The following is a 72089-nucleotide window of genomic DNA, read 5'->3' as shown; positions in this document are numbered from 1 at the left end:
ATTCATTCATTCATTCATTCATTCATTCATTTTTATTCTTATATAGCACAATTTAGTGCAACACGAATTGCCCAAAGTGCTTCACAATCACAATACAACATCAATACATAGAGATAAAAATACATAGAACTACATAAAATAGACACAGCTGCAGTCGAAAACCGCTTCATGAGTTCTCACATAGCATTTAACAGGTGTGATTTTAACCCAAATTTGAAAGTAGCTAGTGATTTGGCTGATCTAATAGAGAAGGGGAGATCCAAAACAAAGTTTTGGATCCACTCGTGAGAAAGCTCTGTCTCCCATGTTTATATTTTGTCCTACGAACACATAAAAGATATCAAAAAATATACTTCCCCCAAAAGTATAGGCATTAGAGTACATTTGTCTAGTGTTACCAGCACAACACTTTTTGACATCATTTTCGCTCAGTGTATTGAATCCAGTGGCTTATTTTATTCTCCGATCTCAAGGATCTGAGGGGAGTATATATTGACAACATGCTGGACAGACCTGGGTGCCTGATTGTGAAGAGCCTTAAAAACAAGTATGAGAATTGTATACCGAATTCTGTACCATTCAGGCAGCCATTTCAATGAAATTAATAATGGCATAAGTCATATTTTTTGGCAGACTTGATCACCCTAGCCACTGCGTTTTGGACTTTCTGTAAGCGGGCAAGTGATATAGCATCAATTCCATAAAAAATAAAGTTACAATAGCCCATTCATGTGAAGACCAAAGCTGTAATTGCTTTCTCAAGTCTTAGCAAAAAGACGTAACAAAAAAAACAAAAAACCTGCTTCTCATAACAGTTTATTTGACTCCATTTTTAAGTTACTGTCCAAAACAAAACCCTGATTTTTCACACTGGATTTCCTAAAACCAGAGAGGGGGTTGATTTCAAACATTGACTCACAACATCACTGTCAGAGCCGAACACAATTATCTCGGTTTTGTCTTCGTTAAGCTTTAAAAAAAAATTGCAGCCATCCAGGCCTTTGATGTCTTGTAGACATCATTTAATTTGTATTTGACTGTCTTACTGGCACATAAATCTAAGTATCATCCGCTGGCAATGAAATGCAACATTGTATTTTCGGAAGATAGCCCCAAAAAGTAACAGAGTAAGGACTGACCCTTTGGGTCTCCATTGTCCAATGATAGAAAAATGTAATTTAACACCTTGACCAACACTGTCTCAGTGCTATGGCATGACTTAAATCCTGATAGAAGAGGCTCAACTATTGAATTCAATGTAATATAAGTTTGGAATTGTTTAAAAAACACTTTTTCTAAAACCTTGGCTAAAAAAGGTCAATTTGAAACCGGTCTGCAATTAAAGACAAATTCTCAATTCAAAGACAAATCTGTTGTGTTTAGTTTATTAAACTTATTGTGAAGTAATTATATTTAAAGAAATATGTAGACGTTATTGAAGGCACATAGAAGGTTTTGAATGAACTGCCTTCAAGTGATTAGTTTGGAGTTGTGAACTGTGAAAACGTAGCACTTGTCAAAACAGTACCAAAGTGTTTTAAAAAACTGTATTATGTTCATTTGTATTCTGATATATATAGTGTATTACAATCAAATAAATACATACTTACAAAAATATTATAAACAAACATTTTATCAGTGATTTTTGAAGACTATGCAAACTCGTACATCAGTCATATAAAATCAGGTATTAACATGTTTTACCATAAGTAACATTCAACCATATAGGAGTATACATGACTACAAATTCACAAGAAGTATCATGCACTGAATACAACACTGTTATTTCTGACATATCTGCAACAAAAGCTGCGGGGTAAAAGTCAGCTGGCATCACATCTTATGACAACATATAGTGCAAAATACAATAGTCAATTGGTGATATGAAGAGGCACTTGAAAACACAGAATGACAGAACAAAGTGAACGTGAGTTTTTTCAAAAAGTTGTTCAAAAACATAACTGGAACAATGAAAGTACACACAACGTCCTGTAAACCTGAAGTGAAGTACAAGAAAATTCATTGACATTTTGCTGTACTTCTGAGGGGAAAAAAAACAAACGCTACATCTTACATATTTGTTTTCTTATACATGTGTAAGTGTGTATAAAATGAAGGTCATTGTCATTTCATGAGGTAGAGTACTAATATTTTCTATTACTGCATTTTAAAAATATTTTATTATGTTTAATTATGTTTTAAGAGGAAGTCACTGTATCAGAAATGTTTAACATGTGTGTTTGCAATGAATGCAAATAATAATAATAATAATAATAATAATAGATTGCCTGAACAACTAGTTGACAAATCTGTCTTTAAAAAGTTGAAACTGGAATTCTACTTAACAAATTCTGTTTAAATTGCAGTTTAATATTTCAGCATGTGGGTTTGGTTTAGTGGCTTAATTCGATCTTCAAGTTCGAGTTCAATGGGTTTTAAGGCTTTCTATTTATTGTAGAGCAATTATTTTGGTTAACTGCATTAGCTGCCTCTTTAATACTACATAATTTCAAACAAATAGCTAACTGAACAAATTTAACACACATTTTTGAGTATATCACACATGCACAGGACAAAAATACAGTATTGTAAAAAGTATGGTACAAATGATTGATGGAAAACGTCCTTGCAATTTTTGCTAATACTCTACAGGTAAGATTCAAACTTAAGACAAATGTAGCTTTTCAACATATTACATTTTTCCCAAATTTTGCAAGACGAAGCCTCATGCACAATCATAGGAAACGTGGTCACTCCTCAAACAATATTTCAAGGGCAATATCCATTTAAAAACATTTACAAAATCTCTTTTTACATAACTTCAATGATATCAAAGCATACCTTGTGTTTGCTTGTAACTCTGTAATAATAGTCACTTTTATTTTATACCCAAATTGATTTGCTTCAATAAAAAACATGAATGGCTCAGGTTAAACATACCTTTTTTGTAATATGTAAAAACAGGAATATAAATAACAAAATTGGGACAGAATAATGGTAAGACATTGTTAGCCAGCATTGATGCCACTTAAAAGGATCAATGCATTTTGAATCTGAGGAATGCAAAAGTTTATGATGTTACCAAACAGTCCTTTTGTAGTGCATTTTTGTAAACGTTCACAGTACTTGCTTATGTATAAATAAATGTATGTATGTATATTCAGTGCAAAAAAAAAAAAAAAAAAAAATCCATAACATTTTCAAATTTGACTGTGTAACAGCATGGAACAAAATATAAAAAGTCATTTAGTTTTTAGTTTAGTAATGCATTCAAAATGCATTTGATTGATTTAGCAAGAGAGTGAATGCTTATTCAATGACTGGAATTCAATTGCTTCTAATTATTCAAATGTATGATAAAATCTGAATTTGGATCTAATTTATAATAGTCCAGATTCCATGTTGTAACAATAAAATCTGAAAAAGTACAAGACGTTAAGATTTTTAATAGGTGCAGCATATATATATATAAGTATATATATATATATATATATATATATATAGCCTATTAAGCCTTATTTGCTGGTCAGTTAGAAGAGCTACATGAGCAAATATTGTATGTACATTTATAAAAAAATAAACCAAGTAATGTTTACTGTCCTGGTGAAGCTTTGTGATGAAGAAATCTTCTTTTTGACACTCTGAAAAAGTCTGAAAGAGAGAAAAGAATTTTAGCATTTTTAATATTAATATTAGTGGCTAAACAACTAACAATAACATTATTCGTTTTTTTAACAATGTCCTTGCTCACATCAGTCTGGCTTTAACCCAATGAAACTGAGAATGTAAAGTGTGCGACTGTATACCTGTGATGTTTGCTTGTTTGCGTTTGACCCCCAGCAATGCAGCCTTTCTCTTCTCTGGCTTGGTTCCCCTCAAAGTTCCTCTGGTCCAAAGCTCCAGATATTTCTCTGTGGCCTTTGCTGGAGATGAACAAGCGCAGGATCCTCCTCCGACAGCTGCTTCCACCATTTGCTTTGCCATACCGGGCCTGACCACACAGCTATGGTAGAACGCTGGCACGTCCTGGCACCGCAGCTCCTCCCACTCAATGCAGCCAGGGACAGGCTGGTCCCTCTGAAAGTCAAAGTTCCAGCGTTGTTTGGCGTTCTCCACGCTCATACAGAAGAGCCTCTGGAAGTCCTGCTGCAACTGCTGGTGGTCCACAGGGCCAAAGAGGTTCCGCCGAATTACTGCTGCCTGAGGTTGTATGTCCTCCTCCTGCCTGGCCAGCAGCCCAAAATCACATGCAGCTGGTGTCACGGACATGTTCCTGTCAAACATGGACAAAGGAGAGAAATGCCCCAAAAGTATAGGTATTAGAGTAAATTTGTCTAGTGCTACCGGCACAACACTTTTCTACATAATTTTCACTCAATGTATTTGAATCCAATGGCATTTTGGTGATTGCATGAAATCAGTTATCCTCGTCCACACATTTGTGTGTGCAATACAAAGGCATTCAGACATTTTAAGTGTGATTTAAGTGTCAAGTTACTTTTTGCACTCACTGTGTATATGGGTAAATGATAAATATAACTGTCCAACATAAAGATGCTGTTTACAATACCAAGTTCTTACACTGTAAAAAACTATTTTCATGATTTATCATCACAACTTTTTATCTTTTGTCAAATCGACTTAGATGATTAATGTGGTTCAGATAACATCATATTTTGAGTTTCTATTAATTAAACCAATTTCCTTCATTGTATTAACTCATTTTTTTCATTTCAATTAACTCAAATTTTAAGGCAACCAGGTAACTTAATTTTTTTAATTAAACCAACAATAGTTTTTTACACAACAAGAATATATTGGTTTAATATGGTATTCAAAAACCTTTATGGCAACTAATATTTTGATTAAATGATTTTAAAAATGGTAATACAAAAACAAAGAGCATAAACACAAAATTTGGAATGACTTGTTTTGGTTGAGAGTTAAAAAACATATTAATATCAATTAAAAACGTATTTTTGTCCAAGAAATAATATGATTATATGAAACTACTTAAAGAATCCTTTTAGGCTTTCCCTGTTCAGGATCATGATTTCCTCAGGATGTTATACCCCCCCAAAATATAAATTCAGAAACTGAACTAAAAGCTGTATTGTGTTTTTAAATGAATGTAAAAAGCGATATATAAATAATTAGCTAATATCAAATTATAAATATAATAATCGAATGACGCACTTTGTCTTGTGTTATTTCTTTTTTACTGACGCTCCACTTTTACAGTGTGCTTCAAAGAGTCGTACATGATTCAAATCAGTCATTTTAATTAAATTTACTCTGTACGATCGCACTAATATAAACCACTGAAGGAGAAAATTGTGAGTGAGACTTGTTTACATCGAAAAAGTAGGCGCGGCACGCCCATTAAATTACTACACTACACACTTCACGAGCACGCGCGCACGAGAGGATAGAAAACAACAGGAATGACTGACACCTCCTGTGCCGTCACTCATTACCAAATACCTTTAAAAATCGTTACCAATAAAACAGAGGACAAGCATTTCAAATCCCCCTCTATATAGATATATATCAATGTAAAAAATAAATACATAAATAAATAATAATAATAATAATAATAATTATATATATATATATAAACTCACCATTCGAGTAAAAGCAGAGCTCTGGATGAGGGAAGATTAAATCCACAGCTACCGTTACTAATGCACTTTCTGATCAATGACAGAAACTAACGACCTGAACTACAAACACGATAGGAGAAGCGAAGCTCTCAAACTCATCTGACTGCTAGTAAGTTGTTTGTTATGATGGCAGGACTGCCCACAGTCACGTGACACGCACAACACTACTGCATTCAATAAGAACATTTATGTAACGCAAAGTCAAAAACAAAAAATTATATACTTAATTCATTGCTAACAACACCAAATAGTCTAAATATATTTGTAAAATTGACGTACCTTTTCCACGTCTTAACCTAACGTATCGTCATACACATGTGGAAAGTAGGTCAAATCCCCCACCACAACCCCCCCGCGCGCGCTTGACACACATTCAGTGTCACGTTCAGCAAAGGCGCGCGACCAGGAACTCCTGTCACGTTGATCTTCAACGTGACGAGGAGGAGCTACACACTGCATTTGATTTATTTCTGCTACGACGCTATGGCTACGACGAAGGGAAGGGATAGAGAGCAGATACGAATAAATATATATGAAGCTATGCTGGGAGAAACGAACCTTTCCTAAGCATTGAATCAATTGAACCAAATGCTTCGCAAAATGATTCACTGTTTCGAAGCGCTCGGAACACACGCTGTGACAAAACTGTGTAAATGCAAGAAAGACATGCATAAAAACATGCACAAACCAAAACATGCATAAAAACTTATTTTACAAACCCATTGCAAATGTATTACTAAAAGTAGCCTATAATATATTAAATGCAATTATCAAATCATCAAATAACAATATGAAGTGTCTGTGCAATATGTGTTCTTTTATCAAGTTGCAGGGCTAATTTGCAAGGTTTTGCTTGATTTATGGATTGCTTGTCTAAACAGGTCTATCAGACACTATTAACTATTATTTAATTACACAAATGTCTCATTACAAATGTCTACAAATTTATAAAAATGTATAAAATTTTTACAGAGATGGTACACCCTATTGAATTTATGCTTGATTTAGCTTGTCTAAACAGGTCTATCAGACACTATTAACTATTATTTAATTACACAAATGCCTCATTAAATATGTCTACAAATTTATAAAACTTTACAGAGATGGCACCCCTATTGAACATTTCCAAACATTTGTGTTGTTGTCACTAATGTACTTTTCAGGAATAAGAATAGTGAACTATTCCCCTTTATGATGCTGTTATCTAGATCAGCAGATCATTTTTGTTTATTGCTTTCTTTGCAACAAATTATGTGTTTTGTTATACACTGTTACAAAGACCACAAACTCACATAAAAGGCCAAGAGTCAAACTGCCCAACTCAAGGAAAAGCTCATCGCCAAAATGGTGACCAAACATTTTCAATAAAAAAAATCTACACCTGAACCTTATTCTTAATAAGAACTTCTGTTTCCAATAGACAAAAAATGTTGAATTGGCTCAACTACAAAAGATTTGTTACAGAATAGTTGCACCTCTCCAGAAAACAAATAATGTCAAGTTGACTCAACTAAAAGTTTTTTTGTGTGTCACAGACAACTTATTTTCAGTTTGTATAACTGTTATTTTTCAAAAGTTGAGTCAAGAAGAAAAAGCTTTTTTTGTTGTACGAGATTTTTACAGTGTGGATTTTTGCTGAACCAACACATCAAAATCAGTCATTTCAGCTTTTTTCAAGTTGTGTTTTTTACAGTGTGTGGATTTTTGCTGAACCAACACAACAAAATCAGTCATTTCAACTTTTTTCAAATTGTGTTTTACAGTGTAATTACTTAAGAAAGCACTACATGGTTTACTCCCCTGTACTTAAACAAGCTTTTAACGCATTATAGACCTTCACATCTACTGCGATCTCAAAATTCTGGCCAGTTGATAATACCTAGAATATCAAAATCAACTGCAGGCGGTAGATCCTTTTCCTATTTAGCACCTAGACTCTGGAATAGTCTGCCTTGACTAAAAAAAACATCTCTTTAACCTGGCATTCACATTATCACATTTCTAAAATTCAAATCTGTTAAAGGATTGTTAGGCTGCATAAATTAGGTCATCCGGAACCGGGAAAACTTCCTATAACATCTGATATACTTGTTACACCATAAGAAGAATCTAATGCTAATATTAGTTTGTCGCATCCTTATCCTGAGGTTACCATAGTCAGCCTGATCCGGTCCGTATCCAGATCAGATGGTGGACCTGCACCTAGACACGACCATAACAGCCCTGAGTGTCAGCGGAGACCACAACAACTACACAAGCCCTAAAGACAGACCTTGTGTGAAGACCTCATCGACACCACAGTGTCTTCAGCAAAGACAACGAGAACCAGACAAGTCCTCTGTGCAGACCTATGGCAGGCTTCGACGACTCCTCCCACCATATGCAGGCTTAGATCCCAATCTTCAGGCAGAAGGAACTGGATGAAATATTAAGAATGATATCTGATACTGAATGATATCAGTCCACAATCTGACTTGTGATGCAGCCTGGAATCATAACCACATCATTGTTTGTCCATCTGGCCAGAGGAAAACTGGCCCCCTGACTGAGGACTGAGCCTGGTTTCTTCCAAGGTTTTTTCTCCATTTCGGTCAAAGACATAGATACTGTAGGTGAACTGAACACCTTAAACTGTCTATAGGTGTGACTTCAAGAGCTAATGATTTTTCTGTATTATCCCAGTGATGGACTGGTTTATCTTTGCCTGAGATGCTGGTATAGGCTAATGTTATTAAATGTATAGCTTACATGTCAACTAGTTTGCAATGTTATTTTCAGTATTGTACTGGCAGGTAAACTAGACAGTTGACAATCTTTGCTGACACTTCAGGGATGTGTTGTGGTTGTGTCTAGGCGCAGGTCTTCCATCTGATCTGGATACAGCCCTGATCCGGCTGATTACAGTAAACCTCGGAATAAACAGAAAGACTAATATTAGCGTAGATGCCATTCTTCTTATGATGTAACAAGTACATTGGGTGTTTATAGGAAGTGTTCCCAGTTTTGGCTGACTTAGTTTATGCAGCTTAATAATAATTTTACTGATTTGAATAATAGGAATGTATAATGTTCTATGTGTATGCCAGGTTAAAGAGATGGAAAAACTGGAAGACAGGGCAACTGTCATGATCCACACACACAGGAAAGGTAAGATCCAATAGCAGTTCTTTATTAATTAAAGGGTAATCCAGTCTCATAAACAGTCCAGGCAGGGGTCAAAACCAAAGTAGCAATCCAACAAGAACAATACAAACAGACAAGAACAGAACTCTGAAGTGACGTGATACATACAACAAGGACTCCGTGACATACTAAAACAGACAGGGTTATATACACAGGGAAATGACAATGCTAATGGGGAATTGGCTGAGTGCAATAATTAGTGACAAGGGACAGCTGAGTGCAATGAAGAGACAAGGATCGTGGGGAATGTAGTTCAAAATGTGACAGACACCATGGGGAAGGAGGACATCTAGTGGACACCTGGAGAACACAACCTGACACCGTGACAGCAACTCTCTGAGAGAACAAAGGAAATTAACTGTGCAGCTCCTTTAAGAAAGTGTGCTGCTCCTTTAAGAAAGCAGGTAGAAGAATTACTACACCGTGCTGTTTGTCTCTTTAGACTTGCCGTAGTTTTAAATGCATGCAACAACCCTGAAGCACAGCTGAGCACTTTTCATCATCTTTTACACGTTTTTGTCTTCATAACTCTGAAGAACTTATGTCTGTAAGTGATGGTTAAAGTTGCATTTTCATGACAACCTTAAAGGTCCTCTAAGCGATCTCACGCGTTTTTTAGGCCAAAACATTTTTTTTCACATACCGCAAACATCTCCTCACTATCGCTCGCTGCCTGTCCCCTGAACACACTGTAAAAAAACACGGTCTCTGCAGACAGCCCACGATCCACAAACTGCAGCAAAAACAAACTGAGCAACAAACAGAGCGACCCGCCGCCGCACGAAACATAACAAACTGTTCCAGCCAATAACCGACAAGAATGATGTGGGGGTGGGGTTCGGGGGGTAGTGCGCGGATGAGGAGGAGGGAGGGTCTAGCTAGCCTCCGTTTTGTTTGATAATAATTCAAACATCAACAAGAGGTTATGCTAACCGAGATCGCTTAGAGGACCTTTAAGTAAAGACCGTTTGAATTACATATTTGTGTGAAAAGTGTTAAAAATGGTAAAGATGCTAATCGCGTTAGCCTGTCTATGGCGTTTTCCATGTTAAGTTAGCATTCATGCTAATTGCTATATAACCATGTGTGGTTAATGGGTAAATTTAGTGTGTTACTGTATTTTGTGCTTTTCAAAGTAGTATTTAATCCTGTGTTAATAAGAATTTAACCTATTCAAGTTTATTAATATGTACATTTGTATTTCTGTATTGCAGTTTCACAGTGTTTCTGATAAAACATCCTAAACGTCCTACTGCTTCCTGGGTGTTTATTGAAGAACCTGTTAGCTGTCTGCCAAGCTAGAAGTCCTACCCAAATTTTAGTAAGGGCAGAACATTAACATTTCAACTCACTCTTGTGCACCATTTGAAACGCAAGTCTCACCTCAGAATCATCCTAATCTACATCTTTTTCCCTCTTCCCCCATTCCTTCTCTCTCATGCTGAGATCATCTAAATTCACCCAAGAATTTGGTTTAATGTGAATAATTATCATACAGTATTACACATGTTTGGTATCATTTGAAATGTCTCAGTGCGACTGGTACACAGGTCTCATTCCCAAAGAAGTAAACCAAAAGGTAAGAAGGTATTTAAGAGTTTAGAGATTACTTACACACAGAGGAGGGTGTGTCTTCCAGGCAAATGGCATCCTGCTCTCAAAGGTGTACACTCAATGCAAATTCCCATTGTTAGCAAATGTTTCCATGTAAATCAACCTCTGTTCCAAGTTAGTCTGGGATGGTGATTAATGCAAACTCCCACTGCGAAGTTTTACATTTGAAAAGAGGTTTCTGCCTTGGTCTGAGTATTTAGGGAGATGCTGACGAAGGCTCATGGCGATTTGTAGCTCAAATTAGCCCGTGATGCTGAGAGTGGTCAAGACTCTCAGCATCATGTATTTTCTAATGTCAGGTTCACATGTTTTCTCTTTATTTCAGAGCATTTGATGTTTTGTATTACTTATCTTTGAACTGATAATGAAATTGGCATGATACATTTACCTGACACAATAATGTGACACTCAGTAAAACGGCGGATTCAGTTGCAAGTAAAATTATGTTTATTGAGAACAGGATGGTAATATTGCAGTGAACAGTCTGGTGAAGCAAGTGCCCGGAAACAGTCTCTCTTGGCAGCGCAGGGACGCTGATGAGCAACCCGTTCCTCCGTGGTGGGCGAAGGAACGAAGGCAGTCCAAACTCGAACTCAGAACAGACTCAGGAACTCGAAGATAAATATCCTCCGTAGAAGAAGGCAGAGCGACTGGTAACTCAGGGAACTCGGAAGCAGGCAGGAGACAACAACAACACCGGCAAAACATCCACAACGATCTGACAAACACAAGATGAAAACTGTGAGTATAAATAGGCGCCGCTGATCAACTGCAGGAAAAGAGTCAGTGCATTGTGAGTCAGAAGAAAAGAGTCAGTGAATTCATGAACCGTGACAGTACCCCTCCCCCTAGGAGAACTCACCCGTTGATTATAATCATCAATAAGGGAGTGGTCCAGAATGTCCCTAGCAGGTACCCAACTTCTCTCCTCTGGACCGTAACCTTCCCAGTCCACCAGGTACTGAAATCCCCCTCCGTCTCAAGTCCAGAATACGATTGACAGAATACGTAGGTTCCCCGTCTACGAGTCGCGGCGGTGGGGGAACCGGAGCCGGCGGATTAATGTGAGAATGAAACATGGGTTTTAATTTAGAGACATGAGAAACGGGATGAATTCTCCTGTATGCAGGAGGAATTTTGAGTCGGACTGCCACCGGACTAAGGACTTTGGTGACAGTGAACGGCCGATGAATTTGGGAGCTAACTTGTTAGAAATGGAGCCGAGAGGAATGTTCTTGGTTGAAAGTCACACCTTTTGACCAACGACGTATAAGGGAGAAAAAACTGGTATAATTACTCCTGGATGACAAGCTATATTGGAACAATGACCCCATCGAATAACGTCGGACCGTAGTCCCTCCGGCACAAACAATCGACTCCGTGGACAATTAGGCGGAGGCATTACCCCTTCTAAGGCCGTGTTGACCCTCGACTCGACCTCCCATGTGAGTCTCTCAGGTAAAATGCACTTGGGAGTGGACGGGCATTCGGAGCGATCAAAAATGCGAGACAAAGCATTGGGTTTGATGTTTTTGGAACCCAGACGGTACAAAAGAACAAAATCAAAATGGCCGGAAAAAAGTGCCCACCGAGCTTGCCTGGAGTAAGTCTTTTGGAGAATCTGATATATTCCAAGTTCTTGTGGTCGGTCCAAACGACAAAGGGTACCCCCAACCCTTCTAACTAATGACGCCACTACTCCAACGCTAACTTGACCGCCAACAACTCTCTGTTACCAATGTCATAGTTACGTTTGGCGGATGATAGACGATGGCACAAAAACACGCAAGGATGCATCTTGTCGTCCGTGGAAGAGCGCTGGGAAAGAACCGCACCTACCCCCACCTCTGACACGTCGACCTCCACCACGATCTGACGTGACGGATCAGGGGCTATCAAAATGGGAGCCGAAACAAAGCGGCTTTTAAGTTTGGAAAATGCAGCTTCGGCTGCACCAGACCAATGTCATTCTGGAGGAGGTCAAGGCGGTCAGAGGAGCGGCTATTTGGCTGAAATTGCGAATGAAACGCAGATAGAAATTGGCAAACCCCAGAAACCTCTGTAGGGCCTTACGGGAATCTGGGACTGGCCTATCAACCACAGCCTTAACCTTGGCGGGATCCATGCGCACTCCCTCAGATGAGATGTTGTACCCTAGGAAAGGAACAGACTGTGCATGAAAAGCTCATTTCTCCGCCTTGACAAAAGCCCATTCTCTAGCAACCTCTGAAGCACTCGTCTGACGTGCTGAACGTGTTCCTGGAGAGAAGATGAAAATATCAATATGTCATCCAGGTAAACATATATGAACTGGTCAACCATATCTCTCAGCACGTCATTGACGAGTGCCTGAAAAACCGCAGGGGAGTTGGACAGTCCAAAAGGCATGACCAAGTATTCAAAATGGCCCCTGGGGGTATTGAAAGCGGTTTTCCACTCATCCCCCTCCCGTATACGGACCAAATGATAAGCATTACGTAAATCCAATGAAGACGGATGCTCCCTGCAACCGCTCGAAGGCTGAAGACATCAACGGCAAAGGATAAGTATTCTTTACCGTGATGTTGTTAAGCCCTCGGTAATCAATACACGGTCGCAGAGAGCCATCCTTCTTCCCCACAAAAAAGAACCACGCCCCCGCTGGAGAAGAGGAAGAATGGATGAGCCCGGCTGCTAGAGAATCAGAAATATATTTCTCCATGGCCTCCCTCTCTGATGCAGAAATAGAGTATAATTTGCCCTTAGGCGGAAGACATACCTGGCAGTAGATCTATAGCCCAGTCATAGGGACGATGCGGAGGAAGAGAAGCAGCCCGGGACTTACTGAACACTTCCTTCAGGTCGAGGTACTCTGCGGGCACGTTTGACAAATTCACCGACTCCTCCTGCAACACAGAACCAGACAGACAAACAAACAAGCAGACACAAGACATCACGCATAACATTGAGTGCTCCAAGCCGACACAGAATTGTGACCCCAGTCAACCCTAGGACTGTGCTGCACGAGCCAGGGATGACCGAGGACTATGGGAACCAGAGGGGAGTCCAGAAAAAGAAATGAAAGTTCTTCAGTATGATTGCCTAATGTGATGAGTGTCAAACGGCCGGTAGTGAGAGATATGGTGGGAAGTTCTTGACCATTAAGTGCATTAACAGAAATCCTGTTCGTGAGTGATGTGAAGGGAATCTGGAGTTTACGGGCAAAGGTCAAGTCCATGAAATTTCCTTCGGCTCCAGAGTCCAGTAAGGCTTGGCAATGGTGGGACCGGGTTGCCCATAGCAGTCTTACCAGGAGGAGAGTTGAAGATGAGGTCTTTTCCATGGAGATCCCGCCTGACAGTAGCCTCATACTTACTGCCGGGCCCGGTCTTTTACGGGACAGTTGTTCAGGAAGTGACCAGCTCCGCCACAGTGGAGGCACAGTCCCCTGGATCTCCGTCTTTCTCTCTCCTCCCGGGAAAGCCGAGCTCTACCCACCTGCATGGGTTCATGATCGAAGATGGGGCTGACCGTATCGCTGCCGCTGGTTTGAGGACTTTCGAAACTCCCGTGGACCAAGGTCATACGTGTTCGCTGCTCCAGGCGACGTAGAACTGAACTGACGTTTGAACTTCCCGCGGACGACACAGAGAACCGAAAGAACGCTTCCAACTAACGGACACACCAAGGACGGACACTCACACACACGCATTCTCGCTCAGCAACAAAGTCCCATGCAAGTATTTTTTCTATCGAGATTTAAATGTGTTTAAAGTTGTCTTTAAGGTGATTTGATTCTTTGCTGGCTCTCAAAGGTTAACTGTTTGTGATATTTTGCCATTCTGTGATCTGCTCTTTCTTTCTTTCTTTACTTTCGTTACTGTTTATATTCTTTGTTAAATGTAGTTGTATGTTTATAGTTTCATTTATTAAAAACCCATTATACGCTTGATTGTCTCTGTCTGCTGCTCATCGAACAAAGCCTCTTAAATGTGTGATCTTAAGCTACAAGCTTTATATTGTTGATTACCCTACAGGTTAGTAATCTTACAGAATAAGAAGGTTATGCTTCATGGCCAGAAGAATAGCCTTTCTTGAGAGTTTATAAGAAGAATAATACTCCCTGAGAGTTGATAAGAAGATCGTATGGTCGGTTCGGTGGACGAACGGATTATTCGATGTGAAATTAATTTTGTAGGTTATTCTGAAATTTGATCTATAGCCTATCTGTATATTTATAATTAATTATAATTCATTGTGGTTAATTATCTATATACAGAGATACAAATATACAGGCTATGTATTCCTTTTTTGGGCGATTTAAAATGTGTAGGTAATAATGGCTCATAACATGATTAATTGTTAATTATTAATTATTAATTATTAATTATACATTCCCCTCATTTGAGTTGATTCGCTACATCAAAATAACATTCAGTTAGTGTATTGACTACGTGTTCGCAGTGTAGCGAAAGGATAAACATATTATTCCATCTTGTATTAATAAAAAAAAAAAAGGGAACCGACTCTCATCGTTCATTTAAAACAGCCGGCACATAGCCGATGTCCAAAACACGTCTTTTCAATGTCTTTGTCACAAAAGTTGTAGGTTGAAAAGACGTCTACTGAGGAGCCAGAATGAAAGTTTTTATGACATCTTTTTTAGACATGTTGTGCATGTCCGATATAGACGTTCATGGAACCTTCATACAAGATTAAAAACTTGTTTAAATGTGGTCATTGTGGACATATTTTCAACATCATTTAAGGTCTCATTTACCAGGGCGCGAAAGATACAACTGTAAATCACACATCTTTGGACCATGATCCAAAGATGTGTGATTTACAGATGTGTCATTTATGTTCATGAATTTTGGACAACCACAAACTAACTGTGAGTTGCTTTGCAATTACAAAAGGAAATTACATTGAAATAAACATGTGCCCCTCGGGTCCCAGCAAGTTCTCACCAAGATGGTAGGGCCCAGTGAGCCATTTTGCCACTACATACCTTGTTTATTCGTGTAGCCTGTGTTGATAAACAAAGAATAAACATGCACACGCTTTGCAATTCATCTTTTGGGTTATCAAGAAATCAAACTAATTAAGAGTTCTAGACATTGATAGGTTGTTTTTGTTTATTTTCATTTTACTGTTCTCATAATTGCTGTATGAGACACTTATAAACAACTGTGCCAAGGGTCTTGAAGTTCAATCACACCACATGTAGCCACTTACACGTATGCCCACTTGGCACATATAAATCTTCAGCTATTTACAGCATCACTGGCCACTATAAGATAAAAGAGTACAAATTAATCTTAAGTTTACGTTTATATTAGTTTAAGTTTGCACGATGTGGCTGTATTGGTCTGTTCCAGTAATGTTCTGTGACAACCTTGAAGGGAAAATATACCGCCTATGAGATCAAACCCTGTTCCCCAATGCCATCTGCTGAAACTGAAAGCCTTAAGCAAGCAAAATCTTTCTGACCCGCTCGAGGCATATGTATGAACCATTTTGCTACTTTGCATACCTTGTTTATTCGTGTAGCCTGCCTTCCAGAGAATAAACATGCACATGCTTTGCAATTCATCCATTGGGTTATCAAGAAATCAAATTAATCAAGAGTTCTAGACATTGATAGGTTGTTTTTGTTCATTTTCATTTTGCTGATCTCATAATTGTTGTATGAGATATTTATAAACAACTGTGCCAAGGGTCTTGAAGTTTTATCACACCACATGTAGCCACTTACATGTATGCTTACTTGGCATATGTAACTCTTTAGGTATTTACAGCACCACTCGTCACTATATGATAAACGTGTGAAAATTAATTATAAGTAGCAGTTTATATTTGTTCAAGTTTGCTCGGTGTGGATGTATTATTCTGTTCCAGTGATGTTCTGTGACTCCACCTTGAAGGGAAAAGATATCGCCTATGGGGTCAAACCCTGTTCCCCATTGGCATCTGCTGAAGCCTTAGCCATCAAAAGCCCCCTGGCCCGCTCAAGGCATATGTACCCCTTTTTTTGCACTTTATTTAAATTCAGAGGTGTATAGTCCAGGGGTCGGAAAGTAGAAGTCCTGCCATATGTTTATTCTACCCATGAACTCAGCCAGCTGATTTCACTAATTAGTTCTATCTCCTGGCTGAATTAGCAAATCCAGGTGATTGGAACAAAATACTGAGGAGGACTTTTACTTTCTGAACCTGGACTTTACACCTCTGGCCACATGTCAGCCAAGAGCAAAAGAAATAAAACAGAACTGGACCATATCTGAGCCACAAAACCTGTGTATATTAAATATGGAGTCATCTCAGCCTTAATAAGCCTGGTAACAAGCAGAATCACTGAAGAAAAGAAGAGAACAGAAATAGAGCCGAGCAGAAACACAAGAATACTACAACTGACTTCAGCCACAGCCTTAGATGAAATCCACTGAAGAGAAAAGAAGACATTAAATCTGTGAAGATCTCAGCAGAGGAGGATTAAACAACTCCATAAACAGCATTACCAGCTTCACTTATTACTAACCAGACTGACTTTATTTCTGTCAGACGTCTACAGAAGTTTTTATTGAGAATTAACAGAGGTTTAACTCTAATGTTTTTCATTTGAAGTCACCATAATATAGAATTTATAGACAATTGGAAAAGTTTTTTGGGCAAACCTGACCTGTTGAAAAGAGATGGTATTCATCCCTCCTGGGATGGTGCTGCTCTTCTCTCTAGTAATATGGCACATAGTCTTAGAGCTCAAACATGACAATCTGGGGCTCAGGTCAGGAAGCAGACAGACTGGCTTAACCGACCGTCTGCTAGCGGCCTCGCGTCACCCAGGTCAGATAAATCCCATCACATAGAGCCTTTTTCACCTAGCTATCATCATATAGAGACTGTGTCTGTTCCCCGAATTTGGAAATCCAAAAAACGTTTAAACCCATCTAAGGTTAAAAATTTAATTGATGTTCAACAAATAAAAAACAGCTATAATACAGATGAGCAAATGCTAAAGCTTGGGTTGCTGAATATTCGATCGCTTAATTCAAAAGCACTCATTGTTAATGATATAATTTCATATAATAATCTAGATGTGCTGTGTTTGACAGAAACCTGGCTAAAACCAAACGATTACATTACTTTAAATGAGTCCACCCCGCAAGATTACTGTTATAAACATGAGCCTTGTCTGAAACGCAAAGAGGGAGGAGTTGCTGTAATTTATAGTAATATTTTCAAAACCACTAAGAAATCAAGTTTTAAATATAATTCTTTTGAAGTGTTAGTACTTAATGTAAAAATATATAGTATAAATGATAAATCACGTTTGAGATTTGTGCTGGCTACTGTATACAGGCCACCAGGGCACCATAAAGATTTTATCAAAGAATTTGCGGACTTTCTATCAGAATTAATATTGACTGCAGATAAAGTACTAATTGTTGGTGATTTTAATATACACATCGATAATGAAAAAGATGCATTGGGTTTGGCATTTAAAGACATTGTAAACTCTATTGGAGTTAGACAACACGTGTCAGGACCTACTCATTGTCGTAATCATACTCTAGATCTAATATTATCACATGGAATAGATGTTGATGCCGTTGAAATTCTGCAGCAGAGCGATGACATCTCAGATCATTATCTAGTCTCGTGTAAACTTCATTTAGCCAAGGCCGCAAAGTCGACTCCGTGTTATAAATATGTTACTTAGACCTATCACTTCTGCCACTAAAGATTGCTTTATTAATACTCTTCCTGATCAGTTTCATCATCTCAGCATCCCAGATAGCTTAGAAGAACTCGATATTGCAACAGAAACTTTTAACTCTCTCTTTTCCAGCACTTTAGACACAGTTGCTCCGTTGCGCTTAAAGAAGATTAAAGAAAATAGTCCAACGCTGTGGTACAACGAGCACACTCGGGCCCTTAAAAGAGCAGCCAGAAAAATGGAGCGCAACTGGAAGAAAACAAAACTAGAGGTATTTCGCATTTCGTGGAAAGAGAGCTCGATTGCATACAGAGAGGCTTTAAAAGCTGCTAGATCTGCTTATTTTACAACCCTATTAGAAGAAAATAAACATAATCCTAGGTATTTATTTGAAACGGTGGCTAAACTAACGAAAAAGAAAGCTTCAAGCACCGAAGTTTCCAAGCAACACAGCAGTAATGACTTTATGAACTTCTTCACTTATAAGATTGATAATATCAGGGAGAAAATTATAACTATGCAACCGTCTGCTACAGTATGGCATCAGGCAGTGCATTGTAGTCTCCCTGAGAAAAATTTGATTCATTCGTTGCTATAGGAGAGGAAGAATTTACTAAACTCGTTAAATCATCTAAATCGACAACATGTATGTTAGACCCTATACTGACTAAGCTACTAAAAGAGATGCTCCCAGAGGTCATAGATCCTCTTCTTAATATCATTAATTCATCTTTGTCTCTAGGATACGTACCAAAAACCTTTAAACTGGCTATGATTAAACCGCTTGTTAAAAAAACGCAACTTGATCCTACAGAATTAGTCAATTACAGGCCGATCTCGAATCTACCTTTTCTGTCAAAGATATTAGAAAAAGCAGTATCTTCACAACTGTGTTCCTTTCTTGAAAGAAATGATATCTGTGAGGATTTCCAGTCCGGATTTAGACCGTACCATAGTACTGAGACAGCTCTCATTAGAGTCACAAATGATTTGCTCTTATCATCCGATCGTGGTTGTGTCTCTCTATTAGTGTTACTCGATCTTAGTGCTGCATTTGACACCATTGACCACAACATTCTTTTAAGCAGACTAGAAAACTATGTTGGCATTAGTGGAATTGCACTAGCATGGTTTAAATCATACTTATCTGACCCTTATCAGTTTGTAGCAGTAAATGAAGAGATGTCTCATCGATCACAAGTTCAGTATGGTGTACCACAAGGCTCAGTACTAGGACCACTGCTGTTCACTCTGTACATGTTACCATTAGGAGATATCATTAGGAAACATGGAATTAGCTTCCACTGTTATGCCGACGATACTCAGCTCTATATTTCTTCAAAACCAAACGAAACCTACCAATTCACAAAATTAATGCAATTAATGCAAAGCTGATATAAAAAATTGGATGACTCGTAATTTCCTACTTCTAAATTCTGAAAAAACAGAGATTCTTATTATTGGACAAAAAAAACTTCCTCACGTAATAACCTAGAATACTGTCTAACACTTGATGGCTGCTCTGTTAAGTCTTCGTCGTCGGTTAGGAACCTGGGTGTGCTCTTTGATACCAATCTTTCATTTGAAAGTCACGTGTCTAGTATCTGTAAAACCGCATGTTTCCATCTTAAAAATATATCTAAATTACGCCATATGCTCTCATTGACAAATGCGGAACAATTAGTTCATGCGTTCATGACATCAAGGCTAGATTATTGTAATGCTCTACTGGGTGGTTGTCCTGCACGCTTAATAAACAAACTACAGCTAGTTCAAAACACAGCAGCTCGAGTTCTTACCAGAACCAGGAAGTATGACCATATTAGCCCGGTTCTGTCAAAACTGCACTGGCTCCCTATTAAACATCGCATCAATTTTAAAATATTGCTGATCACTTACAAAGCACTAAATGGTTTAGCTCCACAGTACTTGAGCGAGCTCTTAACGCATTATAGTCCTTCACGTCTATATGCGATCACATCCGGCCAGTTGATAATACCTAGAATATCAAAATCGACTGCTGGCGGTAGATCCTTTTCCTATTTAGCACCAAAACTTTGGAACAGTCTTCCTACCATTGTCCGGGAAGCAGACACACTCTGTCAGTTCAAAGCTAGACTAAAGACACATCTCTTTGACCTAGCATACACATAATACATTATAGACTTCTATAATTCAGTGTTAGGCTGCATAGATTAGGTCAGCTGGAACTGGGAACACTTCCCATGAATCCTGATGTACTCGTTACATCATAAGAAGAATGGCATCTACGCTAATTTTAGTGTCTTTGTTTATCCCGAGGTTTACCGCAGCCTGCCGGATCCAGGCCGTATCCAGATCTGATGAAGGACCTGCGCCTGGACCCGATGACAACGCAGTGCTGAAGTGCCAACTAGTCTCTCCCTATGGAGGATACCTTTACCACTCTACAGATAAAGCGTCGTCGGGAAACTCAATTCGCGTATCTACCCCGAATTGATAAAATAAAATAAAATTCTGTATCAAAATTATAAGGAAACACCAGTACTTTGTTTAGGCTTGGTTTGTAGGGAATTCCAAACCTGCGCACATATATTCAAACGCACATAACTATAGAACCAATTCTTAATGCGCATGTGAACGCCATCAGCGTTTCTCACAGGTTCGCGTTTAAAGTCTGTGTAGAGAGAATGGTGTCGTCTTAGCGGCCCCTAATTTAATAACAAATGATCGTTGCGACGGAAGCGAATCAATCAAAACTAATTTTAGCTGGAAAATGACTTTATTAAAGAACCGCTATAAAGCCAAAACAATCTCTGTTACCTTAAATTATACGTTTATCTCTGTAAAGCTGCTTTGAAACAATCTACATTGTTAAAAGCGCTATATAAATGAAGATGACTTGACTTGACTTGACCATAACAGTAATTAGTGTTTCCATTAGTTGGGCTCTTAACTCTTATAATATATTTTGTCCTTTTTTTTGCTGCTGTGACTGTGTGTTTGTCAAACACATCTGATTCACTGATGTTTTTAAAATGTAACAATTGTGTACCATCAATATTTTCACATCACAAACCCTGTGTTACTGCAGCGTGAGATCCAGCAATACTATTAGAATCAGTCAGAAGATTTTAACAAACTTGAGCACTAAATGATAATCTACAATGACAAACACAGAAATCAATAATCAGCACATGAATCTCAACAATGGTGACAATCAAATGTACCTTGCTGCAATGCATGCTGGGTATCAGCATAGTACAAAACTCCCAGCATGCATTGCGATATGAATAAATTATGCAGATGAATTGTCCTATTATTTTGTTTAATTCTAAACCCTTTTTGGTAACACTTTATTTTACGGTGCCCTTGATACAGAGTAATTACTTAATTAATTACTTAGTAATAGACTTTGTAATAACATGTAACAAAATGTACTTAACATGTGACTAAGTTATGGAACAGCCTATACTTACAGATTGTAATTACGCACATGTAATAGGCAGCTACTGTTACACATGTGTAACAAGCCGAGTCTGTTACATACGTGTTACGGACTTGGTACACTGTAATTATGTAAGAAAGTACTTAGTATAACACAATGTAACAACAAGTACTTAAATGTGTTAGGCTACTAAGGTCTGCAGTTACACATGGTAAATGTGTATGTTCTGTAGCATTACTTGTATGTAACATAAAATAAAGTGTATCAAGATTGTACTTACTGTAAGTGCACTTCCTGTGTATCTACATATGTTATCCATCTGAATTAACCCACTAGTTCATAGCTTAAATACATGCATTAGCTTCCTAATTACATTGCAATTACAAAATATTACACAGGTATAAGCTACGTAAAATAAAGTGTATCAAGAATGTACTTAAGTGTACTTTGTGTATACATACCTTATCCATCTCTGCCTTAGTTTGATTTTACTCACTAGTTCACATCTTAAATGCATGCAGTAGTTTCCTAATTACATTGTAATTACATAATATTACACAGGGATGAGCTACATAAAATAAAGTGTATCAAGAATGTACTTAAGTGTACTTTGTGTATACATACCTTATCCATCTCTGCCTTAGTTTGATTTAACTTACTAGTTCACAGCTTAAATGCATGCAGTAGTTTCCTAATTACATAATATTACACAGGTATAAGCTACGTAAAATAAAGTGTATCAAGAATGTACTTAAGTGTACTTTGTGTATACATACCTTATCCATCTCTGCCTTAGTTTGATTTTACTCACTAGTTCACAGCTTAAATGCATGCAGTAGTTTCCTAATTACATTGTAATTACATAATATTACACAGGGATGAGCTACGTAAAATAAAGTGTATCAAGAATGTACTTAAGTGTATACATACCTTATCCATACCTTAGTGTCACTTCCTGCTCAGCTACTGTTCGGACGCTCTTGCTTACTGCTCCGCGCTTTGCTCTATCGCTTTTACATTTTATCTCCTATTTTTTTATATTTTATTTCCTTTATTTTATTTCCTTTTATCAACTAATTTTAACTTCAGCAAATCAGCACAGTGCTCATACGACAAAGTTTGGATTACTACAAAAATTGAGAATTCTTTTACCCGACCAGCTTACATTCCGGGAAAAGAAAACACAACTGCCTCAAGGATAAGAGAAAATGCCTCTTCTGGAATCTACTTGCTGCACCAACTGCCACAGACTTTTACAAAGGATTGCAGTTCTTGAAACAAAGTTACTTACGGGACCACCAAACCAGACGGAGCACACAACAGAGCTTCGTCATGGACACCCTCAGCATACCGGTGAGTCCCATGAAATTAGTGCTCCTCGACAGGTAGAGAAACAAGCCGATCGACTTACAAATCGATGGCACAAACAGGGAGCGAGACCCAAAGGCACTCGAGACATCAGATTGTCACGAGCAACACATATTGCCGCAGTAGCATCCTCTACCCCAGATACAGCTCTGACAAGGATTGCAAACACTGGTCTCCTACCACCGCCTATACATCTTGAGAACAGATTTGAAGTACTAAGGAATGTAAATGAGGAATCCCCAAACGTGATGAATGTGATCACACACGAACACAGACTGAATGGGTCAGTAGCTAACACTGATGCTAACTGGCGCTCAAGGTCGAGCAGACAGCGGCACTCAGCTCAGAGCACAGCCGAGCCCAGGACTCTCCATAATCAGAAACATTAGCAGCAGGGATACAACTACGTGCTGCCTTCCACAAGCAACAACTTCTTATATAAACAGGGAACTTCAGAACATTCTGATGAAACATAAGACTGCAAATCGACTCATCATTCATGTGGGGAAGAATGATATTCATAAAGAGCAGTCAGAACTCCTTAAGAAGGATTTCCATGAACTTTTTGAAACACTTAAAAGACTGAAAGTTCAAACATTCATCAGTGGACCTCTCCCAGCAAGAGGAACAAACCGGTTTTCACGGTTACTTGGGCTTAATACGTGGCTGCAAAAAACCTGCAATATAAAAGCAGTGAACTTCATTGACAATTTCAATCTTTTCTGGAGTCAGAGAGAACTGTTTCATTGGGATGGCCATCACCCAAACAAACTTGGTTCAAGAGTGTTAAAGGACAATATCTACTTCTCCCTCAATCATCCTTCTGCAGTGTGTGCCAATCCACTCAATCTGAACGGCACACACACATCTGGACACAGTATGAATGACCACGGGACTTCACTTCAGCAGCAAAATGGACATGATAACACCACTCCACCACAACAACCTCTGCTCACGGACACAATCTCAGCTGAGCCCTGCCCACAGAGCTCACCACAGACAGACATATCAGAACTGCTTGAAGATTCAACACCCAAGGACGACTTCCTGGAAAACAGCCAGGGAAGCCAGGACAGCATATCACAGCCTCCGATAACACCAGAGCAACAGCCCCTTTCACCAGACACCCTCTCCCCAGCATCGCCACTTCTGTGCTTCTCACAGAAAATGGAAGAACTGGTGTATGACTATCCAGACTATCCCACTCTTTTGCTGCAAGCCCCCAGATACCAACCAAAAAAAGACAGGCACCATTACCACCAAAGCCTGCGGGCCCAGCTCGCCCTCCCCCTCCTGTGAGAGCTCTTCGGCCTCTGCCACAACGCCAGGGCACACACCCTCCTCCATCTGCTCGAGGTGAACCAAAAACAACTGATACCAGCTCTCAGTGATATGTGTCGGGTCCCCGTTTTGATAACAGTAACTTTCTCAAATGTTTACAGAACAAGCGGGAACCCAGTGTGCCTGTATCTTTCTCTATTGCTGTTCTATTACAAGATAGAAAGTCTAAGGCCTTCAATAGCCGTACAGCAAACCTAACTAATCTGGTGCCTATTACACGTCAAACTAATATTGCTGTGGGGAAAAGTAAGTCTGTTAAGTTAGCACTCTTTAACATCCGCTCACTTAAAAATAAATCACTTCTAGTCAACGACTTAATAACCACAAACAACCTGGATTTTTTGCTTCTAAATGAAACATGGCTAGAAGAAAGCTGCAGTGCAACAGTCCTCAATGAAGCAGCCCCTCCTAACTTTACTTTTATGAGTGCATGCCGAGCTGTTAAAAGAGGTGGGGGTCTAGCTGCTCTTTTTAAAGATATCTATCAATGTAAGCAAATATCATTTGGGAATTACTTGTCTTTCGAATATCTGGGTATTTTGTTAAAAGGTGCTCCACGCATTTTACTTATCATTATTTACAGGCCTCCAAAATACTCTTCAGCCTTTGCTGAGGACCACTGATGGGCAGTAACGCGTTAGAAGTAACGCGTTACTGTAATCCGATTACTTTTTTCAAGTAACGAGTAAAGTAAGGGATTACAATTGCAAAAACAGTAATTAGATTACTGTTACTTCCCCGTAAGCAGGCTGCGTTACTGCGTTATACTGCGAGACTGTCTCGCGACGTGAGCCGTGACTCGTGAGTGACAATCACATGAGCGCCGCGAAGTCAGTGGTAAACACTATGGCAAGCGATCGCGTTCAAAAGTCTTTAAACGAAACGCGTGAATTTTGACGCGTCAACACGCACCATTTGTCCGTGTTCAGACGTCATGTTTATTCATGAACGATGTCGTAATGGTAAACTGTATGCACGTGCAAACATCAGACGTTATATTTGTTCATGAGGGATGCATATTGTGAGTGATGTCAGTCTTATGTCATGATTTGTCATGCTGTTGTTAACGTTCTTTCTCAAGGTAGAAAAGTCAACAGCTCTTAGAATGGCTCTTTTATTTTAGCAAACTGCCAAAAAACATTTTCAGACTATGTGCAGCTGAACCAAGAAAAGTTTAAGATTGCATGGAGCTGATAAGCATGAATGGCAGAAGAAAAAGTCTGCAATTAAAAAACAAAACCAGAGAAAATTATTTTAATGCAAGCAATAAAAAACTGCACACATCAGCTGTGGAATAAAAGAAAAGAAATGCATGATCAACTAGATTAAGGCAAACTCCTGTCTTAATTTAAACCCTGTCCACCACCCACAAAGGTTTCACAAAGGTATTCTTGCCACTGTAACTTGGCTTCCTAAAGACAGGTTTATGGGTAAATAAATGAATAATAATAAAAATATATATACCAGGGCTCAACATTTAAGCCTTTTCATTTGTCCTTCGGTCGGTCATTCACTTGTCTGAGTAAAAACATTTGTTAGAACAGGAAAAAATGTGATTTTTTGTGTGTGTGTTGTAAATATAATTTATTCCGAATCAGTATTCTCATCAGTTCAGTCAGCTTTAACATATAAATCGGCATATTTATGATATTTTAACCTTTATAAAGGGCATTTTTCCCTAATCGTTTGCTTCATCTTTCATTTAAAATTCTTAAATTTGATCAATAAATTAAAATAGAATAATAAGATGCTAAAGGGCTGTTAACAATCAAATAAACTGCATTAAAAAATGTAATGAGATTATTTAAAATATTTTTTGAACATACAAATAAGAAATATTATTTGTGCATAGAAATAATATTTATAAACCGCCAGTAGGAGGCGGCAGGCAACCATCTTAATGAGTGAGCCATTGATGCAATGTGCATAAAGTTAAAATACTGAAACTAATAAAACATTTGATTCAATTTTAGATGATGGAATATGCATATAAGAATAGAATTAAGCAGAAAGGTCTATTGCTTTATAGCGTATTCATTTTATGCATCATGTTTTTGAAAAGTAACTAGTAAAGTAACTAGTAAAGTAACTAATTACTTTTGAAAATAAGTAATCAGTAAAGTAACTGGATTACTTTCTTGGAGAAGTAATCAGTAATCAGTAACTAATTACTTTTTCCAAGTAACTTGACCAACACTGCTGAGGACTTTACAGAACTATTATCAACAATTACATCAGAGTTTGACTGTTTTGCCATTGCTGGAGATTTTAACATCCACATAGATAGTGCAGAAAACAACATGGCTAAAGAAATCAAAAGTGTTTTAAAAACTTTTGATCTGACTCAGCATGTACATGGACCCACACACAATCGTGGACACACTCTAGATTTACTTATCAGTAAGGGTCTAAACATTTCATCGATTGTTATTAAGGATGTAGCACTGTCTGATCATTTCTGTATTTTCTTTGATATATTGATCTCTCCTGCCATTGAAGCTAAATCTGTGTCTGTCAAGAAGAGATGCTTAAATGAGAACACCAGTGTACTATTTATGAAGGCTATATCCTTAACACCAAGTATATCTGCTGACTCTGTTGATTTTCTCCTTGATTCTTTTAACTCAAAAGTTAAAAGTGTAATTGATGATATTGCTCCTGTCAAAGTCAGGAAGAAGAATGGCAGACAAAAAGCACCTTGGAGAAACTCAACAGCAGTGCAAAATATGAAAAGACAATGCAGAAAAGTAGAGCGCATGTGGCGGAAGACAAAACTTGTAGTCCATTATAACATCTACAAAGACAGCATCCATGCTTTTAATATGGAACTAGGCAAAGCTAGACAGACTTTCTTCTCAAATATTATAAACAGTAATTTAAACAACACACGCACTCTCTTTGCTACTGTAGAGAGACTGACAAACCCCCCAAGCCAGATTCCCAGTGAAATGCTCTCAGACAACAAGTGCAGTGAGTTTGCTTCTTTCTTCTCTGAGAAAATCAATAATATCAGAAAGGTGATCAGCACATCCTTGAGTTGCGCTGGGGTCAGACAGATCAAACCGCCTGAGAAAGTAGTTACTATGTCTGATTTCAAAGAAATTGATGGCAAAATTTTGGAAGAAACCATACAGCACCTTAAAACATCAACCTGCGCTCTTGACACACTTCCCACATCATTTTTCAAAAGTGTGTTAAACAGTTTAGAAGCAGATCTCCTAGAAGTGGTAAATGCCTCACTTCTCTCTGGGAGTTTTCCAAACTCCCTGAAAACTGCAGTTGTCAAGCCCCTCCTGAAAAAGAGCAATCTGGATAAGACCATATTAAGCAACTATATGCCGATCTCAAATCTTTCTTTCATAAGCAAGATCATTGAAAAAGTTGTCTTCAATCAGCTGAACAAATTCTTATGCTCGAATGGATACTTTGACAATTTTCAATCTGGTTTCCGACCGCACCACAGCACAGAGACAGCGCTCATAAAGATAATAAACGATATTCGCTTAAATACTGATTCAGGCAGTTAAATACTGATATCAGTGCTGGTACTACTCGACCTCAGTGCTGCATTTGACACTGTCGATCATAACATACTTCTCGACAGGCTGGAAAACTGGGTGGGGCTTTCTGGGATAGTCCTAAAATGGTTCAGGTCATACTTAGATGGGAGAGGTTATTGTGTGAGTATAGGAGATCATAAGTCTGAGTGGACATCCATGACATGCGGAGTCCCTCAAGGCTCAATTCTTGCGCCACTCCTGTTCAACCTGTATATGCTCCCAATGAGCCAAATAATGAGAAAGAACCAAATTGCTTACCACAGCTATGCAGACGACACACAGCTCTACTTAGCCCTATCGCCTAACGATTACAGCCCCATTGACTCCCTGTGCCAATGCATTGACGAAGTCAACAGTTGGGTGTGTCAAAACTTTCTTCAGTTAAACAAAGACAAAACTGAAGTCATTGCGTTTGGAAACAAAGATGAAGTTCTCAAGGTGAACGCATACCTTCACTCTAGGGGTCAAACAACTAAAAATCAAGTCAGGAATCTCGGTGTGTCCCTAGAGTCAGACCTTAGTTTCAGTAGTCATGTCAAAGCAATAACTAAATCAGCATACTATCATCTGAAAAATATTGCAAGAATAAGATGCTTTGTTTCCAGACAAGACTTAGAGAAACTTGTGCATGCTTTCATCACCAGCCGGGTGGATTATTGTAACGGACTCCTCACTGGCCTTCCCAAAAAGACCATAAGACAGTTGCAGCTCATACAGAACGCTGCCGCCAGGATTCTGAGCAGAACTAGAAAATATGAACATATCACACCAGTCCTCAGGTCTTTACACTGGCTCCCAGTTAAATTTAGGATTGATTTTAAAGTATTATTACTGGTATATAAATCATTCAATGGCCTAGGACCTCAATACATTGCAGATATGCTCACTGAATATAAACCCAACAGATCACTCAGATCACTAGGATCATATCAGCTAGAAATACCAAGGGTTCACTCTAAGCATGGTGAATCTGCTTTTAGCTATTATGCCAGCCACAGCTGGAACCAGCTTCCAGAGGAGATCAGATGTGCTCCTACTGTAGTCACATTCAAATCCAGACTCAAAACACTTCTGTTTAACTATGCATTTACTGAATGAGCACTGTGCCAATGTTCGTCCGACTGTTTGTACTGTACTGTATTTTATTTTTTATTTTTCTAAACTGTTTTAATTATTCTTATTTCTTTTTATTATTTTAATTTCTTCTATGTAAAGCACTTTGAATTGCCATTGTGTATGAAATGTGCTATATAAATAAACTTGCCTTGCCTTGCCTTGCCATCTCTGCCTTAGTTTGATTTAACTCACTAGTTCACAGCTTAAATGCATGCAGTAGTTTCCTAATTACATTGTAATTACATAATATTACACAGGTATAAGCTACGTAAAATAAAGTGTATCAAGAATGTACTTAAGTGTACTTCATGTGTATCTACAGTATAAACCTTATCCAACTCGGCTTGTTACACATGTGTAACAGTAGCTGCCTATTACATGTGTGTATACAATCTGTAAGTACAGGCTGTTCCATAACTTAGTTACATGTTAAGTACATTTTGTTACATGTTATTACAACGTCTATTACTAAGTACCTAATTAAGTAATTACTCTGTATCAAGGGCACCGTAAAATAAAGTGTTACCAATTTGGTTTCCTTATTTTTTGCTTTTGTTTTTGTTGTGACATTTAGTAGCTTTTTTGTGATGTTCAGAGTTGATCTGTTTATGTGAATATTTTTGACTGTCACCATTGTTGAGATTCATACGCTGATTGTTGATAACTGTGTGTGTCACTGTAGGTAGAATTTCTGTAGGTGCTCATGTTTGTTAAAATATTTTAACTGATAGGTATAATACTGCTGGATCTCATGATGCAGTAACCCAGGGATTGTGATGTGAATATATTAATGGAGCAACAAAATTGTTATATACAAATGACATCAGTGATTCAGGCTAACCATCATCACCTGATCCCATCTCACTTTTTCTTTCTTTGCTGCTTTAACAAACACACTATGGCAGCAGCCAAAAAAAGACTAAATATATATAAAAAAGAGTTAAGAGCCCAACTAATGGAAACACTAATCACAGTTATGGTGACTTCAAATGAAACACATTAGAGTTAAACATTTGTTAATTCTTATTAACAACTTCTGTAGACGTCTGACAGAAATAAAGTCAGTCTGGTTAGTAATAAGTGAAGCTTGTAATGCTGTTTGTGGAGTTGTTTAATCCTCCTCTACTGAGATCTTCACATATTTAATGTCTTCTTTTCTCTTCAGTGGATTTCATCTAAGGCTGTGGCTGAAGTCAGTTGTAGTTCTTGTGTTTCTGCTCGGCTCTTTTTTTGTTCTCTTCATTCTTTCAGTAATTCTGCTTGTTAACAGGCTTATTAAGGCTGAGATGACTCCATATTTAATATACACCGATTTTGTGGCTCAGATAAGGTCCAGTTCTGTTTTATTTATTTTGCTCTTGGCTGACATGTGGCCAGAGGTGTAAAGTCCAGGCTCAGAAAGTAAAAGTCCTCCTCAGTATTTTGTTCCAATTACCTGGATTTGCTAATTCAGACAGGAGATAGAACTAATTAGTGAAATCAGCTGGCTGAGTTCATGGGTGGAATAAACATATGGCAGGACTTGCAAGAGAAAATCTCATCAGATGATGCTGGTCACTTATTGTCCTTTCAATAATGTTGCTTGTTCAACATGTTGCTTTATTTAAAAGACAGTAACTGTGTAGTTGCAGATGCAGTGATATATAGTCACAGAAAATCGTGCATTTGAATAAAAATCATGAGCATAAAATATTTTGATCATGTTGATCTTGCAGTCACACTCAGACATCGAGATTTTGCAAATGAATCACAACAACGGTGACAATCAAAAAAAAAAAAAAAAACTTCTTGCTGCAATGCATGATGGGTGGCTTCATATATAATACAAAACCTTTATACCAAACTTTAATACAAAACCATTGTTGCAACCATCAGTGGTTGGAGAGAGCTGTGGTGAGGAGACCTGAAGCATCAGCCTAGCTGTTCAGTTCTGTTGGATTCCAGGTCATTATGGAAATGATGGCAATGCAATTGCTGATAAATTAGCTAAAAAAGCACTGGGATTAGATAAAGTAGGAGTTCATATTCCATTGGGCAAAGGAGACGCTAAAGCATTAATTAAATTAGAGATTATGCTAAAGTGGCAAGATGAATGGGAATCAGAGAGTAATGCCAGACAGTATCAAAGGAACCAGAGCGGTGTTGGAAGGAAAATAATCACCTCATTGGGTCTTAATAGGCATGAAGAAGTTATTCTAACCAGATTGAGGTTGGGCCACACAGGCCTTAATTCCACATTATCCTTAATAGATAAAAGTAATGGCATATGCTCTGAATGCAAAGTCTTGGAGGATGCTATCCATGTTTTATGTAAATGTAAGAAATTTGACCGAATTAGACAGAAATGGAAAGAATTTGATGCAGAAAATGACATTCATAATATTTTACAGGAGTAAGGAATGCAGGGACAAAAAATCAGATAGCCTACTTTATAATGTATCTTAATGATACTGGTTTAATTAAAATAATTTAGTTTTTGTTTTTTTATAATTTAAGATGTAATTTGCCAATGTCAATTTTACACACCCCTGTGTAATAGTCCAGTAGATGGCAGTATATATCGTGAAGATATGATCCGCCGTTAAACAGAAGAAGAAGAAGAAGAAGAAGATGAAGCATCAGCCAGCAGTTATCAACCTGAAGCTTTTGCATGCACTCCCACCAAAACTTTGGTTGAGCCCAGTTTTCATGTGGATGGAAGATCTCCGGAAGACTGGGTAGCTGCTGGAAGAGGTGTTAGAGAGGCCAGCAGATCTGATCAACCTGAGGCCTGAGTGGGTCCTAGCGCCCCAATACAGCTGCAATAAACTGTACTGTATAAAGGGAAACCCTGGTGTAAAATAGTTCCTACAGGGATAGGCAGTATTTCAGATACATGTATTTAAAATACTTATTTGAAATACAAAATATTATTTTGTATTTTGTATTTTAAAGTCTTTGGAAAAAATCAAATGTAATTTGTATTTAAATACATTTAAGATGAGTATTTTTGTATTTTAAAAATACATAAAATACTTTTTGCCAGTCAACCTCTTTATCAGGGTATTGATTTTGTGCATCAACTAGTTCAGACATTCACTAGCTCAGCATTAGATCAGCGATTTTTTTTTGGAATAAGGTGAGAATGTCATGATCAATTCTACTTGTTGATTAAAGTTAAAATAGTGCATTATTCACTTCAGTTAACATGAAATAATAAAAGAGCACAGACAAGTGGGAAAATAGTGTTAGCCAATCAGTCTTGACCGGTAGTTGATTTTTATCAACTAGGTTGTCAAATGTGTTTAAAGCATTACTGCACGTTAAGGCTGGGTGATATGACACTCCATGTCATAGCGATGAATTGATGGAACTTTTTCTAAATCGTTTACAAGTAAGTAGAAGCTGCATCAGCTGGGGTAAGTAAATATCTGTGCAGCTTTTAGTGGGCAGGAATTATTGGAACGTTGGAGTGGAAAAACAAACACACTCCAATGATACACTACAAAAATCTTCAGCTTTTAGTTTTATTGTGCATAAAAAATAATAATAAAAAAGGGGTAAATAGTGTCAAATTAATCTAAATTAATTCTAATTTTAAATTTTAGATACACTTTCTAATTTTAATAAACTTATAGAAACAAATAAACTTTACATAAAATAAACATAAAATTACTTGAAAAGCATTGGACTACCTGCAACAAAAAAAGAAAAAAAGAAAAAAGAAAAACTCAAAAGAGTTTGAAAATCATAAGATAAGGGTCTGAGGCACTCAGGAGGATGAAGATTAAAAAGCCTTTATTAATCCATGGCTAGTCTAATAAAATAAAAACATGACTACGCGTTTCAGCCAGCAAGGCCTTCGTCAGTAGCCTGACTATGTCAGACTTCGTACTTCCGCTCAATTTCATTTCGCTTCTGTACTCAGTCTGAGACAGCGTAATAGCTTTCCGTTTTCCTCTGGCCTGAAAACAGCCGGCCAATCAACGAACAGTAATGAAAAAGCTAATGAAAACATTATAATAAAAAGAGCTGATAAAGGAGGAGCTGTAGTAGTGTAGGGCCGAGATCAATATGTCACAGAAGCCAATAAACAGTTGGTTAATAGAGAGTATTATGTACACCTCCAGTTTAATCCAATAGAGCAAATGAAGATTGAACTTATGGACATACTCCTACATGCTAAAAATGAACAATGGATTTCACAAAAAGAACATGATTTCCTGCTGAATGACCATCCAAGAATTCCTTCATTCTACATGCTCCCAAAAATACATAAGAATTTGGAGAACCCACCAGGTAGACCAATAATTAGTGGAAATTAATCAATCTTATTATTATTATTATTATCATTATTACTACTATAATTATTATTGATATCACTGTCGCCGTCATCGCAAAGTGTTATCATCATCGCCATCTTTAGCATTAGTATTATTATATATTTTTTTTATTATTACTATTGTTGTTATTTTTATTATTATTATTATTATTATTATTGTTATTATATTATTATTGATATAACTATTGCAATTGTACTGTCAATACAAAATATTATCATAATTGCCATATTTAGTATTACTATTATTACTGTTGCTATTATTATTGATATAAATGTTATTATTATTATTGTTATTATTGATTTTATCAATATCAATATCATCACTTTTTTGTGTTAGTATGAGTACCAATACTGTTATTGTTATTATCACTATTATCAATGTTATATATTATTATTATTATTGATATTACTATTGCCGTCAACACAACTTATCACCATCCTTAGTATCATTATTGTATTATTACTGTTATTGTTATCATATTACTGTTACAGTCACCACAAAATATTATTGTCATTATTATTATACATGCTATTACTACTTAAATACTATTTAAATACTTCTACATATTACTATTATTATTTGTCATTATTTGTTTTTTTTTTCATTGCTGTTATTATTACTGCTGTTTTATTGTTGTTTTTGTGTTCTGTTGTTGTGTTCTGTGTTCACCTGTGTGAACTATTATTCTGTGTATAATAAAAAAAAAAGGAAATGAATCAATCACCGAACCAGCCTCTCAATTTGTAGACTTCTTTATTAAACCATTTGTATCAGAACTGCCTTCCTTCATTCAAAACACCACGCATGTATTGAACAAAATTAAGCATATACAGAACATTGGATCCACATTTCTGGTTACCATGGACGTGGAAGCACTGTATACGAACATTGACCATACAGAAGGACTAGATGCGCTATCCCATTATTACTTGGGAAAGAGACATTCAGAACAAATGCCCCCTTCTTCCTTCATCCTTAAGTTGGCAAAATGGACTTTATACAACAGTGTCTTTTTGTTTCAAAATCAATTCTTTAAACAAAAAAAGGATACAGCAATGGGAGTGTGTTTTGCACCTAACTATTCAAATATCTTTATGGGAACTTGGGAAGAAAAATTTGTATATTCTGATCGTAATATTTTTGCTGATAAAATTATATGGTGGGGAAGATATATCGATGATATCATTCTGTTTAGGTCTGATTCAGAAACCGAACTGCTTCAATTCCATTCATATCTGAACAACACTAACAGAAGTTTGAAGTTAAGCCTTGACTTTTCTTCATCTGAAATTAATTTCCTAGATCTTAAAATCACTAAAGAAGCTAATGGAGATTTACATACTTCTATTTTTAGAAAAACAACCGATCGCAATACAATCCTTAGAGCAGATAGCTTCCATCCATCATGGCTAAAAAATAATATCCCTTTTGGCCAATTTCAAAGACTTAAACGTATCTGTGATACAGAAGAAGAATTTGAAAGAAATGCTCAAGATATGTGTCAGAGATTTTAAACAAGAGGATATCAAAAAAGATACTCAGAGCGTACAACAAGACAAAATGCCTCCCTTCGGGAACAACTGCTAGTTTCGAAAGAGAAAAATCAACAAAGATCAGACAATGTATACTTTGTGACACAATACAGTAATCATGCGAACAAAATTAAACGAATTATTGAAAGAAACTGGGATTTATTGAAAAGCGATAGTGTTCTTAGGGAAGCCCTCCCAGACGCTCCAACCATCAGCTTTAGACGAGCACCAACCTTAAATGATAAACTTATTCAAAGTCATCTTCCCCCCATACAACAAAAAACATGGCTCTCTACCAGAAAAGGTAACTATAAGTGTGGACACTGTAATTACTGTAATAATATGGTTAATGCTAATTTTTTTATTGACATCTCCTCTGGACGTAGGTTTAACATAAATTTGTTTATCAACTGCAATACTTCATATGTAGTTTACAGACTGGTATGCCCATGTGGTTGCTTTTACATTGGGAGAACTAAGCGTAAATTAAAGGCAAGACTTGCAGAGCATAAATACGCAATAAGATCTGGGAATCCTCAATATCCTGTGGCAGTACATTATAAAGATGCAAACCATGGAAGTTGTAACTCCCTTAAAATTATAGGCATAGAGCATATTGAAAACTCAATTAGAGGAGGTGATAGGCTAAAGAAACTCTTGCAAAGAGAATCATTTTGGATTTACACATTGAAAGCTATGCTTCCCTGGTCTAAATGGAGAACTAGATTTTGTTCCTTTTTTGTAATTTAACACTTCTTTTAAGTTTAGTGACTTTATATCTGTAGTAGTAAGTGTTTTTTTGTGTGTTTTTTTTCCTAGTTTAATTTTTGTAGAAATATATGCTTTTTCTCTGTAGTTAAATTTACCAGGATTAATGATTGTAAGCAATTTTTGTGACACTAGTCATTTAATCATGTGACTTCCTACCTGCTCAACCTAAGCAGCTGTTATTGATTACTGGTCTTAACAAGGAAGTGAGCTGTTTGTCAAACACTTCAAGCCCTGACGAAGGCTGAAACGCGTAGGCATGTTTTTATTTTATTAGACTAGCCATGGATTGATAAGGGCTTTTTAATCTTCATCCTCCTGAGTGCCTCAGACCCTTATCTTAAGATAGATGTGGATCCCTTCACTGAAGAGCACCGGAGGTATTTACACACTTTCACACCCAAGAAGCACTCCCAGCATTTTTCTGCTTTTTGTATCGAGTTTGAAAATCAGTTTATGCTGTGGAATCAAAACTGATATTGAGAATTGTGAAACCATGATACTGTTACTGTGAAGTAAAATTGAGATTTTGGTCATATCGCCCATCCATATTCTTTGCTAGATAGCAGAAAAGGTTCCCACAGTTTTACATACAGTATGAATTTTTTAATAGTGTTCACCACAAGTAATAGACTACATTGTAACTAGAAATAAGTATATAAATGGCTGCCATTTTGCATAAGTGTATTTGTAATTGCCAGAAAGAAAGAAAGAAAGAAAGAAAGAAAGAAAGAAAGAAAGACAGAGAGGGCAGAGATGAGGTTAGGAATGAAAAGTCAGTAGGCCTGTGTAGTTTCTTCATTCACTGTGACCTATACCTGCACTGGATGGCCAATTTCACATGTATTTTGTGTATTTTCAAAATACAAAATACTGTATTTGTATTTAAATACATTTTTTCACACAGTATTTTGTATTTGTATTTAAATACATTTTTCCACACAGTATTTTGTATTTGTATTTTAAATACATTTCCATGTATTTATGCCCATCTCTGCCTACAGCACATATTGCCAACGCCCCAGTATAGTCACCAGTAAACTGTACTGAATAAAGGGTTAAAATAAAGGGGTGTAACCCTGGGGCAAAAAATAAATCACATACCTAGTTTGTTAGTTTCACATCAAAAATATATAGCATTTTATTTAGTTCTTACAACTACATGGAAGCAGAAAAAAAAAATGCCATGAAAGAAGTATCTTATGCTCAGATGTGCATATCCGATTGACCAAGCAGAATCAATGAAGGAAAGAGTCAAGAGTCAGTTTTTATGTCACCATTATGGAGATAAGTGTTTGCATTAGTTGGGCTCTTGACCATTGATTACTTCTCATCTCTAACTCTATCACTTACAGCGTATGAATCTCAACACTGGTGACAAAAAAAAAGTATGCTGCCATGCCTTCTGGGTGCACCAATTGAAAATTAATCCATGGCTCCCAGCATGCATTGCGGCATAAATAAATTATGATTTAGTAATTTCTGTTAATTTTACTATTTTCTTTTTTATTTTTGTTCTTTTAATGTGACTTTTTAGTAGCTGCTTTGTGATGTTCAAACTGTTTGATTGTCAGCATTGTTTAGATTCATATGTTGATTCTTGATGTGTGTGTGTGTCTGAGTGATAAAATAGTTACCAGGACTAAATGCTTAAAAAGTCAAAGGGCTGTTATAAGTAATAATGTAAAAACAACACATCACAGTGAGATCATTGATTCAGGCCACTACATGGTGATTGCACCCATCAAAATATAATCAACATCTGAGGGTTGTTCCATAAAACAAGATTAGAATACAAGCCAGGCTTGGTTAGTCAGACTTATTGTCGGTTGATTCTGTTTCATAAAGCAAACTTAAAATAGTTCGAACTCAGTTACTCTGGCAACTGGCAACTTATGCTGGGAAACTAGCCTGGTCCAGGGCAGGCTAACTGTCAGGCTAAGCCTCAGTTCACTGCATGAAAAGAGGTGTATCCGGACCAGTATACTCCTGTATACACTGCTGAAATTCGGAAGAATCCAGGAGTATACTGGCCGGATAGCTCAAATTCCATGGGTCTGTATATATCCGTATACATCCGAAATGATACCAAATCGGATGTATGTTGTGGACGTATACTTCCGTGCTACAGCCATTTGTTGCCATGGCAAGTAATCCCATCAAAGATTTTTTCAAGAGAACATTTTCACACTTTTGTGCACCTTTTGGCCTTCCCCCCTATTGGTCCTTTTCTTTTAAAACCACTCCCATTACCCAGACCACTATTGGAGGACAGGACACATTGAAAACCCAGGAAAGTGATTTGATTGGTTACTTTTAGAACATAGCCCACCCTAGGCCTTATCGCACAGTGATTTGATTGGTTATCGGCCAGCTATGCAGATATTGCTCAGTATACACTAAACCCCCCCTTCCCCCAATTTTAATACATTCAAATATAATTTTAAAAACACACACAAAGAACAATGAGAAAGTCTGACATTTTTATTAAGGTAAATAAAACATTCCAAAAAGCATTATAAACAAGCATTAAAAAGGAATGGGGGAACAAAAATATTTGAGGGGATGAAAATGTAAAGGAACAAAAACAAATATAACATGAACATTCCAAAGAACATTATAAACATACATTAAAATGAATGGGGAAAAAGAAATGTTAACAAAGGTGTAAAGGAACAAAATACAAAACGTGGAGATAAGCAACATGCACATCAAAAAGGAACAAATATACAAAGTATACAATATAAAACGAGATCAATAAATAAATATAGAAATTAAAGTGTATATAAAATATATGTAAATATTAATTTTTTTCAAACTGCCATGATGCACTGGTGGTGTGACGTAGCGTGGGTCAGCCTCTAGTCTGGTTTGTAGTACCTGGCAGAGAGCAGATAACTCTGTGGTTCTGTTTGGTGGAGACCTCACCATCCACACTGGCCTTCCATCAACAACATCAGTTCTATTGTTGCATTCTTCCAGAGTTCCCTTTCTGTGTTGGTTTGTACAACACTGGACCTGGTCTCCAGCAACTGCAAAACATGACAGTAATTTAACTACTAAAACACAGAGAGGAGGACAGTTACATTCTGAGAAAAAACAAAACAAAAAAAAACTGCTTAACCAGTTTCTTAACTTACCCGTCTCTTTCTTTGACGGTTCTTTGCAATGTTCCTCATAGTGTTTCTTTTCTGGGCCTTTTCAGGCTGAGCCAAAGAATACTTCCTCCGCAAAGTCTCAAAATACATCTTGCAACCTGTTGAATAAATCATAAATAAATGTAATGCCAATAAAACTAAGTAAAACAGAGGACATTCAAATGATTACAACATCTTTAAGATTACCTTTTGCACATTCAGGGTCAACGTCTGTAAAAGTTGTCCTTAATTCTTCGAAGAGGTAAGTGGTCACAGCCAGGTTATGTGATGAATTTATTCTGGGGGAAAAAGTTGCAGGCATCATTAATGAAATTCAGTTTTGGTATTTCAAATCCATATAGTATTAGATTAAACTAACATTTACAGTATACAATACGCAGTCTTACCCGGTTTGTGGATCGTATTTGTGTGGGTTGTTTTCTGAATGGAAAAATTATGGAGCCACCTTCCAGATTCCTGTAAAGTTTGAAATTAAAAAGCGTTTAAATGGATTCACAATCTGCAAGAACCACAAAACTGAATTTTCAGTTTGAATAAGTTGGCCATCACAGTAAACATAAGAGACAAAACATATCAGTTCATAAATCTTTAAGATGTCACGCAGCGCCTCTGATATCTTTCCGGTTCGTGCCGCCTTCTGCCTATACAAGGCCACCAGTGCAGGTGTATGTTGGTCAAGCGCAGCATAGAACTGGTTCCGTATGTTGACGTTTGTGATGCGTTGGAACTGAGTACAAAACTACAAAAACAAACAAAAATAATTATATAAAAAGACTAATACTCGATTTGCAACAGAAAACACATTTGTGATGCAACATGTTCCATTAAACACATATCCTCTAACACTGACCAATAGGAACACAATGACTGACACTCTGTCATACCATTATTTGACTTTATTAACCATTATCAGTCCAAAAATAAATATACTGTAAAGAAAATAAACTTAAATAAGGCTACAATGATAAATGAGACAATATAGACCTACAAACGTGTTAAATTGTATATGAAATGTTTGTTAACGTTGTTATATATATATATATATATATATATATATATTAACATAAACAATTGATAGTATACAATATAATTTAACACGTTTGTAGGTGTATAGTGTCTCATTTATCATACATATAATATGTACTTTATTATGTCTTTCAATTCAAACACATTTAACACAATTATACAAATAGTTATTTAGTTAATGTAGGCTATGTATTCCTTTATTTTATGGAGTATTCTTTAATTTTAGAGCTGCACATATTTTTTCAAAATGTATACTTTTGCTCTTAATTTCACGTTATCCTCTCCATAATGTACTGTATAAACTAAATCTAACCAAACATTCTTGCTTTCTCCAAAAAAAACAAAAACAATTATTGCTTTAAAAGCTGTAATTCTCAGCATTCTAAATAAGCATAAGTCATCTTTGTAAGTAGCTTAGGTCCTAAACCCAAACTATATTTTGTATCTTTATTATATTTGGTTTCTAAAAAAATTCTTCCCTGAATTATTTGTTAATTTTAATTTTTTTTAAGTATAAAATATATGAGTCTAATGAGCTATAAGTTCACTGCAACTTAACCAACATCCTGAAAATAAATTATTATAATTAGAAGATATTTCTGGTGTTATAAAATATCGCATAGCCTATTAATTTTCCAAGCAAAATGTATATATTGGTCAGAATTATTGGCTCTTATTTGGCGCGCAGCAGCAGCGCTCGTTCAATGTGAAGTTTAGCAGCAAAATGGAAATATTTGCATGACTTTCTAAGATTTACAGATGGAGAATATTCCTGTGAAATGTAAGTTTTGCAAACACCATGGGCCCTATTTTAACGATCTGAAACGCAAGTGTCAAGCGCAAAGCGCAAGTAACTTTGTGGGTGGGTCTTGGGCGCTGTTGCTATTTTCCCGGCGGGATAAATGACTCTTGCGCCCGGCGCAAATCTAAAAGGGGTTGGTCTGAAGTAGCTTCATTATTCATAGGTGTGGTTTGGGCGTAACGTGAAATAAACCAATCAGAGCGTCATCTCACATTCCCTTTAAGAGCAGGCGCGCTTGTTCTATAGCGGATTCCTATTATAACGGCGGATTTGCCAGGCGCGCACCAGGAGCGGTTCACAGCCGAGGAGACCGAAGTTCTCGTCAGGGACGTTGGGGATGGAGAAACACACCCAAATTAACTTCGGTTAAACAGGCGTATGATAATTTGGGTAAATGTGTAAGCTGGATGTATGCTTTTATAAGAAACTGTATCTATCTATCTATCTATCTATCTATCTATCTATCTATATATCTATCTATCGTAATAATGTATGATTTGCAAAAATGAAAACCGCTGCTTCTGTGTAGATGAGAGAATCAAAGTGTATGCGCGTTGTGCACACTCTACATTGTTTATGGCCAAGCATGCGCCCTTAAAATAGCATGCGCAACGCGCCACTGACTTTAGACTAGGTTTTTTCTGGTCAGTGGCGCAATTGTTTTATGGAACAGCAAAATAGCACCAGGGATTGTTTGCGCCGGAACACGCCTCCTTTTTTGCGCTGAACCGCCCAGGGAGTGCAAGTTCATTCCCTAGTTTAGCGACGTGCTTCTGTGGAGGGAAAAGCGCACTTTGCGCGGGTGCAAAATAGGAATGATACATGCGTCGGTGTACAAAGTCAATTGCGCTGGGTGCAAGATAGGGCCCCATGTCTCAAACGCATAAAACAACACAAAATATACGCTGTTTGACGGGTGGATCGATTTGATCTATGATCGACTTCTAGGGCTGCTTAAGAAACGCATGCACATGCAGTTATCTAGACTAGATAAACCTGGATCAAATTAGTGGGATTGCGTGAACTTGAATTACCTTTTATGAAACCGCTTTAGCCCCAACTTATTTGTTAGGTTTATTCAAGTCGGGTTTTGGAGTTTAATCCCCGCTTTTCTTAGCATCTTTTATGGAACAACCCTCTGATTACATTATTGGCTGGGGTTTCTTTGCCATAATAAACATGCCTTACAAACACACAATTACACCAACCAGAATAATAATAATAATATTAGAAAGTCAAGGTTCAAGAGCCCAACTGCATCAAACACTAAAATAGTGAATCTTTCTTTCTGTGATTCTGCTTGTTAACAGCAAATGTTCATCACTAATTTTCAATCACCCAATTAATCACTTTAACTCTAAGGTTGCGTTTACACTTGGAATTAACATGCGATCACCGTGATTCGATCAAGCAGATCAGATCATAAGCCAATCAGGACAGGCTTTTTTTTTTCTTTGTTTACTTAGGAAAGCATTAAACTGCTAGCAGCTGATAGCAGTAGCAGCCAATTACTATTATCACTCAAAGGACATCATTATTATCTATTGTAAAGTTACAGTAGTAATTTAGCAGACAAATATTCACATCGTTTTATTATGGGTTTAGAGGCAGCTATAGGGCAGGCAACAACAGAACCCTTATGAAAATGAACCATGGTTTTACTACAGATTTCCCAGCCTGAAATTTTTCCCCAGTCCGGCCCTGTTCTACATGGTGGTTGTTCAGGCTGGATACATTCATTAACTATCAAAATTTGAAATGTAAGTTTGTTTGTATTCAGAGGTGTAAAGTCCAGGTTCAGAAAGTAAAAGTCCTCCTTAGTATTTTGCTCCAATCACCTGGATTTGCTAATTCAGACAGGAGATAGAACTAATTAGTGAAATCAGCTGGCTGAGTTCATGGGTGGAATAAACATATGGCAGGACTTCTACTTTCTGACCCCTGGACTATACACCTCTGATGATAACCCAATGGATGAATTCCAAAGCGTTTGCATATTTATTCTCTGGAAGACAGGCTACACGAATAAACAAGGTATGTTAAGTGTCGAAATTGCTCGCTGGACCCTACCACCTTGGTGAGAACCTGAGGGGTACATATGCCTCGAGCGGGTCAGGAGGCTTTAGCTTGATAAGGCTTCAGCAGATGCCATTGGGGAACAGGGTTTGACCCCATAGGCGATATCTTTTCCCTTCAAGGTTGAGTCGCAGAACATCACTGGAACAGAATATTACATCCACACCGAGCAAACTTGAACTAATATAAACTTCTACTTATGATTTATTTTTACACTTTTATCATATAGTGACCAGTAGTGCTGTAAATACCTAACAAGTTACAAATGTCAAGTAGACATAAGTTTAAGTTAATTTCTCATACAGAAATTATGAGAACAGCAAAATGCAAATAAATAAGGACAACCCATCAAAGTCTAGAACTCTTCATTAGTTTGATTGCATGATACCACTTTGGTGATGTAGGATTGAAAATAATCCAAGATATTTGAAATTAACAAAGACATTTGCTTTAGTGTTTTCCACCCCCTCTTTCCCCAATGACCTTTTGGAGTTCCCAAAGACACAGAGGGGCTGATAGTGATCAAGGCCTGTAGGCCAAGATGTGTGTACTTTGGGGGTAGATGAATTGTCACACCTTTAGTACAATAAGGGAAGTCATGTCATGTAGGGGAAGCTTGAATGTCTCACATTTGGGTTTTAGTCACATGGTCAGGGAAAGGATAAAAGAAGATTGTAACTGTTGTTCTGTCTCTTTTTATGCTCTGGCTCTCTGATTCTCTGGGTCCTATTCTTGGGGCTCTCTTCCTTTACCTCCTCTTTTCTCTCTCTTTCTCTCTCTCTCTCTCTCAGGTAACATTTTACATGCTGGGTAAGATTAATGGTATAAGTTATCATCTCATACATCTTTTTTGTAACTATTTTAAGTGCAACCATAACCATATTTTGTCATTAAACCTTTTCAATCACAACTAATGTGCTAAATACTTTGCACATTTAATTGACTTTGAAGTTCTACCTATTGCAATACAATATTGTCACTCTCTATAGCAACGCTCTCCCACATATTAAGCTATTGTAACTGCGCTTATTTCCGTCATTGGTATAAGTGGCAGTGGGTGGAATAGACAAGAAATGTACAGTTTCTACCATCTTGCTGACAACTTTTCTTTAGTCATGCGGAAGTCTTGCAGACTGAACCCCTGCAGGAAATCCACCCTTACATATGGTGCCAAAACCCGGGATCCCTTGCAGCGAGTTTTCTGAAATCTACTTTGATCGGTCATCAGAATGAGGACATTTTTCACAGTTGATTTTGTGAATGGATTTAAGCTGACCTTCTGACCATGGAATGGTTAAATGTGTTTTCATTGTTTAATGGTATGATAGGAAAAGTCTCCATTTGCATGAATTGAATGAAACAGAATTTAGAAGGATTTAAATAGCTTCAACAGTCCCATTACTGTACAATCCATGAATATTCAGATCTCCTCAGGGATGGGAGGGAAAGATTCTGATAATAGTGGCGTATTGTTTGCTTTATGGAGCAAAAAAGTTGAGCATACCTTGTGTAAACTCAAGAAATCATGGAAATTGCCGTCAGCTGATGGATCTAATAAGTTTATGGATGAGTGAAAACATTCATGTTTTTTAACATGACTGTGGTATAAAACAGGGTGCGATGGCTAATGAGAGACAGATATCAGTGTGTTGAAAGTTATAATGTTATTCTATGTGTTAGTTTGTTGGCTATATGAGACTAGCAGTAAGCTAGATCAACATTCATCATGTTATATAAGTATATAATAGCTATATAATAGCTATAATGCTCACCTGTCTAATAAAGCACATGCAAGAGCGGCGTCTCTGTCAAGTCGTGAAGCTCTGTCAAGTCGAAGTTTGCCACGAAGCTCTCAGCATCTCGAAAACGCCACGCCGATATTGATCCTCGTTTTATTTCTCCTTTTGTCCCAAAGTCTGCTTGCCATGGTCCATAATGTTTGAACGAAATAACAACAGCGTGAGTCTAAACAGTCTAAACAAGCAGTTGTCCACATCTGCCGCCATGGTTACTTTGGCAGTACAAGCGGAAATCAGGGATAACGCGCATATTACGTCATTGACATACGACAAGTGACGGGCACTATTTAAAATTGTGAATTTTTCTGAATTTACGAATTCTTGGAAACATTTAGGATAATGTAAGTACATAATTGAAAGAAATACACTGCTCAAAAAAATTAAAGGAACACTTTGAAAACACATCAGATCTCAATGGGGAAAAATATCATGCTGGATATCTATACTAATATGGACTGGGTAATGTGTTATGAACGAAAGGATGCCACATTGTTTGATGGAAATGAAAATGATCAACCTACAGAGGATTGAATTCAAAGACACCCCGGAAATCTAAGTGAAAAAATGATGCAGCAGGCTTGTCAATTTTGCTGAAATTTCATTGCAGCAACTCAAAATGTTTGAGTTTGTATGGCCCCCACGTGCTTGTATGCATGCCTGACAACGTCGGGGCATGCTCCTAATGAGACGACGGATGGTGTCCTGGGGTATTTCCTCCCAGATCTGGACCAGCGCATCACTGAGCTCCTGGACAGTCTGAGGTGCAACCAGGTGATGTCAGATGGACCGAAACACAATGTCCCAGAGGTGTTCTATTGGATGTAGGTCAGGTGAGCGTGGTGGCCCTTCAATGGTATCATTCCTTCATCCTCCAGGAACTGCCTGCATGCTCTCGCCACATGAGGCCGGGCATTGTTGTGCACCAGGAGGAACCCAGGACCCACTGCACCAGCATAGGGTCTGACAATGGATCCAAGGATTTCATCCCGATACCTAATGGCAGTCAGGGTGCCATTGTCTAGCCTGCAGAGGTCTGTGCGTCCCTCCATGGATATGCCTCCCCAGACCATCACTGACACACCACCAAACCGGTCATGCTGAACGATGTTACAGGCAGCATAACATTCTCCACGGCTTCTCCAGACCCTTTCCTGTCTGTCACGTGCTCAGGGTGAACCTGCTCTCATTTGTGAAAACCACAGGGCACCAGTGGCGGACCTGCCAATTCTGGTGTTCAATGGGAAATGCCAATCGAGCTCCCTGGTGCTGGGCAGTGAGCACAGGGCCCACTAGAGGACGTCGGGCCCTCAGACCACCCTCATGAAGTCTGTTTCTGATTGTTTGGTCAGAGACATTCACACCAGTGGCCTGCTGGAGGTCATTTTGTAGGGCTCTGGCAGTGCTCATCATGTTCCTCCTCGCACAAAGGAGCAGATAGTGGTCCTGCTGATGGGTTAAGGACCTTCTACGGCCGTGTCCAGCTCTCCTAGAGTAGCTGTCTGTCTTCCTGGAATCTCCTCCATGCTCTTGAGACTGTGCTGGGAGACACAGCAAACCTTCTGGCAATGGCACGTATTGATGAGCCATCCTGAAGGAGCTGGACTGCCTGCGCAACCTCTGTAGGGTCCAGGTATCGCCTCATGCTACCAGTAGTGACACTGACCCTAGCCAAATGCAAAACTGGTGAAAAACAGTCCGAAAAGATGAGTAGGGAAAAAATGTCAGTGGCCTCCACCTGTAAAACCATTCCTGTTTTGGGGGTTGTCTCACTGTTGCCCATCTAGTGTACCTGCTGTTAATGTCATTAACACTAAAGCAGCTGAAACTGATTACCAACCCCCTCTGTTACTTAACTGACCAGATCAATATCCCAGGAGTTTAACTGACTTGATGCTATTCTCTGATTAAAAAGTGTTCCCTTTATTTTTTTGAGCAGTGTATATAACTGTGCAAGTGTTTTTTGGATATTTTGAGACACAATTCTTACATATTGTACCTTTAAAAACATAATAATTTGTTGTTCTATGTTCTATTTGATCTATTGAGTTGTTCTATTTTGTATTGACATTTAAAGTAGTATGAGGAGTAATACTTTATAATAAAACCATACACTTAAATAATTTAACTTGTGTCATGTTTTTCTATTTTAAGTTTTCTGCAACCAATGTAAAATTTAAGTTATATGAAACAAACTGCAGTTTCAACTGCAAAGTTACATTTCTTTATAAATTTAGCTTCTTTATAAATGTGGTCCAAACGCTCAGTTTTTGTCAACACCCTTGGTATTACATCTGAAATTGTATTGGTTTATTTTCAAATAGTTGTGTTAACACGCCTGTTATTATTTCAGACCAGGTTCAGTCACATTCCCTAACATGTTGGAACAGGAATGCAAAATAATGGGAGGACTGTTCAACTGACAGCTCAGGTTTTGTTATTTACTGTTATTTGCTGAGCGAAATAATAACTTACAGTTCCAAAATCTGGTCTCTGTTATCATCTGTAGGTGCAATTAGATGTTTATTGGTTTGGTTTTGCAGTGTGAGTAATGCACCCAGCACAACCGCAAATACTGTTCATCATTAGCTTTGACAGAAATTTTCCTGAATGTCTATTTGCATTTCTTTATCTGTCCATCCCTCTCTCTGTCCCTCCCTCTCTCGCTCACTCTCACAAGGCTTCGTATTTCTCAGTTTCTTGTTTCTCTCTCTCCTGAATATTCATTTTGTGTTTATATCTTGACGCCTTTATACACATGGCATGTGATGACTCTTATACCGTCCTCATCATCCCTCTCCAGAACAGCCTCTACAGCCCTGATGCTCTGCACTGCTTCCACTGGGTAAGAGACTGGGGGGGATGTTCCTCAGTTGGGATGGGATAGTTCATAAAAGGGAGCAAATCATATAAAACCTCCTCTTGGAAAAAGCAGGACAGTCTATTGTGATTAAACTTAAAAATGAAAGATTGCAAAGACAAATGTTGAATGTAAATTTGTCAAAGCCTTGTCTGAAATTTGTAGTCTGAAGTTTTAAGACTTGTGTAGTTTGCATACTTGGGCAGGTTGAAACGAGGTTAGAAGGTTAGATGGCTTAGACAAAATGAGAACTATGCAGGCCATGTACTTTATTTTAAATGCTTGCAAAGGTGTTCTCCGTTGTTGCTAAGCATGTCTTTGATGGTTGCCGAGGTGTTTTGGTTGCTAGGTAGCTAAGGTTCTAAGCGGCTGCAAGGCAACTGCTAGTCTCAGATGTCTGAGGCACACACAAAATTGTAAACACTTCAGGGCTGCGTCCAAAAGCTTAAAAGGATATCACCCAAAAATGAAAATAGCCCATGTTTTCCACTTCTGATGTCAATCTAGCGAGAAATTACTGTTGTAGTAATTAAACATTTGCTTAGTTTTCACCAAAGCTCACTCTATTTTGCTGTAGATCATTAAACTGCCTCAGAAGTCTGTCTGAAATCAGTTTTGTGAGGTACCTTCGTGCGCAAACGCTGCATGCAAAGTCATTGCCTGATAAGCCTGCCTGAGTTTCGGACGCAGCCCTGGAGTTTTGAAGTCGTGATCTGATTTGTTCAATTCCACAGGATTTCCATAAGACGTGTGTGCCGCGTTCTTTAACAGTCCGTTAGGAAACAAAGATGTGACTCTCATGGAATAAAAAAGCTGTCATGTTTACAGCTGTGACAATGAACGTTTATCATGGTCAACTAAACATTGGATTTTCATATGTGAAGTTCATGGCATAGACTCTGTAAAAGACATCCAGAAATTGTACACAGCTGTCTGTTATAGTAGGGAAATCGACTTTACATTTTCAGACTGTGAAACAAAACAAACTGTGATTTCCCTTACGAAAAAGTAGTTTATTCAAGTGTGCTATTAGTATACTTATTTTAAACTAAAAATAAGAAAGTATACTTTCAGTCTACTTTTTATATACTTCTCAGAAATATACTTTATGTACTTCTCAGATATATACTTCAAATTCCACTTAAGTATACTTGACTTATACTGACAGAAAAGTCTAAGTATATTTGGCCTATACTTGTTGATCGAGATATACTTAAAAGTATAATTAAGTATTCTAAGTATTCTTGGCTTGTGCTTGTGTTTGCTATTTTGATTGAGTAGCTTATTAAATACTTTTTTAAAAACATAATATTACACACCGTCTTATAAACTATAGCCTAACATGTTCAGCTTTATAGTAACAAACTTTCGGGTGGAAGAGCTTATAGAGCAAATAAAATAAGCATGGAAAATAAGTTTATTCAATTGTTCTATTAGTATACTTTTCAACTAAAAAGAAGAAAGCATACTTTCAGTCTACATTTTATATACTTCTCAAAAATATACTTGATTACACTTACTTTGTGTACTTGACTTATACTGAGAGAAAAGTCCAAGTATATTTGGCCTATACTTGTACTCAATCTTTTGATCGAGATATACTTAAAAGTTTAATTATTCAAAGTATACTTGGCTTGTAGTTGTGTTAACTCTTTTGATCGAGTAGCCTATTAAATATACTTTTTTTACATTGTTTTTCATATACAGTCTTATGAAACTTTGTTTGAAAATATTGATTAAAATATTTATATAAAACAGATATGTTTCTAATTCTGCGTATCTGGATTTTAGTCCACTGGTGTACATAGGAATTTACTTTAATTCAACTTTTCTCCACCATTGACTGAATTTTCCAGCTACCCATGTTTTCACTGGTATACGTTAGGGGGCGCTATGACACATCTTCTAGTACAGAATCTCTGGATCAAAATACAGGAGAAGAAGAAGCTGAAACAAGTGATAGAAGATTGCTCACTCAAATGTAAAATAATGTGATCATCAAACATTAAACAGCTTGTAAATCAAAACTGCTTAATGTTTCCAAATGAAATGAAGCGTAAACCATGAAGGAAAAACGACTGAAGCTGTGGGGGTGTCGGACTCGATCTACTCCATCTGTGTTTTAATCATTGTTCTGAATCTGATCAAGGCGTGTAGTCTTTGACAAAAATGTGATTTTCTCAACTATTTTGTTTAAATTGTTGCCTTTCTTTATGAAACTTATCGACATTCAAGTGTTGATAAAAAGGATGCAAGCTAATAAAATGTTTTTAAAATTAGAGTTAAAGGTATTTTTCAAGTATAAAAAATAACATTTGAACATAGTAGTATAGGCCTACTGCAACTGCAAAAATTGTATATAAATAGTAAACTATAAGTATAATGTTAAGTTCATTTAAAGAAAACTTGTAGTATAAAACTACTAAACTAGTAGTTTACTGAGGGTACACTAAAAGCAAAAATAATATATAAATGGTAAACTATAAGTATGATGTTAAGTTCACTTAAAGAAAACTTGTAGTATAAAACTACTAAACTAGTAGTTTACTGAGAGTACATTAAAAGAAAACTACTAGTTTAGTAGTTTTATACTACAAGTTTTCTTTAAGTGAACTTAACATCATACTAATAGTTTACCATTTATATATAATTTTTGCTCTTTTAGTGTACTCTCAGTAAACTACTAGTTTTAGTAGTTTTATACCGCAAGTATACTAGAAAGTTTTCTTTTAGTGTACTCTCAGTAAACTTGTAGTATAAAACTACTAAACTAGTAGTTTACTGAGAGTATACTTCAAAGTTGCTACAAGTATTACAATAGTGAACTACTAGTATACCCATAAGCTCACTTGCAGTACAAATGAGAAACGTAATTATGAACTAGTTGTGCACTTAAAGTTTACTACTGTTACACTTATAGTACACTTAAACATATACTTTTATATACTTCAGGTGGGCCAATTTAGTCCCAAGCGGTATTAAAATAGTACACTTACAAGTTTACTACTAGTACATATTGACTTTAGTATACTTACTACATAAAGTATACTTAAAAATATACTTGAACATTACTCAAGTATACTTCATAAAATGAACTTGAAGTATACTTTTTTTTCGTAAGGGTTGTGGCTTTACATGTCAGTCAGACGGCCTCTTCAGCCGTGAAGGTCTGGCTACGCAAGACTAGAGAATTGCTAGGGAATTGCTAAACAGTTGTTAAGGCAGGGTGACTAATCTCAAATAAAACTGTAAATTAGATACAAAAGTGTCATGTCCTCCCCAGTCTAGGGTTGGGGATGTCACTGACAAGGATAAAAATAAAATAGGAACTATGTTTTTTAACAGCTACGTCCCCTGTCCTGTCCAAGCTCACAGACAATCATGGGTCTACAGGACGACAGTATAGTTGCAAAACAATGGCTCTTTATTCGCAAAACAACATAAATAACAGGAAGTGTGGATCTTCAGGAGGGGTTAAGGCCAAAATAATAAACAAATTTAATCTGACTAAAGGGATGAAATTTAACTTACCTATCACTTATCTATCAGAGAAAAATCCCAAATAAAATACGAGAGCCTTCCCTTACTCCTTGACTAACCAATAAACAGGAGAAAAAAAGATTCACAAAGAAAAGGGCAACCTCCTCCCAACGGCTTCTAGTGCAGCAGATTAATGGCATATTTCGAGAGAATCGTTCAAATTGGTATAGAAGCATGAAATTTGGCACAGATACTCTCTAAGGGTCACTCTTTGGGAAAAAGGCGTTGGCCATCCAAAAATTCAACATGGCGGCCATTTTTTCAAGATGGCCGCTATTTCTGTCAAATGCTCATTATGTCAATCGTTCAAACAGTGATGTAGGCATAACATTTTGTGAAAATACTCTCTTCAGAATGTTTTTTTTGGAAAACGGTGCTTGTCCCTCAAAAATTCAAGATGGCAACCATTTTTCAAGATGGCCGCCATTTTTCTTGAATCCTTAATTTTTTTTTTTTCAAATGGTGATGCTATCATGAAATTTGGTACAAATATTCTTAAAGGAACATTATCATGGAAAAAGATGTGTGCCACTCAAAAATTCAACATGGCGGCCATTTTTTCAAGATGGCCGCTATTTCTGTCAAATGCTCATTATGTCAATCGTTCAAACAGTGATGTAGGCATAACATTTTGTGAAAATACTCTCTTCAGAATGTTTTTTTTGGAAAACGGTGCTTGTCCCTCAAAAATTCAAGATGGCAACCATTTTTCAAGATGGCCGCCATTTTTCAAGATGGCCGCCATTTTTCTTGAATCCTTAATTTTTTTTTTTCAAATGGTGATGCTATCATGAAATTTGGTACAAATATTCTTAAAGGAACATTATCATGGAAAAAGATGTGTGCCACTCAAAAATTCAAGATGGCGACCATTTTCAAGATGGCCACCATTTCTGTCAGAGCTCAATTTAATGTGTTAAGGAAGGTTTTGTTTTATAGAGTGAACGTCATTACACAACCAGGGCACACTGGTGACTTCACTGCTGTGGAACTCAGCATGGGATTCAGTGTCAGCTGATCTAGTTTTACTTTCACTGTAGTTCTTGACTAGTAGTAATAGTATAGCTAAGTTTAGTGTCCCAAATGCTTTCTAACAGCCCCTCATCAATTAGCTAGTAATAGATGTTTTTAGATAGCCGCACCTGAATTGACAGGTTGTGCCAGCGTGGGAGAGCCGAGCCAAGGGTAAGCGGGGCAATACATGACTTGTTCATGTATGCTTACCTGGAAGGTGTACAGATCACACGGGACTTAAATGGCACTGGATGAATGATCGGGCTAGGTGTAGGTGACCCGTACCTAGTTGTATCCCATACCTGAATGTGTACTATGTCTATGATTGAGGTGGTAAAAGGATAACCCCTCGGCCTTAATCAGACAACAAACCTCCAAAATGGCAAATGAAAATCCCATGTCAGCCAAGAGGCCAACTGATTGGATGAAATGTTGTCTTTGTCAGACAGACACAAAGGAACCCCTCCAATCACCACCTACCCATCGTTTCTCAACATGATGGCTATAAAATGATTGCCACCAACATTCCACTCTTTCACAAGATGAACAAAATGCCAATGACCCTGGACCTGGAATGACTGGATGAAGGTGGTGGTATAGAAGCTACTTTGAGAAGGAACCAAGCGAAGTATCACTACAATTGTCGACTTCGGTTCAACAACACAAAGTTACTTCGTGCCCAGAAGCAACAATCCGATGCTCAATGTAGTGAGACAGATGAAGGCCAAACAAAGCATCGCAGAACCATGATGCAGAAAAGTCTAGATGATCAGGTTTGCTTTTTTTGTGATAACATATCTCCTGAATCTGACCTACATCAGGTAATGACACTGCAACTGAATGACAGACTACATGAATGTGCACAAACACTGAATGATGCTAAATTATTGTCTCAACTAAGTGGTGCTGATGCCATTGCACAGGAGCTGAAATACCATCATTTGTGTCTCATTCATCTTTACAACAGAGAGAAACTCCACCTCAGAAGGCTTGAGAAAGAGTCACAGAGTGAAACAATTCAACCAGCCATCTTTCTTATGGCTCTTTCTGAACTGGTCACCTATATTGTTGAAACCAGTCTTAATTCTGATGGTCCTTCCGCCTTCCCTCTCGCAGATACAGTGGGGAGAACAAGTATTTGATACACTGCTGATTTTGCAGGTTTTCCCACTTACAATCTAAAACGGAATCTAAAACAAAAATCCAGAAAATTACATTGTATGATTTTTAAGTAATTAATTTGCATTTTATTGCAAGACATAAGTATTTTATACATCAGAAAAGCAGAACTTAATATTTGGTACAGAAACCTTTGTTTGCAATTACAGAGATCATACATTTCCTGTAGTTCTTGATCAGGTTTGCACACACTGCAGCAGGGATTTTGGCCCACTCCTCCATACAGACCTTCTCCAGATCCTTCAGGTTTCGGGGCTGTCGCTGGGCAATACGGACTTTCAGCTCCTCCAAAGATCTTCTATTGGGTTCAAGTCTGGAGACTGGCTAGGCCACTCCAGGACCTTGAGATGCTTCTTACGGAGCCACTCCTTAGTTGCCCTGGCTGTGTGTTTCGGGTCGTTGTCCTGCTGGAAGACCCAGGCACGACCCATCTTCAATGCTCTTACTAAGGGAAGGAGGTTGTTGGCCAAGATCTCGCAATACATGGCCCCATCCATCCTCCCCTCAATACGGTGCAGTCGGCCTGTCCCCTTTGCAGAAAAGCATCCCCAAAGAATGATGTTTCCACTTCCATACTTCACGGTTGGGATGGTGTTCTTGGGGTTGTACTCATCCTTCTTCTTCCTCCAAACACGGCGAGTGGAGTTTAGACCAAAAAGCTCTATTTTTGTCTCATCAGACCACATGACCTTCTCCCATTCCTCCTCTGGATCATCCAGATGGTCATTGGCAAACTTCAGACAGGCCTGGACATGCTTCGGCTTGAGCAGGGGGACCTTGCGTGCACTGCAGGATTTTAATCCATGACGGCGTAGTGTGTTACTAATAGGGATCGACCGATATGGATTTTTTAGTGCCGATGCCGATACCGATTTTTTTTCATCAGCCTTAGCCGATGACCGATACGGGCTGCCGATTTTCTTGGGCCGATATTTGGAGCCGATACTGCTTTTGCTCACTCAGTTTACATCATAAAAATTACACATATATAATATATAATGATAACGACTGTTACAAGTCTCAATTAAGAAAGGAACATTTATTGAACTTAAAAAAAAAACAATATTTGACAAATATTAAAAACGTGAGGTAGAACAAGTAAAAAAAAAGTTCAGTGCTGAAAATACTGAAAAACATTTAAGCATAATTCAAATTCTGAAAATCAATTCTGAAAATAAATATTTAAGCATAATAAATAAAAAATTTGACTGAAACATGTTATTCTGTGTAGTTGTCTGATATATGTAATCGTGATCTCCATTTTAAACAAAACAAAAACGATTTTAAACCAAATAGATTCTAAGTTTATTATGAATTAGGGATCGCGTCTAAAACGTGTGGAAAGCACGGCCGCGCCGCTTCTACAAGCGGTTGCGTCTGTTGTTGCTATGCAACCACGAACTGCTCTCTCCATGATGACGAGGAAGTAAGGATTAATTTATTTCTAGCCCTTTACAACTACATATATTTATGGAGATGAGAAATAAAAACCCGCCCTGTCCAGCTATGATCCGTTGTTCGGCCGAGCTTTCGATGTTGTCATGGAAAGGTCAGTTGTTTTTTTGTCACATGACCTGCGTGCGCTTGCGGCATTCTGAAAAGTTTAGATGTTTTCATCTCACCATGGCATAGGAGCACCTGGACAAACGAGCGCGCTGCATCGCATCGTGTCGCAACCGCGTCTCTTCTTTTATGAGCACACGTCCAAACCTCAGCCAGGTGGTCTCTGAATAAAACTCCCACAAATATAACGGAATCACCGAACAACGTCGGCATTATTTAATCCTATGACCAGTGTTCGTAACAGCTGCCGTATGCATATGGATAGCCTCAAACTTAGCTATTTGCAGCTCCCTAAATACAATGACAAGTAGTTTTATAGATGAGGCATTTGCGTTTTCCATTTGGACCCACAAATTTGCTTCGCTATAGTTGCACGCACATATAGAGCAACGTGTTTCCACTTTCAAAGTGTATTTCAGCTAAGTCAAACAGTTAAAAAGATGCTTTGAAATTTTAAAACTAACCGTTGTCTTGAAGAGGCTTCCAGCACTCTGCTAGTGTGGGAGGGGCAGTGCATGGGCTGCACGTGAACTGCAGCTCTCCAGCAACACAGAGCTGCCTGTGGACGCCTGTCTGTAATTAATGCCGGGAAAAAAAACTATCGGCGAACACAGCAGCCGCGTATCGGCCGATGCCGATACACGTCAAACCCGCAAATATCGGCCCGATTTATCGCCCGACCGATATATCGGTCGATCACTAGTTACTAATGGTTTTCTTTGAGACTGTCGTCCCTGCTCTCTTCAGGTCATTGACCAGGTTCTGCCGTGTAGTTTTGGGCTGATCCCTCACCTTCCTCATGATCATTGATGCCCCACGAGGTGAGATTTTGCATTGTGCCCCAGATGGAGGGAGATTGACCGTCATCTTGAACTTCTTCCATTTTCTAATAATTGCAGATCCCTAAAAGATCCCTCTGTAAATGTCTTCATAATATAACTAGGTACAAGACTGGAAAGATTAGTGTATATAGGTGCTACTGAAGTGGAGATTTCAGACTTGGAGTATGAGAGAAAGGTCATTTTGAGAAAACGGGCTTTAAAGATTTATCATCAGCCAATGAGATTGCGCATTCAGCCCTTTTACTTTCACGATTGGTTGCTGATAAAAAGGAAATGACCATATTTGGATCCGACAGCATTGTACAGTGAAGAGAGAGCTTTCCAGCGGTGCCTGTGATGACAGAGAGCAGACAGAGATTGCGGATCGGCGGGAGGATTTACAACGACAACTTTTGTTGAATTTACGCGAAATCTACAGACGCAAACAGACAAAGTTATGAAGGTAAAATGATGCCATAAAGTATTGCATGCGCAGGGTAAGATTTGTGAAAGTGTACATAAGATTGCAAGCGTAAATTAAATTTGCATGCGCAAGAGAAGATTTGTAAAGGTGTAAATCGCCTTTCAAGTGTAAGAAAAAAATATTTGCAGCATTTAACTGTTATTCGTAAGTGTAATTCATATATTGTGAAGCTGCAGCTTCATGCTAACGCAAAATAAATAGGATCTGTATTCCTCTGACTTCCATTTTTCCGCGCGAACACTTTTGGCACGGTTTTTGCGCTCAAATACGGCCAAAAGTATTGCAGGCCCGTGAACAGCAATTTGCGACCGAAAACAACAGAGTTAGGAACTGCAAAACAGATTCACTGCATAAAATCAAACTTTGTGTAAAAAATAAACTGTTGCAAATGTCTAAATGTGTGCATAGGGCAACAAAGTTCCCGAAATAACCCGATTTGTACAGTTCCGTCTTTCTTTTACCTGCGCTTCCAGTTTTGGCACGATTCTCTCACTCATTGAGTTTTGCAAGCGCGAAGAGGAGGGCGGGTCCACCTTCTTCATGTAGCCAATCAGATGAGCTTCTCGCTGACTCTAGGTTTACTCTTATCTGATTGGTTCAATAAACACGCCAGTCACCAGAACACATCTTTATCTTCATTTGGCTCAGAAACCTTCTGGTTGCCGAAATGGTACTTTTAATGCACACATACATGTTAAATAAATAGATAAACAAACAAATAAATAAACATACATCATGTTTGCTTAATAAGCTGTGCACCATTAGGCTGATTAAAGCTGACTAACATTCATACTGAATTTCAAGCTGGTGTTAACGTTACTGGATTGAAATTTGATATGTTATATAATCTGTTACACCACTGAGCAGATGTTAAACTTTACAATCAAAACATTTAATACCCATTCTTTATGTAATAATACAATTCTGATGCAGTGTTTTTCACATCATGTCTCTGTTCGAGGCATTTAACACTCAATTACATATTTTGAAATATTGTCTTGGTCGCACTGCCAATATTAATTCTGATTAAGTGATTACTTTCGTGTGACTGATCAAGCTATTATATGTAGCTAGTATAAATAACAAAATGCTTTCTTTTTGTCCAGATTTGACTGTAATGAAAAACTGATACTAAATCAACTTAAACTCAACCTTTACAAAAAGTAACTAATTATGTCTGAATAAAAACCCAGCAACCAGGGAATATACAGCGTCTTGATATGTTCATATATAGGGCTATACAGCCATCTAGTGGTTACACGATGGCATTGCAGGTGATAAATGGTGCATAATTTAGAGATGCTCTTTAACACACGAAAAAATATTATTGTAACATAATAATAGTGGAATCCCCCTATCAGTAGACAGGTGAAATTATGCATGCAGTAGTTCAGATACAATTTTTTTTTAACACACCAGCTCGAAATTCAGTATGTACTCATATAGTCATCCTATGGTGCACAGCTTATTAAGCAATCATGACTTATTTGTTTCTTTATTTGTTTATCTATTTATTTAACATGTATGTGTGCATTAAAAGTACCATTTCGGCAACCAGAAGGTTTCTGAGCCAAATGAAGATAAAGATGTGTTCTGGTGACTGGCGTGTTTATTGAACCAATCAGATAAGAGTAAACCTAGAGTCAGCGAGAAGCTCATCTGATTGGCTACATGAAGAAGGTGGACCCGCCCTCCTCTTCGCGCTTGCAAAACTCAATGAGTGAGAGAATCGTGCCAAAACTGGAAGCGCAGGTAAAAGAAAGACGGAACTGTACAAATCGGGTTATTTCGGGAACTTTGTTGCCCTATGCACACATTTAGACATTTGCAACAGTTTATTTTTTACACAAAGTTTGATTTTATGCAGTGAATCTGTTTTGCAGTTCCTAACTCTGTTGTTTTCGGTCGCAAATTGCTGTTCACGGGCCTGCAATACTTTTGGCCGTATTTGAGCGCAAAAACCGTGCCAAAAGTGTTCGCGCGGAAAAATGGAAGTCAGAGGAATACAGATCCTATTTATTTTGCGTTAGCATGAAGCTGCAGCTTCACAATATATGAATTACACTTACGAATAACAGTTAAATGCTGCAAATATTTTTTTCTTACACTTGAAAGGCGATTTACACCTTTACAAATCTTCTCTTGCGCATGCAAATTTAATTTACGCTTGCAATCTTATGTACACTTTCACAAATCTTACCCTGCGCATGCAATACTTTATGGCATCATTTTACCTTCATACAAAGTGTAGTAAAATAAAGACCTAAATGTGTATTTCGGACTTTTTTTCACCACAGTCTGAAAGAAGACATGTTATTGAAGACAAATATCCAAAAATCTCAAAATTGACCAGTAAAAAAAAAACGTCTCAGGTTACGTATGTAACCATGGTTCCCTGAGAGGGAACGAGACGCTGCGTCAAGCGCTGCGGGAACGCTCCTGCGTGATTGCGTCATGAAGCACTCGTGAAATCAGTCCAATGGCGTGACGGGACGTCATAGGCGGGTGACGTCATTGACCAGGAAACTATAAAGCACCCCTGAACCAAACAATGTCAGCTTCTGATAGGTCGAACAAGTTGGTCACAGGCATGCCGGGAGTATGGCAAAGCGACGCAGCGTCTCGTTCCCTCTCAGGGAACCATGGTTACATACGTAACCTGAGACGTTCCCTTTCAAGGGAACTCGCGCTGTGTCAAGCGCTGCGGGAACTGAATACCCACGTCGCCATAGTCCTCAAGTGCCTGTATATGTGATATCGCAATGCACATTAAACTACAAACACCCGAGAACCCGGAGTAGCAGCCACATCCAGGTTATAAAACCTCACAAAAGTGTGCGGAGAGGACCACCCTGCCGCATCACATACCTCTTGAAGTGAAACCCCTGATAACAGGGCCATAGAAGCAGCCATACTCCTAGTCGAGTGGGCTCGGATCTTTAGTGGTGAAGGATGACCGGCCGACTCATACGCAAGTGAGATAGCCTCGACTATCCATTTACTTAAAGTCTGCTTAGATGCGGGCTTCCCTTTACTCGGGGACCCAAAACACACAAACAGTTGATCAGACTTGCGCCACAGGGCAGCTCTGTGGACATACGCATCTAAAGCCCTCACTGGGCAAAGTAAGTTTAATTTCTCCTGGTCCTGGTTTTGAAACGGAGGCGGAGAAAAGGCCTGCAGCATTATTGGACCCGCCACATTAGTGGGGACCTTAGGCACATAACCTTCCTTTGGAAACAGGAACGCTTTCACCATACCAGGGGCAAACTCAAGACACGAGGGAGCAACTGACAATGCTTGTAAATCCCCGATCCTCTTAAGAGAAGAGATAGATAGAAGAAACAAAGTTTTTAATGTGAGAAACTTCTCCGGAACCTCTTCAATAGGCTCAAAGGGGGCCTGAGCTAGGCCTTCTAATACAATGGCCAAATCCCAAGTCGGCACCCTCGAGCGTGCCGCAGGCCTCAGCCTCAAAGTACCACGGAGGAAGCGAGTTACCCATGGGTGTCTCCCCACTGACGCACCCTCTAGAGGAACGTGATAGACAGATATAGCTGACACATATACCTTCAAGGTGGAGGGGGACAACCCCGAAGAGAACTTTTCTTGTAGAAAATCTAGCACTGAACCTACTGGGCAGTCAACTGGATTCACAGACTGGTCTGAACACCAGGCAACAAAAACTCTCCATTTTAGGGCATAGAGCCTCCTCGTGGAAGGAGCTCTGGATTGCAACATGGTCTCTACTACCTCAGTAGAAAGACCTGAGCCTATGAGCTGATCCCCCTCAGAGGCCAAGCCCACAGTCTCCACAGCTCCGGACGCGGGTGCAACACTGACCCCGCCGCTTGAGAGAGAAGGTCCCTCCTGACCGGGATTTCCCATGGAGGACCCTCGAGAAGGGACACAATGTCCGACAGCCACACTCGGCCCGGCCAGAACGGGGCTATCAATAAGAGCTGAACCCCGTCCCGGCGAACTCTCTCCAGGACTCCTGGCAGTAACGCCAGGGGGGGAAAGGCATACAGACGTAGCCTCGGCCACGTCTGTACCATGGCATCCAACCCCATTGGGGCTGGGTGTGTGAGGGAATAATATAGGGGACAGTGCGTTGTCTCTTGAGACGCAAACAGATCCACCTGAGCTTGTCCGAATCGACTCCAAATGAGCTCCACCACCTCGGGGTGAAGTCTCCATTCCCCCGGCACCACTCCCTGTCTCGACAGAGAGTCTGCCGTCTTGTTCATGTAACCCGGAATATACAATGCTCGAACTGATAACAACTTCCCCTGGGCCCAAATCAGAACTCGATGTGCCAGTTTCCAAAGCCGGCGAGATCGTAAACCCCCCTGGCGATTTATATAGGAGACCACCGCTGTGTTGTCCGCGTGAACCAACACATGGTGGCCCCTGAGGTCTGGGAGAAAGTGTCTGAGCGCCAGAAACACGGCCATCATCTCCAGCTGGTTTATGTGCCAGGAAAGATGATGGTCGCTCCACAGACCCCGAGCCGAGCGACCACTCATGGTCGCCCCCCACCCGGTGAGGGAAGCATCCGTCGTTAGCGTTAAGCGACGACAAGGAGCTCCCAACACCGGACCCTGGGACAAGAACCAAGGATCTTCCCATTTAACTAAGGCACGTAGGCATCGCCGCGTGACCTTGATCATGCGGAACGGATTTCCCCTCGGGGAGAACCCCCTGGTCTTGAGCCACCACTGTAAGGGTCTCATGTACAGCAGGCCAAAAGGAATCACGTTGGACGCTGCTGCCATCAAACCCAAACGGGCTCTCATGGTCTTTGTGTCCCATACTACGCCCAGAAAAGTGGTATTCTGTTGTGGAACTAACACGCTTTTCTTTGCATTTAGCCTTAACCCCAACGTTTTCATATGGGCTAGCACAGCATCTCGATACTGGGCCGCCTGAAGTTCTGACTGCGCCAGAATGAGCCAGTCGTCTATATAATTCAGCACGCGGATGCCCTGGAGTCTCAAGGGAGCCAGAGCTGCATCCACGCACTTCGTGAACGTGCGGGGTGACAGTGCTAGGCCGAACGGAAGAACCCGATACTGGTACGCTTCGCCCCCGAAAGCGAACCTGAGGAACTTCCTGTGTTGCGGAAGGATGGAGACGTGAAAATATGCGTCTTTTAGGTCTATCGTGACACACCAGTCCTCGGACCTGATCTGACACACAATCTGCTTCAACGTGAGCATTTTGAATTTTAATTTCTTGACTGCCCGATTTAGTTGGCGCAAATCTAGAATGGGCCGCAGCCCTCCACCCTTCTTTGGAACTATGAAGTACGGGCTGTAAAACCCCGACTCTCTGCTGTGGGGAGGAACCCTCTCTATAGCCTCTTTTTGCAAAAGCGTCTGTACTTCTCCTTCCATCACCAGAGCCTGCTCGGAGTTTACTACCGTGTGTACTACTCCACTGAACCTGGGCGGGCATGACCCGAACTGAATTCTGTACCCTTTTTCCACTGTACGCAGGACCCAATCTGAGACATTTGGCAGAAGTTTCCACGCTGCCAGATACTCTACTAAGGGAACCAGCCTCTCGAGGCTGGTCTCTGGTGTTTTTTGAGCGGCCAGCTCGATGACCTGAAACGGCGCACCGGCAGGAAGCAACCGAACTGACCCACTTTGAACCCTCCTCAGAGGGTGCGAGCTTCCCCATGCCGCTACGTTTCCGGGCGGACATAGAGATGAGTACTCGCTGAGGACCGCTGCGCCCTGAAACACCGGAGGTGGCAGGGTTGGCAACACGGCCCCCTGATGGCACCGAGAGGAAACGGGTGCCTCGACACACCGACTCCCCTCGGAGGGGACTGCCATCGAAATCCTGACGTCCTTGGCGTCAGGACTTCTTCGCCGAGGCCTTCCTGGAGATAATAACAGTCCTCAGATCGGGAAGACCTTGGCTGAGCGCGCTGTCCCGGTCCCCAGTCTCTCTGTGGGGGAGCACGGGCAGCCACGCTCACCTTCTGCTGAGCTCTGTGAGAGGAGGACATACTCGACTGGGGCTGCTCCCGCCCAGCAGCCCCAGAGACATAGACTTTTCGGGGAAGAAACTTTGAAAATGCGGCTGCCTGCTTTTTCGCTTCTTGAAATCGTTCTACAACCGAATTCACTGAATCACCAAACAGACCGGTAGGGGAGACAGGAGCATCTAACAGAAACTTTTTATCTCTTTCCTTGATGTCAGATAAATTTAACCAGAGATGCCTCTCCGTGGCCACCATTGCTGCCATAGAGCGGCCGATAGATTTTGCCGCTTCTCTGGTGGCCCGAAGAGACAGATCAGCTGCCCTCCTGATCTCCGCGATCGTTTCTCTCCCCACTTCCTCACATTCATCGTCTATGTCTTTTAATAGATCAGCTTGATATGCTTGCAGGACAGCCATAGTGTGTAAGCTAGCGGCTGCCTGACCTGCTGCTGAGTATGCCCTACCCACTAAAGCTGATGTCGTTCTCACTGGTTTAGTGGGCAGCTGCGGGGCTTTCAGCGATGATGCAGACTCAGGGGAGAGATAGCTCGCAAGCGTCTCTTCCACCTGAGGCATCGCCGCATAACCATGTTTCTTTAACCCTACTATATTCGAATATTCAGTAGTCGCTGGGTTAAAAACTCTGAATGATGCCGGTCTAATCCATGACTTTGACACCTCAGTATGGAGGTCAGGAAAGAACGGCAAGCCCCGCTTTGGAGGTTGAGATCTAGCTGGCAAAAATCGTTCATCTAATTTGCTTTTTGTTTGACTTAATTCCTGCTCACCGGCTGGCCAGTCCAGCTTTAATCTAGCAACAGCACGAGTGATAACCTCCAAAAGCTCCTCTTGTGTGTGTGTAATTGTGTGTGATTGTGTAAACTCTTCATTTTCACCCAGGCTCACAACATCCAGCTCCTCAGAACTGGAATGCTGTTGCACCTGCGCTTCAGCGCGAGCAGAAGAAACCGCAGCGCGTGCTTCTGACTCGCAAACTGAAGCGTCGGATTCAACGGTTAAAGGAAGAGATAGGGGATCACCCGTCTCAAACCCCGCCGTTAAATCCATCTGCGAACCCCAGGACGAGCGTCTCCGCCGTGCCTCGGCAGCAGCGGGACCCGAGCCCTGGGGAACGCGAGCCAAAGCGCCCTCCTCGAAGAGCGCTCGGCAAGACCGGAGAGTTTTTATTGCCAACTTTTCACAATGCTCACAGCCAGCCCCCTCGAGAGCCGACTGGGCATGTTCCGGTCCTAAACACATCACACAAAGCTCGTGTGTATCCCCACCCGTGATGAAACGAGGGCAGGGAGTGACACACTGCTTAAACTGCTGCTTTTCCATAATATATATATAGAGAGAGAGACAAACACACATCAAATAGACAATACGATTTCACATAGAGCGCTTGTGAAGACACAGAAGCTGACATTGTTTGGTTCAGGGGTGCTTTATAGTTTCCTGGTCAATGACGTCACCCGCCTATGACGTCCCGTCACGCCATTGGACTGATTTCACGAGTGCTTCATGACGCAATCACGCAGGAGCGTTCCCGCAGCGCTTGACGCAGCGTCTCGTTCCCTTGAAAGGGAAACAATGTTTTTGCCTGCCATGTCTCACCTTAATATTCGACAGGAACAGTGGCCATCTTTAAAAATGGCGGCCATCTTGGATTTTTTGAGGGACAAGCATCTTTTTCTATTAACATGTCCTTTAGAGAGTATATTTGTATAAAATTGTATGCTTGGATCACTGTTTGAATAATTGATATAATAAGCATTGAATAGCAATGGCGGCCATTTTGAAAAATGGCCGCCATATTGAATTTTTGAGTGGCCAACGCCTTTTTCCAAAATAGTGGCCCTTAGAGAGTATCTGTGCCAAATTTCATGCTTCTATACCAAAGTGAACGATTTTTTTACTAATCTGCTGCACTATTCCGAAATAAATATCAGTTACAAAGAAACAAGGAAAAACCACTTCACAACACTACAGCAATAACTGGATGTCTATGGCAGGAGATGGAGGACAGAACGCCAATGATAATCACTGCCCAGATAGCAACATTGTTTCGGCCCAGATCCGGCCCACATCTAGCACTTGTGGAATGCAGATCTGGCCCACATGCAGCGTGGAATGATGGCACTTGGGCGGACCGCTCCTGTTTGCCAGATCTGGGCCACAAGCAGGCCATAGCAATGCCACATGTCAGCCAAGAGCAAAGAAATAAACCAGAACTGGACCTTATCTGAGCCACAAAGTCTGTGTATATTAAATATGGAGTCATTTCAGCCTTAATAAGCCTGTTAACTAGCAGAATCACTGAAGGAAAGAAGAGAACAGAAAAAGAGACGAGCAGAAAAACAAGAACTACATCTGACTTCAGCCACAGCCTTAGATGAAATCCACTGAAGAGAAAAGATGACATTAAATCTGTGAAGATCTCAGCAGAGGAGGATTAAACAACTCCACAAACAGCATTACCAGCTTCACTTATTACTAACCAGACTGACTTTATTTCTGTCAGACGTCTACAAAAGTTTTTATTGAGAATTAACAGAGGTTTAACTCTAATGTGTTTCATTTGAAGTCACCATAACAGTGATTAGTGTTTCCATTAGTTGGGCTCTTAACTCTTATTATGTCTTTTGTCTTTTTTTGGCTGCTGTGACAGTGTGTTTGTCAAACACATTTGCAGCAGCAAAGAAAGTTAAAGTAAAACGAGATCAGGGGCCTCATTTATAAACGTTGCGTACGCACAAAAGAAGGCGTACGCCGCTCTCTATGCAATAATAGAGCAATAATATGCAATAATTTATTCATGTTGCAATGCATGCTGGGAGTTTTGTACTATGCTGGTACCCAGCATGCATTGCAGCAAAGTACTTTTGATTGTCACCATTGTTGAGATTCATATGCTGATTGCTGATGTCTGTGTGTGTCATATTAAACTGACTTTTTCGTGCTCATGTTTGTTGTAGTCTTCTAACTGATTGTTATAATATTGCTAGATCTCTTGTTGCTGTAACACAGGATGTGATGTGAAAATATTAATGGAACAACACAATTGTTAGATTCCAAAGACATCAGTGAAACAGGTCATTTCATGATGATTATAAAACCATCAACAGGAAACCATCATCACCTGATCTCATTTCACTTTAGCTTTCTTTGCTGCTGCAAATGTGTTTGACAAACACACTGTCACAGCAGCCAAAAAAAGACAAAAGACATAATAAGAGTTAAGAGCCCAACTAATGGAAACGCTAATCACTGCTATGGTGACTTCAAATGAAACACATTAGAGTTAAACCTCTGTTAAAGCTGTAGTCTACGATGTTGAAAATCGGCCGAGAAAGCCTGAGACAGTTGGGAAGTTTTAAAAAACTCATCCCGCCCCTCCACACACACCCCCCTCCCTTCTGTGCTACCTGATCCCTCCCACCGGGAAACGACCTAAATAACGTCACTCAGTCAAGCTGTGATCACCGGTAGTAAACATTGGCGCATCTTGTTCAAATTCCGATCGGCTCGAACAGAAACTGAATATATACTGAAATATATTCAAGCACTTCAAGAAATATAATCACTTTGACCCGTGATGGGCGATGCTAAACGGCTAACATTCCAATGCCGACCGGCAGCATAAGCATGTTGTCAGACTGATAAAAAGCAATTTATGTAACACCTCACACCATAAAAGTATAAATAAATGCTTACCTGCTCAACAAAAAGTCAGCCGTGTCAGCGTCGTTTTTTTTGGTTTGTTTTTCTCCATTGCTGAGCTGATGCTACTTTGCTAGCTACCATAGACTGTCAGCTGCTTGCCCACGAAATTTCATGACGCAGGAGCGGGGCGGGGTGGGGTGCGGTGGGGTGGAGACGCGAGCGTCAAGAGGAGCGGGGGATTGGATGAGAGCAGTTGACCAATGTAAGCTGTCCGGCCGGACAGCTTACATTGGTCAACTTCTCTGCAGCTGTACACCCAATAGAGTGAATGGATTTTTTTCATTCTTTTTTCTCTTCATATTGTTAGGACTGTACTGTAGAACCATAACCAGCATCTAAACGAGGTTATTAATAATGAACAATCTTTGAAATCGTAGACCATAGCTTTAATTCTCAATTAAAACTTTTGTAGACGTCTGACAGAAATAAAGTCAGTCTGGTTTAGTAATAAGTGAAGCTGGTAATGCTGTTTGTGGAGTTGTTTAATCCTCCTCTGCTGAGATCTCCACAGATTTAATGTCTTCTTTTCTCTTCACTTGATTTCATCAAGACTGTGAAGTCAGTTGTAGTTCTTGTTTTTCTGCTCGTCTCTTTTTTCTGCTCTCTTCTTTCCATCAGTGATTCTGCTAGTTAACAGGCTTATTAAGGCTGAGATGACTCCATATTTAATATACACAGATTTTTGTGGCTCAGATAAGGTCCAGTTCTGATTTATTTCTTTGCTCTTGGCTGACATGTGGCATTGCTATGGCCTGCTTGTGGCCCAGATCTGGCAAAAAGGAGCGGTCCGCCCAAGTGCCATCATTCCACGCTGCATGTGGGCCAGATCCGCATTCCACAAGTGCCAGATGTGGGCCGGATCTGGGCCGAAACAATGTTGGTATCTGGGTGCGGAGCACAACAAGAAGCTCTCCATAACTGCCATCTTTCCCAGCATTTAAGCACTACTCAACACAATCTCCCACAGCTGATCCCAAATAAGCACTGTAACAGAGGGAGAGAGAAAGAGAGAGAAATGCTTACAAAACACAATATACATCACATCACCAAGAATGCAAATAAACAACAAAAAATGAGAAAACTTTACGTCCAGGGATGTAAGAAAAGTATGAATTCTTGCTGAATTAAATATTAGTTTTACATAATACTTGCATATTTTCTGTTTACCGAGCAACTGTTTTTACTGCCAAACAGGCAGGTTATCGACCAATGCAGTAATCTCAAAATGGCCAAATATTAGCTGATTATCAATATATCACAAACAATATATTCTCCAATATATGTTCTAGTCGTTATGCTTCTGTCTTTTTAATGTGCCACCACACTTGCAGTTGATATTGTAGTGTGAGGTTAAACATTTATGCTCTTTCGCTAAATTAAGGTATTTCTTTCAGCTGAAGAGACTTAGAGATCTGGAAAGACAGAAGGACGTCCTGTGGGCTGGCCTACAGGTTGTGGAACAAATACAACTGTGGTACCAGAATCGCCTACAGCTGAATTTACGAAGGCACATTAGCTTCAGCACGGCATACTTGGAAGGAGAGGTACGTACCATCACAAAAGACACCGAGTAAAGCTGTCACATAAAAACAGAAGTATAGGTTTAGGGTTAGGGTTAAAATAAGTTGACATGTAGTTGCAAAGTTACTGATAGTCAGTAGAGTGTCTGTTGGAGGACCATCACAATAAAGCAGATTGATCAAATTAGCAGATATTAAGTAGACAGTCTACTAATTCTCTAATGATAGTTAGTTAACATGTAGTTACAAAGTTACTTATATATAGTTACTTATTATAGATGGTCAAAAGGGACCATCAAAATAAAGTGTTACCGAAGTATACACCTAGAGGCCTGTTCCTGCAGACTTTAATTCAAACCCTGCACATTTCTAAATCTCAACACCCTCTCTGGCTTTTTTAGAAAATATATACAAATGCAATTTCAGTTTGGAAGCATAACAACTAAACATCTACAACCAACTTAAAAATAGAACTAAAACCCCATCTAACATATTTTTCCCAAAATTCAGATTTCTAAGGCTTGTTTTTGATTAGCAAGGAGAGTTTTCTTTACAGACATAGAACATTCTATAGGTTTAAAAAAAAATGCAAAATGTGTGGTGCTGCATGTGGATCCCTTGGACCAGGATTGAAAACCACTGGCCAACACGCTAAAAAATGGACTAACTCTCTAAACCTTAACAATGGGAGCCCTGGTGTAACTGGTATCTACTAGCATACTACTATGAAATTGATGTTGCTTAAAAAACATTATTATCTGCCGTGGAATGGCTATCAATGAATAAAAAGTTTTCCCCCAAATAATGGTTTTATTATGGTATCAACCAGAGGGTACTTAATATTGCTGTCACAAGCCACCATAGAAGATCCTCCTTCCCACTTCTGTATTTGTGATTGTATGTCACGTTCAAGTGAAAAGAATAAAAAACTGGGGCTCGTAGATGGTAGTTAAACAAACTCAGGGTTATAGGATTAGTTTCGAGTATGACAAAACCAAACCAATATAATCAGGCTTTGTTGGTACTATGAATGCTGATAATCAAATTTGTCTGTTGACTCAGGCTTTGACCCTGAGTTCATGAAGTGTATGAACATAAAAGGATGAAGTCAGTAGCGAACAACAAATCACATGCCTTGAAGAAGAAAATAATTTTAGATGAAAGCAAACGTACTAAACTTTTTTATTTGTACTTTATTTGATTTTCTTTTTTGACATTATTGTCCGAAATGTGTAAATAATGATCCTGTACCTTACAGGGCAGTTGCTCCTGTGCTCTGCGGTCCTGTATGCAGCGTGTTAATGGGAGTCTGGGTAGTTTGATGAGTGACTCCTGTATCTGGAACAATCTGGCACCAGAAGAGACTGGAGGTTCAGATTGGGACCTCCGGTGGAGCAATGCTACACTGGTCAAGGTGATGATGAGTAATAATAATAGTGGTATTTTTGTTGTTTTTGTTTCTGTTGTGCAGTATCAGATTCAGCATAACATGCACTGTGTGGATTTTATATACAGGAAGTTAATAGACGGAATCAACAGATTTCCATGTTGGAGCTTGAGAAGGCACAACTTCAGCAGCTGGTGTCTTACAGCACATCTGATTGATCACATCCGCACATTTACAACTTAAATCGCAAAATGGTTTCAACCAAATCAAACAGCGAATTATAGTTAAAATAGCTTTGAAAAGAAAATGTTCTATTGTAACCTGTGTTCCATTATTTATCAGAAAGAGACCCATATTGTTGTTTTTTCCCAAAATATTTGTTGATACACATCAAAGTCTGACTTATTAGTGATTCAAAAACGTAAGCTTACATGAGAATTATACTTCAAAACATGTTTTCTCTGACAAAATGTGTGATCAATGTAATTATGCTGCTGTCTTTATTCATATGTTCTGGTTCTGTAATAAGGTGAGCAACTTCTGGTTATCTATAGATATCTCTCTCTCTCTCTCTCTCTCTCTCTCTCTCTCTCTCTCTCTCTCTCTCTCTCTATATATATATATATATATATATATATATAGCCTATATGTAAAGCCTTCAAAGAAAAAAAATAATTTAGACATAAGCATGACTTTGTGATATGATGTTATATCTGAAATTAAAGAAAATGAATTATCTCATGAGAGGATCAACCAAAACCTTCTAAAAGATTTGAAAACCCATGACCATGTAATTTAAAAGATTGAAAACAATTAATTCATATAATGTAAAATTAATATTACAAGATCACTTGTAATAGGTTTGCTTTAGTATAGTTAAGATCTTCTAAAGACCAGCCATGGAACAGAAACTAGAATATAAGAATTTAACAACCTGAGAGATTGTTGGTTTATAGGGGATGAAGAGGGGGGTAAATGTTTATAAATGTTAAAATTACATGTCATTTTATTATTCTGTATTTGGGAAATACACACAGACACACACACACTATATATGTATATATATATATATATATATATATATATATATATATATATATATATATATATATATATATATATACTGTATATATGTGTGTGTGTGTGTGTGTGTGTCATTCCAAACCTGTAAGACTTTCGTTCATCTTCGCAACACAAATGAAGATATCTTTATTAAAATCTGAGAAGTTCTGTACTCTCCATTGACACAACTGCCACTTTGACGCTTCAAAAAGTTAATAAAGAGATCGTAAAACTAATCCATATGAATTTAGTCAAAATTTTCTGAAGAGACACGATCACTTTATATGATGAACAGATTGAATTTAGGCTTTTATTCAGAGGTGTAAAGTCCAGGTTCAGAAAGTTAAAGTCCTCCTCAGTATTTTGTTCCAATCACCTGGATTTGCTAATTAGCAGTTTCTCAACCAGGAGAACTATTAGTAAAATCAGCTGGCTGAGTTCATGGGTGGAATAAACATATGGCAGGACTTTTACTTTCTGACCCCTGGACATTACATCTCTGCTTTTATTCACATATAAACATTGATCAGTGAACATAAACAGAAGCTCAACCGATCCTGTTTGGTTCTTGCGAAAGCTCAAACGTGCTGCGTTACAAGTTACAAGTAAATTACAAGTTACAACCTCATAGGTTCTCACATGTCAAGTGAACATTGATGAATGTTTATATGTGGATAAAAGCCTAAATTAAAGCTGTTCAGCGCATAAAGCGATCGTGTCTCCATAGAAACTTTGGACTAAACTGCTCGATTCAATGGAGGGACAGAAATCACAGATTTTAGTAAAAATGAAAGTCCTGAAGAAACGTAAGGTTTACGTGTTTGGAACGACATGGGTGTGAGTAAATGATCGAAATTTCATTTTTAGGTAACTATCCCTTTAAAGGCCACTGTAAATACTGATAATTGCACAAAATATGGCTCACAATATCTGCCAAATGTAAGACATAAATCCAAACATATCAGATGTCAGTGACACAATGCACAATGCATGACACAGCATTACATTAACATTCATTGCCACTGTCACTGACATCTAAAGTAATGTTAGGCCTATATGAAATTCTAAACCAGCAAACGCATTCTTCTTACAGTTTTTACTAACTGCTCATACTAACATAATTACCAAAAGCAACATAATCTGTTAAATTAAACAGTATAAATTAGCAATTTTCAATGTATTAGTGGAATTTTTAAATTTTGACATTTTTTTGTACATTTGAAATTATAATTAAATACTTTAAAGAAACAAGAACTTCAATATTATTGTTATTGTTATTTTTATTATTATTAATGACTCAACCATTCTTTTGATTCAGCTCAATTCAAGTCAAATGCAAAACCAAAATGGAATTAAAGATAGTCCAGCAGAGAGCAGCAGAATCTCATATATAAACAATGAATGCAGCATGTTTTCAGAGATCCTGTTTCAGGTCTTCTACAGGTAAACGTTTGGTTCATGCTTCGTTTTTAAAAATTTGCATTATTTTTCACATATTTAACCATTATTCTACACTGCTCTGTCCCTCCTTGTAAAAACGGTCAGATGATTTCCAGGTTCTATGAAGATAACCACATAACGTCTCGGTTACGTATGTAACCCTCGTTCCCTGAGTAGGGAACGGAGACGTTACGTCGGATGACGACGAATGGGGTTTCGCTTAGAAATCCTATCATCTTCGAGTATATAAAACGAGCCAATGGCAAAGAAATGCCATGGGTCTGCGGAATTTGCATAGCGTAACTCCGCCCCACGCAGGGGGTATATAAGGAAGTGCGCGAGCAACATGCAGATATGTCTTCGCTGAGGAGCCGAGACTGAACTCAGGCGTTCCAGCGGTACAGCGGAAGTGGCAGGGAGACGTAACGTCAGGGAACGAGGGTTACATACGTAACCGAGACGTTCCCTTTCGTTGTCACTCCGAGTTACGTCGGATGACGACGAATGGGGTTCCCAGTGTAATCACGCCACCTCTCGACTGTCTTCCAGTGCCCTGTGTAAGTCTGAGCTCCCTGTCGTGAGACTAGCACGGACGAAGGAGTCCTACTTAACACAGGAATACCAAGGTACACTGGGAAGCATATCCAGTGGAAATATGCAATCATGCCCAACCCGAAGGGGGGGACTTAGAATACACATATGACCCCGAAGGGCTGCATACGGAGTAACACTGGGGTGTCCAGCCGCAGGTGGAATATTTCAACCCCAGGGGTGGCAAGGTGGCTTGCCAAGGGAAAGACACATGCTCAAGAGGCTTACAGTGGAATACACATGTGGGGGTCGCCCAGAGGGGGAACCATGCACATGGAGGCACCTAGCCAAGCGCGAAAGCTGCTCAGTTGCAAACTCTGGCGTTGACGTCGTCAGTGCTGGAGGAGACTCAGGGCTTACTAGGCTCACCTGAGGAAAATATCGCACGCATCCCGTCCGTGGAGAGGAATGGCGAGCAAGCGAAGACACCTGAGCAGAATCTCTTACCGGCTA

The 72089-nt window shown here is 39.0% G+C and overlaps 2 protein-coding genes across 3 annotated transcripts; one reads left to right on the top strand and one right to left on the bottom strand.

Moving 5' to 3' along the window:
• Window positions 1-807: 807 nt before the first annotated feature.
• Window positions 808-6037, bottom strand: cdkn1d (cyclin-dependent kinase inhibitor 1D). 2 transcript variants are annotated; one of them, XM_079870293.1, is made up of 3 exons: window positions 5943-6037; window positions 3807-4273; window positions 808-3651 (listed from the first exon to the last, which is right to left on the bottom strand). In XM_079870293.1, exons 2-3 carry the CDS (start codon window positions 4267-4269, stop codon window positions 3593-3595), a joined length of 522 nt encoding a protein of 173 aa, XP_079726419.1. In that variant the 5' UTR covers window positions 4270-4273; window positions 5943-6037; the 3' UTR covers window positions 808-3592. The 2 variants fall into 2 exon arrangements, with proteins under 2 accessions (XP_079726419.1, XP_079726418.1); XM_079870292.1 differs by lacking the exon at window positions 5943-6037 and adding an exon at window positions 5625-5859.
• Window positions 6038-47023: 40986 nt separating this feature from the next.
• Window positions 47024-69146, top strand: sapcd1 (suppressor APC domain containing 1). The gene is made up of 4 exons (XM_079869886.1): window positions 47024-47296; window positions 67031-67180; window positions 68415-68570; window positions 68672-69146. The coding sequence occupies exons 1-4, from the start codon at window positions 47210-47212 to the stop codon at window positions 68759-68761; spliced, it is 483 nt and encodes a 160-aa protein (XP_079726012.1). The 5' UTR covers window positions 47024-47209; the 3' UTR covers window positions 68762-69146.
• The last annotated feature ends 2943 nt before the right edge of the window (window positions 69147-72089 follow it).

This window comes from Squalius cephalus (assembly GCF_949319135.1).
Source record: "Squalius cephalus genome assembly, chromosome: 4".
In the NCBI taxonomy this organism is placed as follows: Eukaryota; Metazoa; Chordata; class Actinopteri; order Cypriniformes; family Leuciscidae; genus Squalius; species Squalius cephalus.
The sequence above is the reverse complement of the archived record's forward strand: the minus strand, read 5'-3'. Positions and strand labels throughout refer to the sequence as shown.

What these genes read in the sequence shown, in the direction of transcription:
- sapcd1 (XM_079869886.1), top strand. Translation starts at nt 47,210, where the DNA reads ATGGCATGTGATGACTCTTATACCGTCCTCATCATCCCTCTCCAGAAC. An exon ending in CGGCATACTTGGAAGGAGAG is followed by an intron (nt 67,181 to 68,414) that starts GTACGTACCATC and finishes TGTACCTTACAG; the next exon opens with GGCAGTTGCTCCTGTGCTCT. An exon ending in GCAATGCTACACTGGTCAAG is followed by an intron (nt 68,571 to 68,671) that starts GTGATGATGAGT and finishes TTTTATATACAG; the next exon opens with GAAGTTAATAGACGGAATCA.
- cdkn1d (XM_079870293.1), bottom strand. Translation starts at nt 4,269, where the DNA reads ATGTCCGTGACACCAGCTGCATGTGATTTTGGGCTGCTGGCCAGGCAG. An exon ending in CAAACAAGCAAACATCACAG is followed by an intron (nt 3,652 to 3,806) that starts GTATACAGTCGC and finishes TCTCTCTTTCAG; the next exon opens with ACTTTTTCAGAGTGTCAAAA.